The sequence below is a fragment of the Protopterus annectens genome, chromosome 2.part1 (assembly GCF_019279795.1).
Source record: "Protopterus annectens isolate FY-2018-M chromosome 2.part1, PAN1.0, whole genome shotgun sequence".
Classification (NCBI taxonomy): domain Eukaryota; kingdom Metazoa; phylum Chordata; order Ceratodontiformes; family Protopteridae; genus Protopterus; species Protopterus annectens.
In genome coordinates this window covers 231146214-231218302 of record NC_056729.1, presented here as the reverse complement: position 1 = coordinate 231218302, position 72089 = coordinate 231146214, and positions in this window count along the sequence as shown.

Genomic DNA, 72089 nt, shown 5'->3' with positions numbered 1-72089 from the left:
CAGTGACTGTGTTTAATCCCTAGACTTACAGCTTGGAGGTCTATGGATGCACGATAAGGCCATTGACCTTTCTAATGAATATTGTTATATACCTGTTCTTTTAGATAATTAGAACATGATCCTTTCCTATGTATCAAGATTAATGGCTTGTACTTATCCTGGCCTGAATGAATTCCTCTCTATAGCATGTATTCTTAAAATTAAAAGTTTACTTAGATGAGGGTTAAAACACCCAGCATGGAAATGTTTATAAAAATTTTGGTTTATAGAGTATTTATATAAATAGTAACTAACATTTCTGAAATTGAACATTAAATAAAACAGTTATATAATAGGTTGTTTATCTTACAAAACGGAATGAAATCAGATATTTTTAATAAATTAGTTTTAGATTATGGATTAAAATATTTATATATACAATTTTATATTGGTATATTTATAGATACAATTTTTTGTTTTATTAACATTATATAGACATTTTTTTATATATTTATAAGTTTATAGATATAACATTATGATATATTCTATTTTGAAGGAATCATATGAATTGATGATATTAAATACACTAAATAAAATGATTGATACTTGATTAGAAAATAACTGGGTAATTAAATTACATCTTTTAATCAGGACGGTACTACTATACACACATAACAATCAGATAATGTATATACTTTTAACATTATTCCTATCATTATCTTTAATATACTGCATATGGCAGGTTAAAATCTGTTGTTAATTAAATGTTTAATGTAGCAACATAATAATGTAGTTACTTTATGAAGTAAGTTCTGTAGTGAGGTATAGGTGTAAAATGCACTACAAACCATAATAATTTACTTTGTGTGTTTTAATAATATAGTACTGCACATAGAAGATATATAGGTTTTATTTCTTTGTTTAGCATATAATATATTTGTATTATTGTTTGTTTTTTAATGCTAAATGTTCATTATTATTGTGTTTAAATTCTTGCTTGTGCTGGAGTTTAATGCGGCAAGGGCGTTTCATTAATTAATCACATACAACCGTTAACTAGTATAAAAGTGATAGTAGGAAAGAAAGTTGTTGTCTGATGAAGTTCCGGCACTGCTGGGACGAAAAACGCTTGGAGTGTTTAACGTGATTGTGTGAAAATAAACGGGCTTGGATTTTTTACCATTTACGCTATTTTGGATTTACTTTATCCTGCATTCTCATCTTGTTCTTTTCTCTTGCGGTTTGTCAGTTTTGCCTTCCTAGTTATTTCAGTTCCGGTTTCTTGCCTTTCCTATGTAACTTATGTAAAAGGAGGCTACAATAGTTTTCATGCATGAGAGATTTCATTTTCTTTGAATACCATTTTACTTCCAAAAAGAGTTTGAAGATGTAATATTTTCCTGCAGTTTAACAAACGTCATTGTGTAAAAATGATTGTTGTATTTGAGTAAATCATATATTTTTCATCAGCTGTGAAAACTTTATTTTTGACCAGGTTAATAAAAGCATATAACTACTCATCTGTTTTTTGTACTCTGTTGTTGTTTTGGAAATGTCAAGTCAGTTCCAGAAAAATAGAAAGAAAAGTAGAGTGCATAAAAGCTACTGCAAATAAGCAGCGTCAACTTTAAACAGATTATTTTCAATAAGCAATCTACAGACATTTAATGGACAGTTGTTTTATAAGGGTTTCAGTCAAAAAATTCACAAGAGTAGGCAGCATGATTTGAAAGAGCAGTAGGGAATGGAATGTTAAATTAAAAATAAAAATGAGGTAAAACACCAAGCCACATTAAAACAATATAGTAAAAATAAATCAGAGGCAGGTTTTATCCTCAAACAGCTATAGTCTGACACTGGAACCGCTCAAAAAAATCTCTGCATTAACAAATGGTTGTTTTTTAGTACATAAAATGCGACCACCCACTACAACACTTTTTTAAGCAGATTCCAGCTAGCCAGTATCAAGAGAGCAGGCCACATAATTCAGTTCATACTTGTTAGGAAAGATATATTAAACTAATTGAAAAATACATTAAAAAACAAACCACTAACAAAAATAAGTCAAAGACAACTGTCAGAGTCAAACAGCTAGACTGGATACACAACGAAAGTCCAAATGAAAAGACAACATGGAACAACATTGCCACTTATATAATCAATAAAAACCCTTGAACTTTTACATTACAACTACACAGCAACACAAACATAAATAAGGGAGAAATCACTGATAATAAAGGAATCACTGCTAGTGCACACTAAGATTAAAATGTCAGCAGCAGTAATTTCCTGTGTAAAAGGGTAATCAGTTTTCTGTTCCTTAATATCTTGTATTAAAGGCACTTGATGTTATGAGCATCTAATCTCAATCACCTGTATGTATAGAGAATGAGAGAGACTGTGCTTTCAGTTAGTTTCAAGTACTTGCCACTATCCCTTATAAGGTCATTATGGCGGATTCAATAAACCCTACATGGTCCACTAACACTGTATGCATTTTGTGTACTGTTTTATATTCAATAAGTGGCTTTACATAGTGTGTATTGCCATTCAACCATGGTAAACACCGTGGCATGCTAATTACAGCATAAGTAGCTGAAATGTATGTTAATCAGCCAATCCAAGATGGAGGAGCTATTCAACAAGCAATAAAGCAAATGTGTAGAATTAGTGCTGGTTTTCCCTGCAAATTCCAAAACCTACTGGAATACAGCCATAGAAGGGAGTCTGCACAGAAATAATGTCAGGGGCTGCTGTTGCTATAATTCATGTGTATGTGCAACAGGATGAACTCTGCTGCTGCTGCTAATAGACCATGGCCAAGAAGGAGACAATTTTTCTGACCCCAGTTATCTTATCACAGTCTGTATGAGTTGGAAATTGTAGAGCACTACAGGGTAGATAGAGACACATTACAAGAACTCTGCAACCTCAACTCAGACCCAGAGCAAACTGAGGCAACCCATACCAGTGGAGACAAAGGTATGTGTAGAATTTTAGCAAGAGGAACCTATAAGAGACCAACAGGTGACAGGCTTGGGGTGTCACAGGCATCAGCATCCAGGATCCTCCATCAATTCCTGAATGCTATACCACAACATGACAGTGACCACATATATTTCCCCTGTACTCCTGAGGTCAGGGCCACATATATGTAGTTCTACTCTGTAGCACACTACCCTTATGTACTGGATGCCATATATTGTACACATATAGAAATTAAGGTAAACAGGGAAGGGTCTACATAAATAGAAAGGCCTTCTACTCTATTAACTACCAAGTTGTTTGCAATGCTAAGGGAATCATATTGAATGTGTGTGCTGGCAACCCAGGCAGTTACCATGATGCACATATCTAGCACACCTCCCAGTTGTACCAGATGTTCACTAGAGGGGATATCCCACAGGGTCATTTACTGCAGGATCCAGGTTATACACTGGAACAGCAGCTGATGATACCCATCAGAAATGTACACACACACCTGCTGAAGAATGCCATAATGAGGCAAATGCTCAAACAAGAAATATCATAGAGCATGTGTTTGAGCTGCTGAAGCCACAGTTCTGGTACCTAGATACATTGTGGGATACCTGCAGTAAAATCCATATATACATGTACTAAACTCTTCCCCATCCGTGCTAGTGCTATGCTTCACAATAACATTATAAGAAAGCAGCTTCAGCAGGATCAACAAGGGGAAGTGGCACACATGTATAGGCCCTAGGGCTGATAGTCTAGTACCAACCTATGAACCTATAAATATTGTGGAAAGACATATCCAGGGAATTGTTATGGCAAGGCTTGTATAGGCCTTAGGGCTGATAGCCTAGTACAAACCTATGAACCTATGAACCAATGGCAAAATCACCACAGCCACATGCAAGTGAGAAGTCAGAGGGGGAACCAACAGCTGCTGTGGGTATAGGAAGACATAGGCGTACTTAATATGCTCTTGTATTTGCTAAGAAGCAATGCATAGTATACTCACTCATCACCTAAGGGGCTAAAACCTTCATCCCATGCACATACATATAGTAACAATGATGCTAGGCAATGCTCTCAACCTTTGCCCACCCATGCAATGGCTGTGTACTCATGGCATCAGACAGATTCAGCCTTGATCTAAAACTGTAGCAACTGCTTGATTTAGAAGGTAAATGTTGAACCTGGAATGTTTAAACAGAATTGTGTAATAATACAAACAAATGGCTTATCCTTGCACATTGTTACTTGGCAATGTAAGTAAAAGGTGGGTGATATGTACAGCAATCACTTTAATGAGTATTGGATGTTGGTACGCTGCAAATATGTCTAATTTTCTAATGTCTAATATAATCATATTTAATATGTTTAATATGATCTTTACTCGGTACCCTGCCTCATAGTCTGTCCACTAGTGTGCTAGTTGCCTGGTTAGCCCCTTTTACTTCGGGCACTTTCCCCCAACCTCATGGAAACCACCTTCCAACACACAATTCCCTTAAGAGGAACTGCCTGGGCGGACGCTATTACAGCAAAGTTGTTCCTACCTATAGCTGTAATTATTTTCAACGTCCTGCTTATCCCCTTTTACTTCGGGCACTTTCACCCAACCTCATGGAAACCACCTTCCAACACAGTTTCCTTAAGAGGAACTGCCTGGGCGGACGCTATTACAGCAAAGTTGTTCCTACCTATAGCTGTAATTATTTTCAACGTCCTGCTTAGCCCCTTTTGCTTCAGGCACTTTACCCCCAACCTTTTGGAAACCACCTTCCAACACACAATTTCCTTAAGAGGAACTGCCTGTGTGGACGCTATTACAGCAAAGTTGTTCCTACCTATAGCTGTAATTATTTTCAATGTGAAGGTGACTTTACGGTTTGATTTTTGAAGCATACCTATATACTTTGCATTAACCGTTGAGAGATATGTAATGCGGCAAGCACACCAGCTGGCTACTACTGACGTATTTTTTATTTAAACCCCTTTTCCCAGCCCTTGCACAGCTGAGCAGCTGTATTGCATGGACTATGCCACTAGGTGGCAGTATAAGGCCATACTAGCTTACTAATTTCAGTTTTTTTGCCCAAACAGTTCTCCAGCTCTGTGTTGCTATCCCACTACTGTTTTCCCCAAGTGTATGGTTAATTCTCAAGTGTCTGCTACCCTTACTGTGCTCTTCCTTCCATGTGCTCTTGTCCTAAGGTACATTGGAGCTCACTCTTACCTGTACTCTCCAGATAGCATAAGTGACTGTGTTACTGATTGTTTTTGGTAGCTCCTCCTCATTTCCGTTTCTTGGGTCTGCCTGCTCCGTTTGCCCTGCAGGCTCACTCCGCTCCCCTACCCTCCTCCCAAATCCCACCTACCCTCAGTGCACCTGACCTTACACCTCCATCAGACACGTCCCAACCCTGACATCCAATCAATCCCTACAGCTCAACAACTCGCTACTCTAACATTATATATCTAGCTATTACTCTTTAAAGGGCCAATACACCGGATAGGCATTCACACCTTCCTTCACTGCACCTATCCCTATCATCCCCTCTTCCTTCCTCCTCTTTTAAAACCTATATTAGACTCCTTACAATACCAGAGTACAAATGTCTAACCACAGGAAACTAATACTTTGTCACACTATTCTACCTTTTCTAATTTTATCGTATTTCTTAACCACCTATGAGCATCTCACCTTCACTGACTTTCGCCTTTCCCCTTCAACAAACTCTTCCTGCAACTCATGCAGCCACCCACAACCACTTAAATATCACATCTACATCCACCTATCTACTTCCTAAGTACCACAGACTAGCCCACATCTCTTATCTTCCATCCAGGAAATCTCTACACTTTGACTCTACTATCCAAAAGTTCACACATAAACTTCAACTGCACCCTCTATTAGATGGTGACATTCATCCCAACCCTGGCCCAAACAATATCAATACCTCAGACCCCCACAGTCCATCTCCCGCTACCTTTCACATCCCATCTAGACCATCTAACTCTCTCTGTATAGCTCATCTCAACATTCATAGCATAAACAATAAAGCAGCCCAACTTCATGTTCTGTTAGATGTATATTCCTTCAACATCCTATGTCTCACAGAGACTTGGCTAAAACCTTCATTCAGGACAATGAAATCACCCCACCTGGATACAATATACTTAGAATTGACCACAAAACTAAAAAAGGTGATGGAGTAGTAATATTATATAAATCATGGCTTCAAGTTAGCTCATTTGATGCACAACTACCCAATGACAGTAATGCTGAAATAATTATTGCCAAACTGCAAATCAATGCCTGTAAAGCCATTTATATAATATGTTCTTATCTTCCTCCTGGAAATAACATTAATACCCTTGAAAATATCCTCAGCTGACTTTCCACTAACTTACCACAGGAAACCATAGTGCTGGTCGACTTTAACATTGACTGGACTAGCTGTAGGTCACCTAAACCTACTACCCATATTAATCTGTGTGGTTTCTCCCAAACTATTACCTCCCCAACCAGAACACATAAACCTAACCACAAAGAAAGCACCTTAGACTGGATCCTTGTTAACAGTCATCCCAATACATATAAAACAGGTACCATTCCTGTGGACATCAGTGACCACTCACTGACCTACATAATTAGACAAAGGACTAACATTCTCAACCCAACCTTGTATAGAACTACTCGGACCAATAGACACTTTAATCCAGATAGCTGCCAAACTGAACTTAGGGCTTGTGACTGGTCTCCCCTAAAATACTTCCAACTTGAGGATGCAGTGTTATACTTTAACACCAAATTCTTACAAATCCTGGACTACCATGCCCCTACTCGTTCTATCAGAAACAGGACAAAAACTGCCCCATGGCTTACTAAAGACACAAAAAAATCAGGCTAAGAAATAAAATATGGGCCAAATGGTGAACTACTGGAAACCCAACAGACCATCAAAACTTTAAACAGATTAGAAATGCTACCAAGAAATCTATACTCCTTGACAAGAAAAAAAATTACCTTCATCTCCAACATAAGCATCAGTACAATTCTCAAAAGTTTTGGTCAGGTATTAATAAACTGGTACAACCAGGCCACTCCAAAACACCTACCCCATCAGGTACCTCCCATAGCAATCCTAAGCATATTGCAGACACCTTTAATACCTTCTTTACTGAAACTGTTCACTCTTTAGCCAGCTCACTACCCCCCCCATTAATACTAGCCTGACTCCCACTACTACTACCTCTCTTCCATCATTTCATCTACAACCAGTACCTACTTCCCTCATTTGCCGTCTCCTTGGAAAACTTAAACCATGCACCCCTTCTGCTGATCTACCTGCTGAATATCTACAAATTGCAGCTAAAGTAATTGAAAATCTTATCTCCATTCTAATAAAAAGAACAATTACTGAAGGCACCATCCCATCAGTCTGGAAAATCTCCCACATCATACCTCTTCATAACGGCAGTAACTCTACTGAACTATCTAACTATTGCCCAATAGCCTTACTCTCCCCTCTAGCAAAAATCATGGAAAAATGTATCCACCATTAACTATTAGACCACCTACTACAAAACAACATACTAGCAAACTGTCACCATGGTTTTAGGCCATTCCATAGCACTACCACTGCATCTTATCCTTTTCAGATTGTATCAACAAACATCGCAATAACAGTACTCTGTCTTCTGCTCTCTTTATTGACCTCTCGAAAGCTGTCAGTGTGGTAAACCACCGGCTACTTCTGAGCATACTTAAGTCCCTCTCACTTGATACTCAGGCACTAAAATGGTTCAACTCCTACTTAGAAAACAGGAAACAAGCTGTACTTTGGAAGAATAGCCTATCCATCCTTCTTTCTGTTACCTTGGGAGTCCCTCAAGGCTCCATCTTGGGCCCTCTCCTATTTTCACTCTTTATCAATGATCTAAACATGAATACTCCTCAAGCCACCTGCATACAATATGCAGATGAGTCAACATTAATATGCTCCACTTCATCCATATCTGAACTGCAGTCCCTCACCCAAGCAACATTTAACATAGTAGAGAACTGGTTCCTCCAATGCTGTCTCCTAAACCCCTCTGCTCTTTACTCCTACACAAAAGTCCTCCCCTTTACACCTCACAGTAACATCTAATAATGGCACTGTCATATCTCCCGACCCAACCACCAAGCTCTTAGGTGTAACTATAGACCACAACCTCACCTTTGATATGCATATCAACACTACAATAAAGTCAGTGAACAGAAAACTAGGCTCCCTCTATAGACTAAAACAGTTTCTTACTCCAAAAGCTAGAACTACTATTGCCCATACCCATCTTATCTCCACCCTCCTCTACGCCTCTCCCATTTATACCAACCTATCTAAAAACAACCTCAACAAGCTTAATACCTCCAACAATAACATTGCCAGATTCGCCTCTGGATCCCCATTTCGAACCCACCATTGTCATAATCTCAAACAGCTAGGATGGCTGGAACTACCTAATCAGCTTCTCTTTCACCAACGTATTACCGCCCATAAGACCCTTTATCATCCTAGCAATACTCCTATACTAACTACCCTCATCACCCCAAAAAATCTTAAAACCCTACGCTCATCAAAGAAACTTCTAGTATTCATAGCAAAATCCAATAATAGGGCTGGGTACTCTCTGTTCTCCAACACTGTAGGGAAAACCTGGAACCTGCTCCCTAGTGAACTAACCTCCCTCTCCTCTACACCACTTTTCGAAAAGCAATTTAAAGCGTACCTCAACACTTGTTGGCTTTGCCCATGCACCAACCCAGACTAAGAAGCTGCTGACTGCTACTCCCACCTTCACTGATCTTAGTACTGCTGCACTACCAGTACCTTTCATTAACCTTACAGATTATGTGCAGTTAGCTAAGTCTGTACTTACCGAGTCTTTCTATATAAACATCTCAGAGTTTTAACCTGGTCTCTTAGCTTTCAACAGTAGGAATGTGTCTCCAGCTTCTGTATTAATTTAATCCTGCTCTTAAGTATACTACCAAAGAATTGTGACTCAATCTGCTTGCTCATTACTATATATACATGCTCCCAGCTAATAGGTTCATAGGTTCATACTAGGCTATCTGCCCTAGGGCATTTATAAGCCTAGCCAGAGTGTGTTTGGCTTTCGCCACCCATTTTAAATGAATTTTGCTATGCCCTTTTTCGAGGTTAGTATACTGTGCCTCTGTCTAACAGTGACACAGAAGTGATACCCGTGGTAAACCTACTATCTCCCATCCCCTCATCAAGATTCCTCTTGAAGAGAGTCAATGAGGGACTCTGCCTAACCTGGACTTGGATTTTATTCCAGAGTGAAGGGAGCCTCTGGGTTATAAATCTGTCCCTCCAGCATGTCCTATTTATTTCAGTGCTGAGGTTCAAGCCTCTCAAGCGCGTAGCTCGATGGGATTTGGATTTTCTGAGGTGCAGCATGTCCATTAATTCCGGGTTGGACATAGCTTTATACATTAGGCACAGATTGCCTCTGAGCAGGTGGTATGCCACTGAGTAGAGCTGGAGTTTCTTTAAACGGGCAGCATATGGCATCCGTTTGAGCCCTTTGATCCTCTTGGTGAGATACTTTTGGGGTCTTTCCAGTTGCTGCAGGTGTCTGGTAAGGTACATCCCAAAAGGGGCATTGTACTCAATTATGGGCCTGATGAGGGATGAGTAAAGAGGCACGATGACCTCCCCTGATCTAGATGTGAATCCCTTCATGATTAGGTGGGCTATATAAAATGTTTTTCTAACCACATTGGCCACGTGGTTGTCAAATGAGAGATTGCTATCAACTTGGGTCCCCAGGTCCCTAATTACTTCTTCTGTACTTAATGGATTACCACCTATGTGGTAATTTGTGGGCACTTTGTTTTTGCCAAAGGGGATGACTATACACTTTTTGGTGTTTAGCTTGAGGCCATGGTTCTGGCACCAGTTGTCTGTTTCTATGAGGCCCTTTTGTAGGATGCTTGTGTCGGATGGAGAGTCGATTATGGCACCCAGTTTGCAGTCGTCTGTGAACTTGGTCAGCCACAGTCCTTCCGTGTTAGCCTGTACCTCCAAGAAATATATACCGAACAAGAGAGGTCCCAGGACTGAGCCTTGTGGGATGCCACTTGTAACTGGTTTGGAGTCTGACATGGCTCCAGCAATTCTAACCATGTGGGTTCTGTCCTTGAGCCAGTTTGCAACCCATCTAGTGACATAGGGGTTTATATTTAAGCTGGTGAGCTTATCTATGAGGCCCAAGTGGGGTATTGTATCAAAGGCTTTTGCAAGGTCCAGGTAGGCTGTGTGGACCACCTTCCCCTCGTCAATGGCCTTGGTGACTGTTTCAAAGAAATCAACCAGGTTTAAGAGGCAGGTTTGTATATTATTCATTCCTTTTTATTTGATGTTAAGCACCTGATCTCTAAGTCTATGTTTTAATTCTCTCTAGTCTTAATAGGATACTCTACAAGTTGTTTACAATTGTGTTCTAGTATTAAAAATATATTGTTTCTTATGTTATATTTATGTTTTAATTTCATCTATGTTGAAGCTTACTTCCCCGGGCCTCCACTGAAAATGGACATATATCCAGTTGGACTAGCCCAGTCAACAAATGTAAAATAAAAAAAAATAAAGACGATAAAATATGTGACAATAGAGACTTATGAGAATGCATGTGCCATCTGTCAAGTGATAGACCTCAGGAATCAAAGATTCACACATTCATAACTCTCAAAAGCACTGATGGTCACCAAATGCCTTCAGTTTGGCTTCATTCTTTTGTACTGGAAAATCTTTAAACAGAGAAGTTAGAAATTAATGAATCATATTTCAGTTTCATGCTTCACAACCCTTAAAAGTTTATTAAAAATACTGATGCAAAAAATTGTCTAGATTTCCAAAACCAAAATGTGTCAAAAGTACAGTTAGCAAAACAAGATCACAAACACAGATAAACTAAGCACTAAGCCAGCTATGGAGCCTGAGCATTAGACACAAAACGTATGTATCCCTGAATCCAAAAGATAAAAAACAAGGATATGGCACAGTTATCATCACATGTTGTGTGTGTGGGGGGGGGGGGGCAGAAAGCCTAAGCTGACACAAAATGTGAGTGTGTGTGTGTGTGTGTGTGTGTGTGTGTGTGTATGTGTGTGTGTGTGTGTGTGTGTGTGAATAAGAAAGAGAAACAGAAAGACATTTGGATAAAGTAATAAATGGCCTGTGAGAAGGAATGAGCTTTAAGCTTCATGGCTGCACCATGCAACTGTTGTGTGTGTGTCTGTATGGGCCCTCTAGGTGAAATTAGTGTGTAAGTGTCAGGAAGAACACAGCAAAGCTCTATGTTCGCTCTACATCTTGGTATGTTGGACAGATGTGTGCTATGCATGGTTCAGAGAACTGGCTCTCCCAGGAGTTGCACTAGCATGTCCACGCCCACGGTCAAGTGCACTGCTGCTACCTGAATGTGAACGATGTCTGCTGGACAAGTTCCCCTCACTAGGATGCACAGGATCACAAACCCATGGCCTGCCATGTCTGAGTGTGGAAACCTCAACTGCTGACAGACCAGTGGCAGTAGTACCACTGTGGGAGAATGATTGTGCATGACCAAGTCGGCTAACATCAGATGATCTGGTTGACCTACACCCATGTGGATACGATTCCTCTCCAAGAAGATGTTCCATCACAGACACTGCCCGTTCCAACATGGCATTCATCCAATCCACTGAATCGGCATCATGGTGGAGGCAGTCATGCATGTCAGTCTGTGCCACATCTACAACCCTAAACATTTCTCTGGATGAACTAATGGAACTTACCAGCACCTCCATGATGCCCCTAAACATATGTCAAGTAGCACGGGAAGACACACCTTGATCAAGTGGAGGATGGGCAGCAGACATCCTCCAAGCACCCTTAACAACCCTCCTGCATAGCACCTCACCCACACTTTGGCTACAGCCAGACTCAGCAGGTAATGAAGCTGCAGTAACCACACTAAAAATTGCCTCACTCCATGCTTGGTACTGTTGCTCTCTGCTTAACATCATGCATATGTGGTTGGCACTGTTGCTCGGGTTTGCACACTACCAGTAAATGCCATAACAGGAATTTTGGAAATCATTATTTGCCATTGCTGTACTTTTGGGATTAGACATGTCTGATGTTAGAGGGGAATGTGCCCATTTTAGGGAACAGAGGTGGGTGTTCAGGAGTTCAGAATATTTATTGGACTCCTGGTGAAGAGCCAGAGCCAAAGGCTTCTGCATGGGGGCTATTTGGGCTCCCAATACACGTTTGAGGTTCGCAGTAGTCTGGCCAAGGCTGTATCCAGAGTGACTGGCATCCCACTCACTGGAGAACAGTGTAGGCATCACTTCAGTGACCTTAAAAGGCACAAGAGGGTACGCTCAACCAGTGGTTAGATGAGTTTCATACTAGCAGCATCCCACAGTTGTGTAAGTATGCTAATAAAGAAAATTTATAATACATAAAAAGTTAAATAAAGGCAAGACTGATATGCATGACGCATTTCTTTTCTTTTCACAGATAATCCTGAAATTGAGTTGAATATGCAGCCTCATGCTGATTGTCCAGAGAAACTGAGAGAAGCAAGTTGTATGTATGCAGCACAACAGACATATTATTGTAGCTTTAAAAGTTAAAGATAAATGTTTTTGTTTTCTATACAGTAGTAGGAAAGTAAGCATGCATTTCCTAACTGTAAAAGCAAGTATGCCTGCATAAGTCTGTAGCACAAACCAACATGAGGAGTCAAGTGTAAGATTATTGTCAGAGGTTGTGGGTTCAAATACCATGAATAACAAATATACACTATTGCAATTCTTTAATAATATTACATAACTTAAAATCTATACAAGTGGCATAAATTGCCTGCTGTTAACTGTAATCTGGATACTTGAACCAAGCATATGTGCAGTATATGCACATTGCAATGATTACTTTGAGCAATCTCTAATTATAGTTTGTAATTGTTAGGACCTATACTTAAATGTAATACTTCGGATGAAATAATTGTATAATTGTGATAATGCATTGTATGTCACATATGATGGTACTAATGTTATCTCTTTTATTTTCTCTCATCCCATCCCTTATATCTTTTTTTTATGTTCTACTATGTGTCATCAAAATGTTTCCATGTCATGTATATGTGACAAATCACTAAATTATTCACAGAGCAGAAAAACCAACCTCCCTTCCTGAGCTTTCCCTTCTTACTGAAGTAAGAAAACAAAAATGGGCACCTGTCCTACAAAAACAATATTGTCCTATACATAGCTCTCCATTTTGGACATGTGTCTTCTTGATACACTTGATTTGGTCCAATTGGCTATACAACATAACTGCATTGTTGTCACATTTCTTTGTGGAGGTGACAGTCCAAACTCAGCTATATTCTTGTACATATTTTCATTTACCCTATTAAAGAAATGGATAGATATGGTTCTTTCCTACCTCCATCCTGCACATTCCAATATTGTTTTCTATTTGTTCTTCCCCCTGCTTGCCCCCCATTTCACGACTTTCCTATCTATCCATTTTAACACCTGTAGTCTGGTCAAAAACTAGAATCACACACAGCACCCATAACTGCCAAAAAAGTAATAGAAGCCTACACTTTTTGGCCTCTATGTTTGTGCAGAGTTTGGCATCACACACCAATGCCAAGCAATGGTGAATGGCTCTTTCTTGGTACAGTTACCTCTGCACAATGCCGCTTCAACACACTGCATTACATCAACATACAGTAACACATGTTGAAGGTAGTATAAAGTATGATTTCAATTCATTACCACTACTTATTTAAAAGTATTATATATACCTGGATTAAAATCCTATATCATCTAAACTAAAAAATATATGTGTGAATGCATTTACAACTGCTACCATAGATTCAGTTAAGCAACAGGTGTGTTCCATTCACTCAGTACCAACTCTCATAATTTTAGCAATGAGCCTCAAACTTGCATAGTGCTTAACTACCTGCAAACAGGGCAAGCAGTAGAAGTGTGAATCTTGCATGTGCAAACACTTCGCCAGCCATTGCTCAATCTCACTGTTGCTCTTTTCAGAGTAAATAACATGCATTACTTTTGTTTACTGTCCATTTAGTCTTCATACCATGAAAGCTCATGTGGAAACACAAAAATGAATGTCCTGTCTAAACAAATGTCACATATTTACAATGCAGCCATGTGTTTCTTCCCCTGATGCATGGCAAACTTGGTCTCTCAGTACTTGCTCCCAAATACATCAACTATACTACATAAATTAATAACAAGTGTTGTGTTATACACCATGCACATCTTTAGAAAGGCAATACACATTGTATTTATTTATTTATTTGATGTTTGTTTACAGGGATAGTCCGACTGGATGATTGCCCTTTTTCAGTGGAGGCCTGGGGGGAAAAGCCCCACAAATAGTTTGCAACATATTTATTATAAGACAAACACAACTCATAACATAAATATACATAACTCATCTGTTATATAGACAAGAATACAAATGCAATTAAGAAGGTCAATATTTGTAGTAATGTGGAGACATGTTTGCATATAGTTTGTAAAGCTGTAAACTATACCTTCACATTGAACACAACCACCAAATAATACTCATTGAACAATCATCAGTCTGGTAACAAGCAGAACATGAAATATCTTGACAGTTGAACATGATTACACATCAATTTCATGCAGGCCTCCCAACATCTTCCCTCCAACATGCAGTGCTGATGTCATCCAGCATAAGTTGCCCTGCAGCCTTATAAAAGTCAAACTTGTACTGTGGTGCTTGAGAAAAGTATTGCATTTGCTAGTCTGTGTACTTAGATAGGTAGGAGTTCTGTTTTTACTGCAGCCAACTGAGAGGTGTGTGTGTGTCTATCTACTCAGAGGAGCATAAGTGTCATCACTCCAATCCCATGGATTGCCAATATTTTGACAACTGCACACACCTACACATCCATTTCATGCAGGCCTGCCAACATCTACTCTCCAACATCCAGTGCTGATGTCAACTATAAGTTGTCCTGCAGCCTTGTAAAAGTCAGAGTGATGTTGTGGCACTTGTATAAAGCCCTGAGTTCTCTAGTCTGTGTACTTAGGTAGGTGTTCTGTTCTCACTGCAGTCAATTTGAAGGTTTGTGTGGGTGTGTTTGTCTATATAGTCAGAGGAGCACAAGTGTGTATCCAAAAGTTATCACTGCAATCCCATGGATTAACACTATTTTGACACTTGCACATGCATACACATGCATTCCATGCAGGTCTCCCTACATCTTCTCTCCAACATCCAGTGCTGATGTCATTCATCTTAAGTTGTCCTGTAGATACGTAAATGTCAGACTTGTGCTGTGGTGCTTGCATAAAGGACTGAGTTCTCTAGTCTGTGTACTTATATAGGGAGGGGTTCTGTTCACACTATAGTCAAAAGGGAGGTATGTGTCTAGTTGTGCACTTGCTTGACATTACAGACAACATTTTACACCAGTGTGTGAGACAATGGGGTTAGCATTTTGTGCTCACCAGGCTCTGCTGATGTCATCACCTATAAACTCTTGTCAGATGATCTATGAGACACACATGAGCTGTGGTGCTTGTCTTGAATACACAGTTCTCTAGCCAGTGTACTTGGGTACGGATTCTGTTTTCACTTTTGTCAATTGGGGAATATGTGAGTTTGTGCACTTGCTTGACATTACAGAGAGCATTTTACACCAGTATGTTTGACACTGCTTTTAGCATTTTCTCCTCATCAGATTTTGCTGATTTCATCACATATAAACTGTTGTCTTTGTCTGACACTCTCCACTTCACATTTGAGCTGCGGCCCTTGTCTTAAATACAGAGTTCTCTAGCTGATGTACTACGTTAGGGGTTCTGTTCTCACTGCAGTCAGCTATGGTGTGTGTGTGTGTGTGTGTGTTTGTCCACTTGCTTGACATTACAGAGAGCATTTTACACCAGAATGTGGGACACTCCTATTACTATTTTCTCCTAACCAGACTCTGTTGATGTCATCAGCTATAGCTGATTTGCAGATGTGCAGTATTCCCATCAGGGCAGGTCAGAGACTGGCTTGTAGGCCAGGCGTAAGTAGCCTCATCCTGTACGATAAAGATTACAGTGTCAGGGCCTTCAGTCTATCCACATACATCATGGCAAGATTTGCAGGGCCTGTATTTTCTTGGTGAGAAATCATGGACCTTTTCTATATGGACACTAATAATATCCCAGCTGTGTGCAACAGATGTGTGAGTTGCTAATGCTGCATCCATGTCTGTTACATCTGTTAGACATCCTGAAAGAGTTCATTGAGGGCATACATGATGACAACACTATTATCCTGTAGAAATTAACCAGGCCAAGGCATTTGACAGAAATTCATACTGAGGTATTTACTCAACACTGTCAGATGAGGCCATAAACAGTGGGTAAACCACTAGATCACATAAGTGGCATCTAAATATGTTCAAATCTGTAAAGGGACCTATATCTCAGGTCCAGTGATCAGGTCCGTACATCAGGGCTGTCTGCTAGGCCCTTTCCTATCCATTATTTAAGTCAAAGATGTCAAGAAAGACATGCACATACTGTGTCTAAAAAGCTGTCTGGAGGACTACAAATTGTGGGCAATCATTGACTCATACTGTGATATTAGTCTAATACAGACAGTATCAACACACACCAAAGATTGCTGCCACAGCCACAACAACACATGAGATGAAACAAAAACATGGGGTGATTTGTTACATTATGGAAACAAATGTACAACTCAAGAATAACATAGACATCACACCATATAAGCAGACAAATTGGTATGTGACCTGTGTCCTGGGGTAGATGGTATGTGGAACATCCACCAGTATGTGGCCACAGTGGCGACTACTCCCTTGTATGTAACACAACTGCTGAGTATGTGCAGGACATCCACATCAAAAGGCCATAATGCCTCCATATTTCACAACCTTCTTCACACCAATAACTGAGTACAATGCACCCTTCTTCAAGTACCTCCCTACACATCTTCCATTGATATGTAACTGAAGTGTACAACCTTTGCCACAGTGAGCTGACACACATATTATTAGCCATACCAATGTATTCTTTCTGTTGCATAAACATTACTGTCTGATGTTGTGGAAGATTCATCAAGGTGTTACACCAGATGCTTGTGTGATACCTGCTCCAGTGATGCATACAGTACATATACACGCATAGCTGTTTGACAACATTGATAGCATGGCTTACATTCATGACAGTGTGGATTGTGGTCTCTCTCTCTCTCTCTATATATATATATATATATATATATATATATATATATATATATATATGCCATGCATACCAGTCAACTAGCCTGTAGTGATCATAAATGTCAAACATAGGTACAGCAGTGCCCCTCCTAACACCTCCAGCAGATGTTGCAATGTCAGTACTGTGTGCTTGATTACCCTCATAGATTTCTGACATGTCACAATCCTTGTACAAGTGTGTTTGTGCAGAACCATCTATGAAAACTCAGAATCACAAATGTTGTGTCAGAGACATGGGATTAATGGTGGTATTATTCTGATATTATTTATGAGCCTGTAACTGTGCCACACTTGTTGGAGAGCTCTGGTGACATTACAGTCACCTTCAGGCAAATCAATTTGCACAGCTTCACAATATGCACCCATCCCCAATTGTATATAACATCCTGATAGATATCCTCTCCATTGTTCATGTCAGGATGCTTATCTCATAAAGACATTTTCTCCATTATTATGTTAACTTGTCTGACAGTCACATAATATACAATTTCTCTGTACTGTCTGCACTCTGCCACATTGATATGTGATTAGTGTTCCTGCTACAACTGTCTTTGATGTACAAGCCCTCATCTTCTGTACATTGCAATGTTTCACCTGTCATCTTTCTCTGTCTTCATTCCTACAATTCATCTGTATATCTCTATTCAATACACACACTTTCTGACTGTTTATATTAAATGGCAGCCCATGTACCCTTACTGATCATTTACACAACTGTTGTATAGAATTCCTGAAATGGGATTTTACATTACTCTACACTGTATACACTGTCCTGTACTGTGTTTGGACTATATGCAATACCATATGATAAACCCTGGTAATCACGGTGACATTCCATGCTATCCCACTAATCTAGTTTGCCCCTATTGTAAACCATTTTGCTACTGATGTTGGTTTACATGGTTTCCTGGCCAGCAGCACTGTTGCTGGCCACAAAACTGCACTTGTATGCATTTAAACATGGTAGGTGGCATGAATATGTAATTAGCACTGGTGCTTACCATCTAAACACATAAACTCCATGTAGATGTAGACTTCTTCTAAAGTCTACATGGAGGTTATCAAATCCCACAGATTATTTTTTCCATTGATAAAACTATAGTCTTTGTCATAGTATATTAATTGGTTTACTATCAGTTTGTCAATCGTACTTTGTGTGACTGACATTTGTGCAAAACCGCCATTTTGCACAAATAAAACATGAATGCCACAATGTCGAACCTTACAACAGCGAATGCAATACAGCATTCGCTGTTGTGAATTTTGACATTGTGATGCAAATCGCACTTTAGTGGGGATTGGGAAATGTACCCTTTTTCTCACTATAGTGAGATCCTGGAGTTTTTATATATAAGTAACAGGGGGTGTGGGGGTGCTGCCTCCCACATGGGGGGGTGAAGGGTGGCTTGCACCCCTCCAAACGCGTTCTTTACTGTGCAATGCATAGTACTGCTGTTACCGGAAGTGTGGTGACTGTTCGAAAATGTCGAATTTGACATTTACAGTCATTTTGTTGGACTTTTTTTATTCAATATTTTGATTTTCACATTTTAGTTTCGATAATATACCAATTCGCTGTTGTCAATTTTGTTTTAATGATAGTAAACCTATTAATTTATACCTTCATTTCCAAGAACATATTATCTTGGATTTGGAGAGGTTCCTGCCTCTTTTTTCTCTTATTTTTCTCCTACAAAAGAGAGAAGAATAATTTTGTTACAACTGATTATAATAAGTAAATCCTCAATGGAACCAGTGACAGTATTTCAAAATGCAGTACACAAACAGAATGATATCCTTGCTGGAACCTCAGTGCTAACTATATATTTATAGATATTTTTCCACTGAAACATTGGTATTTTCTTTTGCCAATCTGATTTTCTTCAATGAAATTAAAAATTCCACAAAATATTAGAACACCAGATCTGTATTATTATAAGTTCAAACTCAAAATTGCTAATGTGTGCTTAGCTGAAAAAGTAGTCCCATATTAAAAGTTATTTTTATGTAATACTTTAAAATATGTTTTCCTGATGAAATTGATACAGCTGAAACTACATATTACACAAATAATTGAGCTGCAAGAGGAAATTTAAACATATTTTCTCCAGCACAAAAGTAATAGTATTACTATATTAAGAAACACTTTATTGAAAAGTATTATATACAGCATAATAATATCACTGTATTAGAAGTAATACTTTCCTGAATATTGTTAATTACTTTCCAGCATACAACAGTGGAATTAAATGTCTTAATGTATTACAATGGTGGAATGCATTATTTTGTTTAAACACAATACAAGCCATTAATCTGAAATGGGCTGCATTAGTAGCAATGCATTTTAGCAGTTTTTACAATATTGTTAAACTGTTTGATGTATTTAAATAGAACTGCATACAACACTGTAAATGGGACCAGTGACACTTCATTCTTATCCAAATCATGTTAAAAAATGGAGGTGGATAATTTTCATAATGTATTGAACAACTGAATAGAACTACATATCTGCACACTGAATGGAAATACGGGGGCTGCATTGAGACTATAATCAGGTAAGAAAGGTGAAACATTTTTTTTTTCACCACAGGGATAATAATAATATTATTATATCAATATACACTTCTTAAAAAATGGTAACTGTATTGGAATACTATCACTATACTTGTCATAATGTTCGCCAAGAATGCTTTATTTTTTTCTGATCTGCCACACTTAAACTGTTCTGTACAATGTATTATAATGATAAGATTATATTAATGGTAAAAACAAACTATTATTTAAAAATGTGCAATAATTTACAAATAGCAATAACATATTTAAATTGTGTTTTTTCTATTCTATTAAGGTGTTTCATGACTATAACATACTTAAGTAGAGCTGCTTAGTAACATAGTGGTACTATATTCTTACTGCCTCAACATTACAAACCTGGAATATGTACTTATAATTTCATCCAGAATTTAAATAGAACAATATGCTGTTCAACAATTTCAAATAATGGCACCACACACTTATAGCAAAAAAGTGAACAACTTGTTTTTATAACAAGAAAAACTCTAGCTTTACTCCGTAGCATATCGCCTACTCAGAGGTGATCTCTGCCTTACATATAAAGCTATGTCAAACCCAGAGCTGTTGGACATGCTACACCTAAAGAAATCCCTATCCCTCCGAGCTACACGCTCTAGGGACCTAAACCTTGTCACCACAATAAACAGGACATACTGGAGGGATAGATTCCTGTCCCAGAGACTTCCCGTACTCTGGAACAGGCTACCCATCTATGTCAAGCAAAGTTCTTCATTAGCACTCTTCAAGAAAAATCTTGATGAGTGGATGGGAAATAGGAAATACACCCTCGGGATCACTTCTGTGTATCTGCTCGACAGTGGCACAGGAAAATAACTTTCTTTGGTGGCGTAAGCCAGGGAACCTTGTTGGCTAGGCTTACGTAGGCCCTTGGGCTGATAGCCTAGTACCTACATATGAACCTATGAACCTATGAACATATACTTCCCTGTCATATGTGCACTCTCCACACCTAACAACTCAAACAAATACACATATACTCCCCCTGTATATACTCAATAGTCATATGTGCACTATCCACACCTAACAATTCAAATATATAAACATATACTCCCCTGTATTATGTGCACTCTCCACACCTAACAACTCAAACATAAAAGCATATACTCCCCTGTCATATGTGCACTCTCCACACCCAACAACACAAACATATAAACATACACTCCCCTGCCATGTGTGCACTCTCCATACCTAACAACTCAAGCAAATAAACATATACTCCTATGTCATATGTGCACTCTCCACACCTAACAAATCAAACATATAAACATAAACTCCCCTGGCATATGTGCACTCTCCACACCTAACAACTCAAACATACAAACATATGCTCCCCTGTCATATGTGCATTATCCACACCCAACAGCTCAAACATATAAACATATACTTCCCTGTCATATGTGCACTCTCCACACCTAACAACTCAAACATATAAACATATACTCCCCTGTCATATGTGCACTCTCCACACCTAACAACTCAAACATATAAACATATACTCCCCTGTCATATGTGCACTCTCCACACCTAACAACTCAAACTTATAAACATATACTCCCCTGTCATATGTGCACTATCCACACCCAACATCTCAAACGTATAAACACATACTCCCCTGGCATATGTGCACTATCCACACCGAGCTCAAACATACAGACGTATACTTCCCTGTCATATGTGCACTCTCCGCGCCCAACAACACAAATCATATAAACACATAGTCCCCTGTCATATGTGCACTCTCCACACCCAACAACACAAACATATAAACATATAGTCCCCTGGCATATGTGCACTCTCCACACCCAACTTAAACATATAAACATATAATTCTCAGTCATATGTGCATTATCCACACCCAACAGCTCAAACATATAAACATATGCTTCCATGTCATATGTGCATTATCCACACCCAACAGCTCAAACATATAAACATAGACTTCCCCGTCATATGTGCACTCTCCACACCTAACAACTCAAACATATAAACATATACTCCTCTGTCATATGTGCACTCTCCACACCCAACAACACAAACATATAAACATATACTCCTCTGTCATATGTGCACTCTCCACACCTAAAAACTCAAAGATATAAACATGTAGTCCCCTGGCATATGTGCACTCTCCATACCTAACAACTCAAACATATAAACATATACTCCCTAATCATATGTGCACTATCCACACCTAAGAACTGAAACATATAAACATATAGTCCCCTGTTTTATGTGCACTCTCCACACCTAAAAACTCAAACATATAAAGATATACTCCTGTGTTATATGTGCATTATCCACACCCAACAGCTCAAACGTATAAACATATGTTCCCATGGCATATGTGCATTATCCACACCCAACAGCTCAAACATAAATATATACTTCCCTGTCATATGTGCACTCTCCACACCTAACAACTCAAACATATAAACATATACTCCCCTGTCATATGTGCACTATCCACACCCAACAACACAAACATATAAACATATACTCCCCTGTCATATGTGCACTATCCACACCCAACAACACAGACATATAAACATATACTCCCCTGTCATATGTGTACTATCCACACCCAACAACACAAACATATAAACATATGCTCCCCTGTCATATGTGCACTCTCCACACCTAACAACTCAAACATATAAACATATGCTCTGCTGTCATATGTGCACTCTCCACACCTAACAACTCAAACATTTAAACATATACTGCCTGACAGTTCACCGCAGAAATTCGAGGTGAACCAGCACACCTCATCCACCTGCAGGCAAAGACTGAGACCTCTGCAGGCTGTTAGTACATTTATTCCTAATTTGGCCCTCACTATCCTCTTGGCCACAATACCTTGGGGAGAATCTGCATTAAGCTTCCTTCTCCTCAGCTCTGTCATTTCCAGTCTCACTCTGGTTAAATGACTGTTGTGCACTTCACTGCTATACCAGCTTTATTCAAACTAACTCATAGTTTCCTCCCTTTAGCATCTTCTGCTGACAAAACCTACTTTCAACATCTAAGTGGTGTAATCAACCAATTAAATATTCATCTTCTAGCTGTGCATTCTTCAATTTTCTGACAACAGTATTGTCAATAACATTAACAGCAGTGGGTTGCAGCTGCACTGCATCACTTACATTACCCTCTTCCCTGTTTTTTGAAGTTCATTGCCCCCACACCGGTAGACCTTCTGCCACTGGAAGCTTGACTTCTACCTTGAATCTTTTGCAACCCCACTGTGATTCAGGTTGCTGTCCACCTTTTCATTGTGGTTGGCCTTACATTTGGTGGCAAAGCTCAGTGACCTGTGATGCAGTATTAATGTATTTCTTCTTCAAGTCCTCATTATCTTCCTTAGTATAATAGAAAAATGTTAGTAACTGGTTTAACCACCATACCCCTCAACTTCCTAAGCTCCGTAATCAAGACTCCAGAGCACTCTGACATTTCTACCTCAGGGTCACAAAATACCCAACCTCTTTCCTTCATTTTTTTTTTTTTTTTTTAGATTTTTCTGGTATATTAGTGATATAAATACCCTACTCCTATTCCCTTAACATCTAAGGTCTATAGTATTTTTTGTTAACCATAACTAAAGTCTCTATCACATCATCAGCAATGCTCTTCTGTTTGAGTCTTATGATACATTTCCATGCTGACTCCCATTCAAGAAAGGAAGAGTAAGGAATATATGTCACAAATTCATTGGAAGTCACATTTCTTTTCTTTTCTTTCCTTTCCTCTTTTTTCTTTTCATGTTTCTATATATCTAATGATCCATAGCAAGAAATACTGACTTATTGTCATTCATCGAAATTAACTTTATTGAGTCTGCAGACAGTTATTAACTAAGCTGTGAGTTTTCTAGATGAAGTTGTTGTGAAATTCGTAGTAAGTGTTCCTCTTTTCCACATTTGTTCCTCACCCTGGCTGGACTCTTAGAATGATCAGAAAAATAGTTCCATTTTAAATCTTACCCTGCTTTCAAAATTACACTGCTGAGATCTAACACATGAGTCAGTGCATAATTCCCATGACCAAATAGTTCTCATAATCTGCTACTAGTCAAACCAAACATTGTCCTTTTCAGGACTGACTTTATTCTGTCATTGCAAAACTGAGACACCCCCTCCTTGTTAAGTGGCTACCAGGTTCAGCTATCCCTCTCTCCCTATCTCCCTCTCAGTTGCCAACTTGACATCTGAATAAGGTGAAAATCTACAAGTACCTTGGTTTGCTTGAAGAAGCCTCCCAACATCATGGGATGCTTATATCCCCACTGTTTCCCATCCATCTTGTATCATGACATCTCTCTTATCAACTGCACAAGATCCATCCTAAGGCATACCTCCGAGCTCACCTACGGGCAACGGCATTCCTGAAAAAGAAAAAACAATGATATTGCCACAAAACAGAGGCTTCTTCCTAACCTCTTTTTTCTTCCTTTACTTATTCTTTCTTCTTCTATTTTTTTAATGCAACACTCATGCATACCTGCCTGACTTAAAGCATGGTGAACAAAATTACTATTATGACCAATGTCTCTTTCCGACCTCCCTGCCACCTGCATCTTAACTGTCTATTCTTTTTTATGTAACAGTTCCCTAGAAAGATAACTGTGAATAACTTATAGTATTCTTACCAGAAGCACATGGCAAAAGTCCTGGTACAGCCTGTTGGGCTTGAATATTCTCTGATGACTCGCCATGGAGATCAGTCCACTACTCCCTTTACTACTTCAGCCTGAGGTCCTATGCACCACTTCAGGATAAAGGCTTAGAACTGAACTGTCATTTGGCCATTCTGCCAGAAAAATGCCTTACTACCCACTACTCCCAGCTACCACATCTACTCTTCTTCCATTACAACATAGCGAAGTATCAAATGAGTGACAGTGGCAAGGATGGGAAGAGGGAGCAGGAGGTGCCTACTTACACTGGATTATCACCTTGGTCATGCCAAATTACTTAACAAAAAATGAATTTCCATTTTTATCCAGATAATTCAAGACAAAAATCCAATATTTCACAGTGGGGCCATCCAAATCATCTGCTTTTTTGTTTTTTCACAACATCAAATACTTCTGAATATATTATAACCTTATCTCAACTTTGAATGTAAGACTGCTAGTCCCCATTACATTGATTCCATCATCTGCTATTAGTACCAGGAACTGACTGCCTGTTATCACCCTCAATTGGGAGTATAACCTGTCACCATAACTGCCAGCCATGCACCGTCTAAAGCACATACACAGACCATGACCAAGTAGCTAAACATAAAATCTTCATCTTATGTAGAGCTACATATTCATTCTCTTACCCTTATCATCCAACCCTCAGGTGCCATGCAGTCCACCTATCCCCAGGCCACATCAACCAGCCAGCTAATCCCACCAGATTACCACCACCAAGAACCTACCTACCTCCTATCATAAGAAAACTCTAACTTAGCTGAGAGGAAAAAGATTACCCTAGTACATGACAACACAATTGGTTACTTGATCACAGATTAGTGAAATGATTCCGTCACAAGGGTCCACTCCAACAGATTGAATATTCCCACATCTGTCGCTTAATCGATCCATCTAAACTAACCTAGTATCCTTAGAGCCAACTATCCTTCCAGTTCCCATTTCCTTTTCTCCTGCAGGTGTCCATAGATATGAATGTGTGCCCGAGGCAAACCCTACTAATCTTCATCAAAAAGTCAGCCAGCAATAAAAAGAACTAAAAATACATAGAATTATAAAATCATTAGCTATGCAGTGTAATCGAGGTGCTTGTACTATTTTTAATTTTGTAAGAGGTATAAAGTTCACCTGCAAATTTAGGAGCAATTTTTCATGCTTTTCCTTTTTACACTACATAACGTACAGAGTATTGTTCTTCATCCTTTTAATGTTAATGAAAATCCTATAGCTTTAAGTCTAAGAACATTTAATGAAATGTGATAATAAAATAACTTCCTGAATCTATGTATGAGAAGAAACTGCAGTGATCTGGGAAATATTACTCATTGTTTACATACTGTTGAAAACATTTGAAATCTGTTTGTCTTATTTGATTCTGATGATATGTACCTCTATACACATACACACATGCATACATCATAAATCCGGACACACACACACACACACACACACACACACACACACACACACACACACGCACACACACGCACACACACCCACACACACACACACACACACACACACACACACACACACACACACACACACACACACACACACACACACACGCACACACGCACACACACACACACACACACACACACACACACACACACACACACACACACACACACACACACACACACAGACACTTCTGTCTTTTTCAAAGATCTGTCTGCCTTCCAGTCTATCTATCTATCTTTCTATCTGTCTATCTATCTATCTATCTATCTATCTATCTATCTATCTATCTATCTATCTATCTGTGTGCACGTGTGTGTGTGTGTGTGTGTGTGTGTGTGTGTGTGTGTGTGAATGGATCATAGCATTAAGCTATTCAACAGTCCAATTACACATACAAATAAAAATAAACATCCATTAGATAAATTACTTTTGTCTAGCATTAAAATTAAGCACTAACTTACACAGAGATTTTAAAAGCCTTTTTCATCAGTGTACCTTTTTTAAATTCTTAATACTGTTTAATCTGCAAGATGTGAGTGAAATGCATGTTTTTTATTTGTTATTTTGCTCTCTAAATACAATTAAATAAAAGCTGATTTAACTTTCTCATTTAGCATTTAACTGCATGAAGTCAATCATGACCACCAAGGTAGCATGCAAAGATTTAATTTACATTACTGTTGAAATTTTTATCATTATGTTCACAATTGATTTTAAAAGCTGAAGCACCAGTTCTGGATTAAATCAAAATGTACAATGACTTGTGTCAAAGTGCTTAGCATGCAGTGTTTAAATTTGCTTTTGTTCTCTGTGGACTCATTCTTTACATCAAGGATTGTTTTTAAGACTTTGCCTCAAGGTCAAAATCAGATTTGCCCTGAGAGACTTTGTAACCAGCAAAATTCCCACAACTGTCATCAGCTGTTCAGTAGAGCACATTTAGCACAAAATAGCACAACTACAGATTTAAGGTAGAGACACTTGATCTCCTCTTCTTGTGTGGCACATTTGGAACATTGTCATTCTGAATAAAGGACATGGGAGTTAATTTCACCTAGCATTTCTCTGCCTGAATGTTAATCAGTCCCTTACAATTTTTTTTTTTAACATGCTATATTTAAACAGAATCTTCCCAATACCCATGATTAATTATATACTTTCTTCATCCACACATCAACACATAGTAGTGTGAAGATAATCTGTCCCAATTAGGTACTAAAGAAATTACTGTAGCCACAAATGAATTTTAAACATCTGCACTTAATACTTTTTTCCACATAAATGATAAATTAATCAGCAAGTTGTGGCATAGCATTAATATTACTTATTCTTTTTAATAAGCAGGTGTCTCCTTTGGAACAACTATAACAGATTCAAAGGTGAAGATATCAGGGAAAGCAAATGGTTTATGTTGCTTATTAGAAGTACTGCTACAGGACAGGCAAGAAGTAAAGAATCAACAAAACAGCATACACAGTAGAGGCAGAAATATGGCATGAGATGATGCAATTTAAAAGAAATATGTACGGTACAGTTTTGATATATAATAATGCAGAAAAGGTCTATGGACAAAAGGGACTTAAAGCAAGAACAATAAATTGTGGAGGGCAGGTTAAGGAGATCAAGAGTACTGTAAGTGTTCTTCAATGAGCAGTTAAACTAATAGAGACTGAGGTCAGTTGCTATTTTTGTGACAGATTTATTTTATTTTTCATTTGTTTAGTGGGAAAGTTGAACTTGGAATGAAGCCAATATTCAGTAAAGGCCTGGGGAGACGTGCTCTAGACATTTATCTCTGTAATGTGGGAGGAAACTGGAGTACCTGGAGAAAACCCACATGAACACAGGGAGGACATGCAGACTCCACACAGAAGACACTCCAGTTGAGAATCAAACCTGAAAACCTCTTGCTGTGAGAGGACAACACTACCACTGCACCATCCTTTTGTGCATTCCTATTCACATTGAGATAGTCCTACATTGCTTTAACTTGAAATGTGGATATTTCGTTCATAGGAACTGTAAATACCATGAAAGGACAGGGCATCTTGATTACTACTCATATACACTGCTCTGCTATAGAGATGGGTGCTAGGTATATATATGAGAGGCAACTGAACAGAAAGAAGTATTAAACAAGTACAGACCAGGAATAATGATGTAATGATGTCTTTAGTTTAGTTGTTATGTTATACCACAGCACATAATTTAACTTACAGAGTCGGCATGTAGTTTCTTAAATGCTTCTATAACAAAGTGGCACTTTTGGCTTCTCTTTTATAAGACATTATAATCTTCAACAAAAATGATATATTACTTCTTGTAGGCCATGTTATTTCAGTATAACTGATGGCATTTTCATTTGTGTGGGCAGTATATGATATATTTACAATTACTGCAAATGTACCCAGTGACAGTTACCATAAAAGCAAAGAAAATGTAAGCCTGAGTATGAATACTGAGAAATGCATGAGTAGATACCAGTGATAGACTTTTACATACCTAGACATTATGTGACTAGAGAAGGTAGACGGCAGGTTGAAAGTTAGAATGGCAGTGTTTATTAAACAGATGAGAAAATTGAGAGGACATGAGAGTTATGAACCAGAATCATTTGCTTATAAAAGCGAAGGCTTAGTTAAAAGAGATATGCTGACAATGAAATTTCTATATTTGGGCCATGTCTTGCAAATCTGTTTCTAATCAAATATGTCATGGGATGATACATTTGCCAAACACAAGTACACACACACACACACACACACACACACACACACACACACACACACACACACACACATGCATGCACACACACACACATATGCATGCATGCACACACACATGCACGCATGCGCACACTCAGTATCACATAAAGCAAGTATTTAACAGGTGATGTTCACTGAAATTTAACAAAGGCTAATGAGTTTTCCAAAAAAATAACTACAGGTCTAGTATTTATTATATTCCGCCAAAATAAAAGCTATCCAGAAAAATGCTATCTCTAAAATGAATGGGAATTTTTTTTTCATCCACAGTGCACTGTAAAAGAACCTACAATGTTTTCAAAACAATGGGCAGGATTCACGAAACCTCCATGTAAGAGTTAATATGTCTTACATGGAGGCTGCAGTTAAACGGTGTGACTTCAGCATGCCATGCATATTCATGAGGGCATGCTGAATCACACCCTAGGCTAACACGGTCCATGTAGGAAAGTAGAGGGCATTTCCGCACAGCGAGTTCTGCAAAGGGACATGCCCCCAGAAAAGTCAGAGTCCTGAAAGTACACTCCCATGAGCGAGTCCGCGGAAATGTCAAGAAACACAACAGCACACATGCCCCCACAGACTATAAACCCAACTGTAATGTAAAACGTAAAAATCAACAGTTTAATTTTTTTTTTATAATTTCAAAAATGTTTGCCCGTAATTACGCTCGTTTGCACGGGTGTGCCCTTTGCTCAGCCACAGTTAGCAGTCATTGGAAAGATAAATATGCAAATTAAGCCAAGTAGCAATAGCGTAGCGGTAGAGACGCCGGCCAAAGAGGAGGTAGTCATGGTTCGAGCCCCAACAACATAATTTTCTATTTTTAGTGAAATAAGCACAAAACAATCCCCTGACATATATGTATATATATATATATATAACTATAATTTAAGTAAAATGTAATGAAATGGGCCATGTATTTTTGAAGAAATGTGACACAATAAAAAAAAATTTATAAGTGCACATAGCTGAGCAGCGCTCTAACAAGCTGAGTATGACTGCCCGCAGGTGAGCAGTGGTTTAACAGGTGTAATATGAGTGCCCGGAGTTGAGCAGTGCTTTAACACACTGAAACTGTGTGCCCATAGTTGAGCAACATTTCACACAGTGTAATATGCGTGCTCATAGCCAAATAATGCATTAACCAGCGTGAGCCGTTTGCACGGAGCTGCGCAGCGTGCCAACCGGCTTACCGGTGGGCAACTTTGAGAAAGCTGTATCAAAGCCACCTTTACACAGACACACCTCTTAGCCTGTCTAGTCAGTAGTAAAATAAAAAAAAGCAATGCCCAGGCTCAAACCCAGGATACTGTGCATCATAATCAAAGTACTGAACCACTAAGCCATGACAGTTGTACTGAGAAATGCAGTATTAGCATATATATAGGAATGAATGGAAATAGAAGCATGACAATGCAGGTTTTCTTAAGCTGATACATTTCCAAAATGGCCAATCACAGATAAGTGTGGGAAAAATTGCATATATAAGCCCCATAGGTGGGAATACACAGGATAACTGATTGTGTAACCTATTTGCAGTCAGGATGGCAGGTGTAGGAGAGGGCAGTTTCTTCCGAGCACAGAGGTGAAGTGTTGAGGAGTCCAAATATATGGTTTGGCTCCTAGTCCATGATCATGAGGCTCAACTCATGCAGGGCTAGGTTCCCTGGGGTGCGTACAAGGCAGAGGCGTGGAACCGGTTGGCACATGATCTCACCAGTGCCACAGGCATACCAAGGACTGGTGAACAGGTCTGTCACCACCATGCGGACCTGAAGAGACGTAAGCAGGACCAACTGAACCATTGGATCCAGGAGGCCCGGCAAATGCCCAACGCCCCACTACTGAGTAAGTATCCGTGTAATTAAGTATGTAAGAAATTATCCTAGCTGATATTATGGAGATGTATGTTTCAATATTACTTCATTTATATTACAGCTGCAGGTGTGCATTCCGTGAATCGGTGAGTCTATGGTGATAGGCTGGTGCGGTTGTACCACCAGGCAGGTTAGTAATTATTTTTCTGTAATTGTTATAGAATATAAGTGAGACAGCTTGTAAAAGAGTTCAGTGTTGTTACATATTAATAAAGTTCAAATAACACTAGAAGAAAGATTCTAGCTTGTTAAACTTGATTTCTGCATTAGTAACTGTATTTAGAGCACAACCTAGAGCTGTTACTGAATTTCCTGTTTGCACTTATTTTTAAAATCGTTTTTTTTCTCAAAACTTGCATTTTATCTGTCTTTGGCCTAGCACTCTTGTGTGGGGTCATTTACTACACTGTTATAACTTGTTGATACTTGTGAAACTCTGCTATCTCTGAAAAAAAAACAAAAAAAATCTTGCTTTTTCCCACTTTTCTGAGATTTAAAAAAGTTCAGTTACAGGCTTGCTGTTCTTGAACTGTTTGTAAGTTTCTTGGAGGCCATTTTTTGCTTGGGCTAAAGGGAAGTTTCTCTGTTGATCAGTGGCAGTGAAAAACATTGAGCAGCCTGCCTGCCCCTGTGGGAGTGGTTACTGACTTGAAACTGTAGTTTTTTTGGCCATTTTCGGTCAATTCCAAACTCCTTCATCTTCCTCTCTTAAAATCTGGTTGCCTCTTGGTTTTGGCATATTTTCAGGCTTGTTGGCTGTTGGTGAAGCACCCAGCAAGAGGAGAAAATGCTGAGAGAAGAAAGGAGCCACTTTTGAGATTTAAAGTATTTTTCCTCTGTTTATTTGCTAAGTTTTACTGCATAGCCGCCTATTTTTAATATTTTCTGGCTTGTTAAACTTGATTTCTGCATTAGTAACTGTATTTAGAGCACAACCTAGAGCTATTACTGAATTTCCTGTTTGCACTTATTTTTAAAATCGTTTTTTTTCTCAAAACTTGCATTTTATCTGTCTTTGGCCTAGCACTCCTGTGTGGGGTCATTTACTGCACTGTTATAACTTGTTGATATTTGTGAAACTCTGCTATCTCTGAAAAAAAAAACAAAAAAAATCTTGCTTTTTCCCACTTTTCTGAGATTTAAAAAAGTTCAGTTACAGGCTTGCTGTTCATGAACTGTTTGTAAGTTTCTTGGAGGCCGTTTTTTGCTTGGGCTAAAGGGAAGTTTCTCTGTTGATCAGTGGCAGTGAAAAACATTGAGCAGCCTGCCTGCCCCTGTGGGAGTGGTTACTGACTTGAAACTGTAGTTTTTTTGGCCATTTTCGGTTAATTCCAAACTCCTTCATCTTCCTCTCTTAAAATCTGGTTGCCTCTTGGTTTTGGCATATTTTCAGGCTTGTTGGCTGTTGGTGAAGCACCCAGCAAGAGGAGAAAATGCTGAGAGAAGAAAGGAGCCACTTTTGAGATTTAAAGTATTTTTCCTCTGTTTATTTGCTAAGTTTTTCTGCATAGCCGCCTATTTTTAATATTTTCTGGCTTGTTAAACTTGATTTCTGCATTAGTAACTGTATTTAGAGCACAACATAGAGCTGTTTACTGAATTTCCTGTTTGCACTTATTTTTAAAATCGTTTTTTCTCAAAACTTGCATTTTATCTGTCTTTGGCCTAGCACTCTTGTGTAGGGTCATTTACTGCACTGTTATAACTTGTTGATACTTGTGAAACTCTGCTATCTATGAAAAAAACAAACAAAAAAAAAATCTTGCTTTTTTCCCACTTTTCTGAGATTTAAAAAAGTTCAGTTACAGGCTTGCTGTTCTTGAACTGTTTGTAAGTTTCTTGGAGGCCGTTTTTTGCTTGGGCTAAAGGGAAGTCTCTCTGTTGATCAGTGGCAGTGAAAAACATTGAGCAGCCTGCCTGCCCCTGTGGGAGTGGTTCCTGACTTGAAACTGTAGTTTTATTGGCCATTTTGGGTCAATTCCAAACTCCTTCATCTTCCTCTCTTAAAACCCTCTTTTGCGCGGTTTTGCACATTTTTGTGCATAGTGCAACAGCGGGCAGCACCGCCTAATTGGGTTTAAACTATTCCTGGCTCCACAAAATCTGCTCTTCACTTTTTCCTTTAGAACTGCTCTATCTCTCAATTTAAACACCATATTCTCATTCTAAGGCCCTTCACTGGTCCAATTAAGTAATCCTACAAGTTAGCACTATTAAACCATAAGCACTACTTACTCTTATACTCTCTACGATTACCCTGTCCTCTATTCGTCCGTCTTAAATTCAGTTTCCCTATATTACTCTAGCATGTCTAAAGGTCAGTCAATGGTTTCCTCTCCAGTCCAGCTGGTGAATCTGGGAATTTTGAGGCAAGGTTACAACTGTCTCATGTACATGGACAACCCTCTCCTCCTCCAAACAGGTTCAAATATATGTGAGAGATGCAACTAGTTAGCCAAACTGGAGGCTGAGCTCTCTCATCTCAAAACTGGTGTAACCAGTCAGGAGGAGAAGGTAACCTCACACAACACAATTCCAGTATCACATAGTCCCACCACATCAGCGAACCAAACACATAAATACACAAAAACATACTTGGTGGCTCTAAATAAAAATCTACCTAAGCAACAGAGACCTCCAAAGCAGACATCCAAGCAAACGCTACCTCAAAACAAAACATGCACAACACATAGCCCACAAAGTCAGTGTGCCAAGCAGCCACAGCCCTTAAGGCTGAATAACACACCTGATACTATTGTAATAGGTGACTCTATTGTCAGACACACTGACGTCCCGCTCACCAGGCTGAATAAAGATAAGGTCACGGTGAGCTGCCTGTCTGGTGCTAGGATCCGCCACATAACGCAAGCACTCAGGTCACTCCAAAGCAAATACAAATATGACTCAGTCATTGTACATACTGGTGTGAATGACCTGAGACATACCTCCCTGGACTACATGAAAAGAGACATAGAGGAGCTCTCTGATCATGTAGCCCAGGCTGGTATGACCCTGACCTTGAGCAGCATCTTACCCTCACCTAGAATGATGCCACAGTACAAAGACAAAATGATCGATTTTAACAATTGGCTAAAATTTTGGTGTCATTCAAAGGGGATCCAGTGTCTGTCAGCCTGGGATGACATGCTCGATAAGCCACGTTACTTCGCTAGGGACAGCTTGCACCTGTCACCACTGGGCTTCCGGATATTGGCAAAGGCTCTTGCCACCCCCATAGTGCCTTTTTTAGGCAAGGCTCAAAAGTCAAACCCACCCCCATAGACAGCACAAGGAACTCCAAGAACTAATCCCTCAAATAAAACAGCTATACAATCTCAGCCTCACTAGAGGATATGTGCCCACAGAATGGCGTACAGCAACAGTGGTCCCACTCCACAAAGGTGGAGCCTCTACGGACCCTGGAAACTATCGCCCCATACGCCTGACTAGCTTAGTCTGCAAGGCTATGGAGAGAATCATCATGGAGCTCATAAACAAAGACATTGGGGACCTACAGACACTAGATCCTACCCAGTTCGGCTTTGTCAAGAGCAGATCCTGCCTTTTGAACCTGGTTGACTTCTTCAAAGCAGTCACCAAAGCCATAGATGAAGGGAAGGTAGTCCACACAGCCTATCTGGACCTAGCAAAGGCATTTGACACAATACCCCACTCGGGCATCATAGATAAGCTATCCAGCTTAAATATAAACCCCTTTGTCACAAGATGGGTCGCAAACTGGCTCAAAGATAGAACCCACAGAGTGAGAGTTGCTGGAGCCATGTCAGACTTGAAACCAGTCAAAAGTGGCGTCCCACAGGGTTCTGTCCTGGGACCACTCTTGTTCGGTATATACTTTTCTGAGGTACAGGCAAACGTGGGAGGACTATGGCTCATCAAGTTTGCAGACGAATGCAAACTGGGCGACATAATCGACTCTCCAGCTGACACAAACATCCTTCAAAAAGGTCTCACAGAGACAGATAACTGGTGCCAGCACCATGGTTTAAAGCTAAATGCCAAAAAATGTATAGTCATACCCTTTGGCAAAAACAATGTGCCCACAAATTACCACATAGGTGGAAACCCATTAAGTACAGAGAAAGTTATTAGGGACCTGGGGAACCAAGTTGATAGCAATCTCTCCTTTGAAAACCACATTGCCAAAGTGGTTAGAAAGACCTTCAACATAGCCCACCTCATCACGAAGGGTTTCACATCTAGATCAAGAGAGGTAATCGTGCCTTTATTCATCCCTCATCAGGCCCATCATAGAATACAATGCCTTTTGGGATGTACCTTACCTGACACCTGCAGCAATTAGAAAGACCCCAAAAGTATCTCACCAAGAAGATCAAGGGTCTCAAACAGATGCCATATGCTGCTTGGTTAAAAAAACTCCAGCTCTACTCAGTTGCATACCGCCTACTTCGAGGCGATCTATGCCTGACATACAAAGCTATGTCAAATCCAGAATTAATGGACATGCTCCACCTCAGTAAATCTAAATCTCTTAGAGCCACACGCTCGAGGGACTTGAACCTCAGCACAGAAATAAATAGAACTTGCTGGAGGGACAGGTTAATTTCCCAGAGGCTCCCTTCACTCTGGAATAGAATTCCAGTTCATGTGAGGCAGAGCACCTCACTGAATCTCTTCAAGAAGAATCTCGATAGGTGGATGGGGGATTGTAGGTTTGTCCCAGGGATTACTCCCGTGTCACTATTAGACAGAGGCACAGTAAACTAAACCTTAAAAAGGGCACAGTATACTCAAATCAAGGGGTGGCGTAAGCCATACAGAATCGGGCTAGGCTTATAATTGCCCCAGGGCAGATAGCCTAGTATGAACCTATGAACCTATGAACCTATAAGTGATGCAGCCAGTAATCCAGAAATAAAAATTAAACAAGTCTGAAATAGAGATTTTCCACCTGTATTGTAATATCAGATAACTTGCTTCAGCCTGAAAATTACTGGTAAATAAGCTATACACGATAGACATGTGTCAAATACATCCCCTTTTAAAATCTGCCATGTGAAACAAGTGAGTCTGTTGGAAAGGATTGTTGTAACCAAGTAAGAAATGTTAATAATGCCTAGAATTAACTACCATCTTGAATTGTAAAAATAAAACAAGTGAGAGTGTGAGAAAGAGGTATGAATCGACCAAGAAAGCTGTAATAAGTATTGAATAAAGTTATACTGCAGTCTGTACATAAAGAAATGAATGAGACAGCTGCAACCAAAGAGTGAAATGTTTGTAATAAAGTACTGAAGCTGGAATGTGTCTGTCCCACAATTTGGATATGTTGCTGTACCCTTGCAATATGGAGACAGTATGGTTGTATGAAATACTGAACATCCACAGTTGTGTAGAGCCATATAAATCAAATGTAGCAGGATGCTGTACCTGAACACAGCCAGATATGAATGTGTATGAATAAAACTGCAATGTATATTAATGTAGCAGTGACATTTCCATCACCAACATTCCTAAGGTTACATATCGGAGACTGTACTAAGGCCTGTAGGGTATATATATCTACAGCTCCTAGAAATGTACATCATATGTATAGGTAGTTGAAGTTGTTAATGAAATATTTCTTCACCCTACCCTATTTTCACAAATAATGCCATTCCACACCAAACTGGTATGTGTATACACAATTAATTCCCATGGACATTTGTCCTGTTGATTCATACATATTTGCATGTACATTGATGCATGTGCCCTGTTCACATATCCAAACCTGATGGCCTGTTGCCATCAATCAACCCTGCATGCTGTTGGATTGTGTACTGTTGTTCAAAATATGCATGTGTTACGCTTGCTGTTCAATGTTTGGAATTCATGGGTGCTTGGTAATGGGAATACTGATGCATGCTGTTACAACTAATTTTGAATGTTATTGTTTGTTACTAACCCAAAATGTCATAAAATATTGCCAAACATAGGACAACAGGGAAGGTCGGTTCCAGCGGACCCACCTCTCTCACCTCAGCTGGCGAGTGCACCTGGCACTAGTGCCCAGGCCGGAACCTCCTCTGGTGTCCCTGTGCCACCTTCGGGTGGAAGCACTGCAGGGGATGGGGCTCATCCCCCCACTGCAAGCGTGGCCGGAGGAGAACGTCCACTCACCCTCCAAAGTGTCCGGTTTGTGGTGCGTAGCGAGATCAGGCATTCTGTGCTTGAACCCCTACGCCAGCTTGAGGCACTGGTGGCGCAACTCACGGGTGTGCCTGCCCATCCTACGCAGCCCCCAGCACAGCCCTGTTCTGGGCAGTGAAGGCGCAGTGGCAACTGCCCATGGGTGGGGATCTCAGTTCCACTGTTGCCATCTGTGGGCTCATGGACTCGCGATATCCAAACATCCGTCCCCGTCAATTGTGTTCACCCCCCACATGTGTCATACTCTGCCCCTGTATGCGTCTTGTTTGTCTTGTCTGTTAACCTCCCCAACCTACCTCCCCAAATATACCTACTTCCTGTACCTCACATTCCACTCTCACCTGAAAAAAAAATTCCCACAAAAAAATTACGCCCCATACATAGCTGCCCATTTTGCAGACATGTCTGCTGGACATGTCAACTGGTAATTACAATTGGCCGTACAACAGATTTTGTTGTCCTCACCCCTCTCTCAGGGGTGGAAGGTTTCAAATTTCACACCAAATTACACACATATGCACAGCTGTTGCTGATAAAGAAATGGGCAGCTATGGACCTTTCCTACATCCTTCCTGCAAATCCCGAGCTTGTTTTCCTACTGTCCTACCCTCTTTGTGCCCCCTTTTTCACCACTTTCCTATTTCTCCATTTTCTTTTCTTTCAAAAAAATTAGCGCGGGTGTGCGCGAGAGTAAGCACTTTTAAGCAGTAGTAATCGGGTGTGCGCTTGTGTGTGCTTAGCTAAGCGTGTGTGCGCAAAGCTAAGCGGCACTGCGCATGCTTGAGCTCCGTGAAAATCAGCGCTAACCCGCTTACAACTGCTTAAAAGTGCCTTAGTCACTCTGAATGACAAGGCCTGTAGTCTGCTCAGCAGCAAAATAAAATTCCTCTGTCAGTCTCGAACCCAGGACCTTGGAAACACTAGTCTGTATGACTTACCACTAAGCCATGACTGATATACAAGAACTTTGTGCTGAAAGCAATATATCATGAAATAGTAGGACTGAATGTAAAGGGAATATAGGAAGGCTATTACACAAAGCTTTTCTTGTATCTTTACTGGCAATTCTTGTGGAATTGCATTACATTAGTGTGATAAGAGAAACAGCCATGCTAGTAGGTAATAATGTGACAGTAGCGTCTTGCAAACCACACACACTATCAGAGCAGGATGAACACCGCCATATTTGAATAGGTAAGAGGCCAGACCTCGCAACTGTGACTGATTTACAGGGATGTTCCTGATTTGCAAACAAATGTTAACTGTGCCCCACTGACTCCCTGTGAAATGTACTAATAGTAGGCAGAAAGGTGTGGAATCCCACATAATGGTAACTCTCAATTAGTTAAAGTTCACACTACTTGCATGTCAGAAATGGTGTAGTAATACATATGCTCAAAATACCCCGCAGTCACAACTGCAGAATATCTGAAATATATCATGGGTGTATCCCACTGATATGTACATTCCCTGAGGCTGCTAAAATATACACCTGAGAGTATCTGAGGCCTGCAAGTGTCACAAATTCACAGGCACATCATTCTGTCTGCTGTCACACACTCTGTGAATAGCTGTCCAATTGCTTCCACAAGCACACCCTCATGTAGGAATACAACCCAGAAATATCAAAGGATGTAGCCATCTAATAAAATAAGGACAGTATAGCAGTTTACAAGCACTGCATGTGCCTAATATTCATAACTGTTAGTACAAAGTACAAGGCCACACTACTGCTCAGCAGCAAAATAAGATACCCTTGTAGGTGTCAAACCCCACACCTTGGCCTTACCAGACTGCATGCAGTACCACCAAATCACACCAAACATATAAGGAATTGCTGATGAAAGAAATATATCATGCATTACAAGGAGTGAATGTAAATGAAAAATAGGAAAGCCACAGCAACACATTCCAGTAAAGACACTTAGCAGGCCTTCAAGGAGTGAATGTAAAGGCTAAATAGTGAAGCCATAACAACAAATTGCAAGAGCTACTGTTGTATATCAGTTAATCCACAAGTCCCACAGGAAAGCACATACTCCCATGTAAACAGTATTAGTATTATTAGGTGTCAGTTAATATACACACTGAGAAGAATGAACTGGAAGAAGCAACAGTCAGGTTTCAGTACAACATGCATTTCAGTGCCTACAACACTGCTTTAGATATGAGAGAAAAAACAACCTTTACACTCACAGAACAGTGTCCACAGCAAACCAGCATGGTCCCCACCTTGAAAAACTGAAAGGGCTATGTCTACCTAACCTAACATTTTATAGCACTGTCTTGAAATCACAGTGAGAACTGCAATTACCACACAGCAGGCTGCATGCAATTAGTAAATGCTGGCTAACAATTGGTGCAGATGCCATCACATGCACATGTGCAGATACCTACAACAGCAGCCTGTACTCCCAGTCCATACATGCAATAATATCATTGCAGCAACTGGAAAGAGAGAGAGAGACAGAGAGAGAGAGAGAGACAGAGACAGAGAGACCAAAAAAAAAAATAATAAAAAGGAAAAACCAGCAGCAAGCCAGCCAGCAGCAAGCCAGCCAGCAGCAAACCATCCAAAACAGCAGTGAGAAACAAAGGTAATGTAAAGTACATAATCTAATAATCTACATACTGTGAACCCTCCATATGTGTTAGCAGTCTGTATCTATATTTATATGAAGATGTGCATAGGGCAAGGGACATACAGCAACTGTTAGTGAAGGCTGGACATACATATGTAGTTGAAGGTTGCTAACAGTATGCTGCCGTAGGCACAGGGCCAATAGCATACTACCTACCTATGAGACAATGCACACACACATGTACTCATTGCAATACCAACTATGTGAGGTGGAATGAGTGTGCCACTGACTGTGTGCAAGGTCTGTAATGGTGTGATTGCTCAGCATGACTTTGTGTCTGTCATGGTAGTGTGTGTCCTTGGTGTGAGGCCAGAGAAAGATGTGTCAGTTATTGGGATACAAACATACTACATTGCCATATGTTGTGCTGTGGTTCCATGTATATGACTGCAGTGTAGGTAGGGGTATGGCCGCAAAGACTAGGGTGCATTACCATTGAAATTGTAACTGTGCATTGCATGCATTGCATGGGATGACAATATTCCCCATCCATTACCTTAATACATACCCCAGTGTGAGGTTGTGCATTGGACCTCAAACAGTGTGCTGAGTGCTGGTGTATACTAGTTTGTTGTAAGGAGTGTGGCAGGCACTGTCACACAGTTGTTGACTGAACACTGATATGTGGTAATTTACATGTGTATCAGCTGATAGACTGATAGATGCTATATATGGCAGTTCAGTGATATCAGTACAGTAGAGTATTATGTGTGCCATGTTACTTGCTCACATATTTTCCTTTTCCTTCCAGGGCAATGGTTCATCAGCGCAACCCCTGCTATTCAGCAGCAAAGGATGAGGAGATACACCAGAGCCTGGTGCGGGATTTTACAAGACTCTTTTCCTGGACCAGCCAGAACCAGCAAGAGAGGGCTGCAGTGTGGCAAGACCTTGTCCGTCGGGTAAATGACATAGGCATGCATAACCAGACATATGAGCAGGTAGGCCATCACTGTAGTGATTTAATTAGAAATGTCCAATAGCGTGCACCTGATATCCACAGGCAACAGCTTGCCACAGGTGGTGGGGCACCTATACACCCCCCCTCACCAGACTGGAGGAGCACCTCCTAAGTGTTGTGGCTCCAGCCCAAAAACAACAACATCCACAGACGTGTGTAATGATGGAGGCTGGAGCCACAAAGCATGTGGACATGGAGTGTGCAGGTAACATGCCATATCTGTAGTTGACTATTCTCTGCACTGGTAGTTTATGCATGTGTGAGATGTGTACTGGGTTTGTAGCTGTTATCCTGGACATTATTGTGCAAGATTTATATTCTCAATATCAGCAGTACACCTGTGAAAGCCAGCTGTTGTACTACTGTACTGTATCATACTCACAGTATCAATGGCACAGTTGTCACTGACAATAACTGTCTTATTTGTGCAGGCCCCTCTGGAGTAACAGCAAGGCAGCCAATCCATGATGGTGAGTGTGTAATAATGATAATAATAGTAATAATACCCTCAAACAGTATGGTTATGTGTTGGATTGCAGGTGTGTTTGTATGTGTGTGTTTGTATCTCATGTACTGAGGAGTGTGCATGTGTGCATGTGTGCATGTGCCCATGTGTGCATGTGTGCATGTGCCCATGTGCCCATGTGTGCATGTGCGCATGTGTGCATGTGCCCATGTGTGCATGTGCCCATGTGTGCATGTGTGCATATGCGCATGTGTGCACGTGTGCATGTGTGCATGTGTGCATGTGCCCATGTGTGCATGTGTGCATGTGCCCATGTGTGCATGTGCCCGTGTGCATCTGTGGTAACATTGTGTACACATTGTAAACTATGTTTCCTGTCTTCCTCTCACAGGTTCTGGTGTTGCTCGGGTGGTGTGCAGCAGGAAACCTGGAGCCACTGCTGGGGACAGTGATAACGATGATACATGTGTAATGGCACAGGGAGGTGTGTCAGGGTCTGTTGTTGGTCAGCCAATCGACAGTACACAGCAGTCAACCCCATCAATGCGCACATTCATCCTGCCGATACATCCATTGTCACCAATGTCCTTAGCTGAGGGACAGCATACAGTGGGCATTGACCAGGGTAATGTGGTATCAGTGGCACATGCATCCCCTCACAGCAGCTATGGCCAGAGTCCTGACATGGTACCACACAGGCAGATGTCCAGGGGTTCTCATGGGAGCATCCGTGGTCGTACTGTCCCTGTCAGACGTGCCCACAGAGATCTTTCAACCTCAGCTATGTTCTGGGCTGTAATGCAGGCACAGGCACGTATGGAACGATACACCAGACAGGGTCTGAGGGAGCTTAGAGCACATCGCACTGCTATGAATGACACTATGCGTGACATTGTGTCTGCCATCCGTACTGTCGGCGAGGTCATTGACAGATGTTGGGGGGACACATTAGATCTGTTCCACAACTACATGTCCATGAGCCAGGGCAATGCAGGACGGTTGAGGCTTCGACATGGATGTATGCCAGCAACATCAGCAGCTGGCAGTCATCACGGACGACAACAAACCCGCAGCCGCTCCCATAGTGCCAGTATCAGCCCCAGCAATGCTGGGTCTGTGCTGTCATCAGACCACCCTAGGAGACCACGTGCACGTGGCTCTGGACAGTCCCAGCAGGGACATGTGTCCAGTCATCAACCAACTGCTTCTGATGACAGTACCCAGTCTGGCTTAGTACCTGATCCTGTCCGTAGCACCCCTGCCAGGCACAGGTACCATGTCCGTGGCCAGAGACAGTGATCTGTATGACCTGGCAGTTACAGTCTGTGGCTGTCCACAAACACCCGTATATGGCAGCCATGAGGTGGAACTGTGTGCATGCATACACACATGCATAATGCTAACACCTAGGGCTAACACATACACACACACACCGCATCAACATTGCCCCATGTTGTACTGCTGTCCCTCACTAACACACACACACATACATGTCGATTGGATGTATCAGTGGCAGACTCAGGCATACCAAGTACACACCCTGTGCATATGATGAAACTGTGCCACCTCCTGCAATCTGACTCATTGATGCACAGGAAAACATGGTGCTGATGCACAGGGTGACTACATAGAACTGTAGTAATATTATCATGTTTCACTTGAAAGAAAGTTACTGTTTGTCATTTTTGCATTTAAGTTACCTGGCACTTGCTCACTAAAGCAATTATATAAGTCAGCACTAAAATATTAAAAGCACTAAACCCTCACAAACTCCCCTTGAGTACCTCGTTCCCCATTGGCCCTTTTTTTCAATTTTAAAGGAATTCCCAATACTATTCTAGCATGTCCAAAGGTCAGTTGTCAATCTCCTCTCTGGTCCAGCTGGTGAATCTGGTAATCTTGAGGCAATGTTACAACTGCCTCATCTACACAGACAACCCCCTCCACCTCCCAACAAATTCCAACACATGTGAGAGATGCAACCATATAGCCATACTGGAGGCTAAGCTCTCTCAACTCAGTATTGGCGAAACCAGTCAGGAGGAGAAGGAAACCACACTCACTACAATTCCAGTCTCACATAGACCTACCACAACAGCAAACCAAACACATAAACGCACAAAAACATACTCAAAGACTCTAAATAAAAATCTGCCTAAACAGCAGAGACCTCCAAAGCAGACATCCAAGCAACCGCTACCCCAAAACAAAACACGTGCAACACATAGCTCACAAAGCCAGTGTGCCAAACAGTCACAGCCCTTAAGGCTAAACAACACACCTGATATACTTGTAATAGGTGACTCTATCTTCAGGCACACTGACGTTCCACTCACCAGGCTGAACAAGGAGAAGGTCACGGTGAGCTGCCTGTCGGGCGCTAGGATCCGCCACATAACACAAGCACTCAGGTCACTCCAAGGCAAGTACAAATATGACTCAGTCATTGTCCATGCTGGTGTGAATGACCTGAGACATACCTCCCTGGACTACATGAAAAGAGACATAGAGGAGCTCTCTGAGCATGTAGCCCAGGACAGTATGACCCTGACCTTGAGTAGCATCTTACCCTCACCAGGAATGATGCCACAATATGAAGACAAGATGATCAATTTCAACAACTGGTTTAAGTATTGGTGTCATTCAAAGGGGGTACAATGCCTGTCAGCCTGGGATGACATGCTCGACAAGCCATGATGCTTCGCTAGGGTTGGCTTGCACCTGTCACCCCTGGGCTTTCGGATATTGGCAAAGGCTCTTGCTACCCCCATAGTGCCCTTTTTAGGCAAGGCTCAAAAGACAAACCCACCTCCATAGGTATCACAAGGGATAAGAAACTAAGAGTAATGCTACTCAACGCCAGAAGTCTAAACCTCAAAATGCACGCACTCAAAACTCTCCTTAGCATGGAGAACATTGATATCTGTGCAGTAACAGAAACCTGGTTCAAGGCTCCCGAAAGCACCCCAGCACTACCAGGTTATACCTCATACCATGCTTTTCGGCCCCAAAACTTAGACCGAACCACAAAAGGAGGGGGAGTATCAATATTCGTCAAAGATACCCACACCTCCAGGTTGTTGGCACAGCACGAAGCATCAGAGACTATCCATGTGCAACTAACAGTGGGTAAAACTGCATTCCAGTTTATAGCCTGCTACAGACCACCCTCCCAAACCCAGGAACCCCACTCGGCCTTCCTGAGAACACTGGAAAATATGAAGGTCTCTCCAAACACCATTATATTGGGCGACTTCAACTACCCAAACATAGATTGGGAGCATTACTGTAGCTCCAACACCCTAGCCCACAGGTTCCTAGAATTTATAAACTCAAATGCTATGGAACAACTTTTTACCACTCCCACAAGAGCAGAAAACATACTGGACCTGATCATCACCAACATGGGGACTCTATGCTCCAGACCAGAAGTGTATCCCTCACTGGTAAGATCAGACCATAAACTAATCTCACTGGATATTCACATCCCGACTCCACCCCCTGCCCTGAAAACCACAGTGAAAAACTTCTCTAAAGCAAATTTCACACTCCTCAAAACTGAGGTGTAATCCTTCAAAGCCCCCGGGCCTGTGAAAAATATGGCCCAGACCGCAGAATACTTTATAAATGCATTCTATGAACACCTTCAGAAATGCAGGGATCATGCAATCACAAATAAAACCAAGGCCCAATCCTCCAAAGGCAGACGTCCTGTCAGGTGGACCCCAGCCATAAACAAACTATACAATAGAAGGAGGACGCTACAACATGATAGAGCAAAATCCCAAAAAGGGAAGGCATCTCTGATCAGTATTAGCAAAAAACTATGGGCACTCATAAAATCGTCTAAGGCCAGCTTCGAGAGAAAACTTGCACAGGACACTAAGGATAATCACAAGGCTTTCTTTAGTTATGTTAGGAACCTGGGTGGGAATTCTCAGATATGCTCAGAATTAGTCCAAAATGACAAAGAATACAGTGAACCCACAGACATTGCCAACATCCTAGCTGACAGGTTCAGCGCAAACTCCCCCACACCCATCAAAAGGGCAAATGTCTATCCCAGCAGAGTGCTGCCCCCCTGACATCTCAGATGCTCAGGTAAGAGCTGCCCTCTCCAAAGCAAAAAACACAGCATCAATGGGACCATATGGTGTCCCGGGCTGCATCCTACATGAACTCCAAGAAGAGCTTAACCCAAACCTAAAACTACTGTTCAATCTCAGCCTTACTACATGATATGTACCCAAAGAGTGGCGTACAGTAACAGTGGTCCCTCTCCACAAAGGTGGTGCCTCAACGGATCCTGGAAACTATCGCCCCATAAGCCTGACTAGCTTGGTCTGCAAAGTTATGGAAAGGATCATCACCTCATAAATAAAGATACTGGGGACCTACAGACACTGGATCCTACCCAGTTCGGCTTTGGTAAGGGCAGATCCTGCCTCTTAAACCTGGTTGATTTCTTTGAAACAGTCACCAAGGCCATTGATCAGGGGAAGGTGGTCCACACAGCCTACCTGGACCTCGCAAAAGCCTTCGATACAGTATCCCACTCGGGTGTTATAGATAAGCTCACCAGCTTAAATATAAACCCCTATGTCACTAAATGGGTTGCAAACTGGCTCAAGGACAGAACCCACATGGTTAAAATTGCTCGAGCCATGTCAGACTCCAAATCAGTTACAAGTGGCATCCCACAAGGCTCAGTCCTGGGACCTCTCTTGTTCGGTATATATTTCTCAGAGTTACAGGCCAACACAGAAGGACTGTGGCTGACCAAGTGCGCAGATGACTGCAAACTGGGCGCCATAATCGACTCTTCAGCCAACACAAGCATCCTCCAAAAGGGCCTCATAGAAACAGACAACTGGTGCCAGAGCCATGGCCTCAAGCTAAACGCCAAAAAGTGTATAGTCATCCCGTTTGGCAAAAACAAAGTGCCCACAAATTACCACATAGGTGGTAATCCATTAAGTATGGAAGAAGTAATTAGGGACCTGGGGACCCATGTTGATAGCAATCTCTCATTTGACAACCACGTGGCCAAAGTGGTTAGAAAAACATTTTATATAGCCCACCTATTCATGAAGGGATTCACATCTAGATCAGGGGAGGTCATCGTGCCTCTTTACCCATCCCTCATCAGGCCCATAGTTGAGTACAATGCCCCTTTTGCGATGTACCTTACCAGACACCTGCAGCAACTGGAAAGACCCCAAAAGTACCTCACCAAGAGGATCAAAGGGCTCAAACAGATGCCATATGCTGCCCGGTTAAAGAAACTCCAGCTCTATTCAGTGGCATACCGCCTGCTCAGAGGCGATCTGTGCCTGACGTATAAAGCCATGTCCAACCCAGAATTAATGGACATGCTGCACCTCAGAAAATCCAAATCCCATCGAGCTATGCACTTAAGAGACTTGAACCACAACACTGAAATAGATAGGACATGCTGGAGGCACAGATTCATAACCCAGAGGTTCCCTTCACTCTGGAATAAAATCCCAGTCCAGGTTAGGCAGAGTCCCTCATTGACTCTCTTCAAGAGGAATCTTGATGAGTGGATGGGAGATCGTAGGTTTACCCTGGGTATCACTTCTGTGTCACTGTTAGACAGAGGCACAGTATACTAACCTCGCAAAAGGGCATAGCAAAATTAATTTAAAATGGGTTGCGAAAGCCAAACACACTCTGGCTAGGCTTATAAATGACCTAGGGCAGATAGCCTAGTATGAACCTATGAACCTATGTTGTTAACAGTACAGTGTAATGATATCATTGTGGGTATATCCCAGCATACCTGATGCATTAACAGTGTGGTTGTCATTGTAGTTTTTTATACTCCACTATTAATTACAGAAGTGTAATGTCTGCCCATCTTTGCATTCTGGTGGTAAGGCTGAAAACACAAACCCACCTACATAGGTAGCACAGGGGATAAGAAAATGGAACTAATGATACTCAATGTCAGACATGTAAACCGCAAGATGCATGCAGTCCAAACTCTACTCAGCATGGAGAATGTTGATATCTGTGCAGTAATAGAAAACAGGTTCAAGGCTCCCAAGAACACCCTATTACTACCAGGTTACACCTCATACCATGCTTGACATCCCCAAAACACGTAACTAACTATGAAAGGTGAGTGAATCTCAATAAATATCAAGGATATCCACACCCCCAGGTTGTTGCCACAGCATGAAGCATCACAGACTATCCACGTGCAACTAACAGTGGGTTAAACTGCCTTCTAGTTCATAGCCTGCTACAGACCACCCTCCTAAACACAGGTAACCCACTTGGCCTACTTAAGAACACATGAATATATGAAGGTGTCTCCAAACAACATTATATTGGCCAGCTGCATCTACCCACACATAGACTGGGAGCATTACTGCAGCTCCAACACCCTAGGTGAAAGGTTCCTAGAATCCATACACTCAAATGCTATGGAACAACTTGTTACCACCCCCACAAGAGGGGAAAACATACTGCACCTGATCATCACCAACATGTGGACTCTATGCTCCAGACCAGAAGTGCATCCCTCACTGGTAAGATGACACCATAGAGTAATCTCACTATATTCACATACCAACCCCAGCCCCTGCACAAAAAACCACAGTGAAAAAGTTGTGTAATGCAAATTCCATGTATTCACATGAGGCAGGCTTCACACATAGGAACTTTTTAAGATCACAGGTACATATCTCTATGTGGCACACACATACCACATGTGTGCTTTGAAATTACTGCTATAATATATGTCATACAATAATAAAAGCAACACCCACCACGCATTGACAAACACACACATGGCATTTGTAGGATTCAAACCCCTACCTATGTTATGACACTTGAGAGAGACGCATTAGCAGAGCACGCTCGCATTACTGGGAGGTTTCTCTTCTCCTGCTATACTTATAGGGTGCTGACATCATCAGTCTTTCAAAAGAGGAATGTACATCATGTAGTGTGTTTTTCCAGTTTCCAAAAGGGCCATTTCTTTGCAAGCAAATTGCACACACCCTAACCCCGGCTTCACACATAGGAACTATTTAAGGTCACAGGTACATATCTCTATGTGGCACACGCATACCTCATGTGTGCATTGAAATTACTGCTATAATATATGTCATACAATAATAAAAGCAACACCCACCACCCATTGACAAACTGTGTGACAAAAGCACACATGGCATTTGCAGGATTCAAACCCCTACCTAACTATGTTATGACATTTGAGACAGACGCATTAGCGAAGCACGCTATTCGCATTACTGGGATGTTTCCCTTCTCCTGCTATACTTATAGGGTGCTGACATCATCAGTCTTTCAAAAGAGGAATGTACATCATGTAGTGTGTTCTTCCAGTTTCCAAAAGGGCCATTTCTTTGCAAGAAAATTGCACACACCCTAACCCCACCCATGCTGGAGGATTATACTGGCCAATCTGCAGAATCCTTGACAAATGCATTTGATGAGCAACCGGAAGGTTTGCATTGATCATGATATCCCAAATAAAACCAATACTCCTCCACAACAGGAGACCTGTCTGGTTTACACCAGCCATATATAAGCTGTACAACAGAAGGAGGGAACTAATACATTACAGAGCAATATCCCACAGAAGGAGGACATCTCTGAACAGTATTGGCAAGACACTTCAATCCCTCAAAATCATCACTTGCAAGTGTTGACAGTGAAATTGTCCAGACACTGCAGATAAGGCTCCCCAGTCTGGAATTGAATCCCAATTAATGTTATAACTCCTCGCCAACCCTCTTCCAGCAAACTTCAGCCACATGGATGTGACATTGCAAATTCAGCCCCTGGGATCTCCACTGTGTCCCTGCTTGATGGAGGCACAGCACACTAGCCTTAAATGGTGCCTTCTGTGACCTACTTTACAAAGGCACAGTAGCCTACTGTACTGGGGAGGCAGACACCAAATACACTCTGGCTAAGCTTATGTATTCCCTAAGGCAAACAGCCTAGTATTGACCTCTACATCCATATGTTTAAGTTTCAGATGCACAATATTTGTTGCTGATAAACTGTTTGCAGGTTGTATTGCCATAGCTTTCCCTGTTTCTATGAACAACTTGTGCATCTGTGGAAGATGTTTGAATATGAGAGGGATCCACTATATTACTTATGTCTCTGTTGTCATTTAACTGTGTGCACTGGGCAGATTGCTGTATTGTGGGAGTTTCCTGGCTTAACACATACAAATGCCAGATATGTGTGGCCAACTGCTATACTGAGACATGGCCTAAGTATGTGAGCATGCCCAGTTCAGGCTTTCCATGGCTTGTTGCCTGACATATGTCTCATTTATCAAAGTGTGTGAGCATGCCCAGTGTGAGCTTTCCATATGTTGCGATCTGAGGTCCACCACATTTGTGGTTGTGTGTGAACTTCAACAATATTTCACATTTATAGTTGTGTGTTGGAAGTCATGTTGTGTTCTTACTGCCCAACTGCTTTGTGTCTGAACCCAACAGGGATTATGCTGTGCCTGCAGGGTTTCCATGGGTTTGCATACAGTTGTCAACATTCTTTCATACTGACCAAACACTGTAATATCGTATAGTGTACTGGTTCAGTACTTTCACTGTGGTGGACAGTATCCTGGGTTTCAGTCCTATCACTGCTTTAAATATTCATACTGAGCACAACAGACTGGTTAAGGGCCAGTTGTGCAAATATGACCATGTTGCATTTTGTTCAGCTATGGACTACTTAAACCAGGCTTGTCTAACATTAGTAGTGTATTCCGCAACTTGGGTGGACATTGACAAACACTAGCTATGTGCCCTAGGCCATTTCTAATGCTAGTCAGTGTGTTTGTTCTTCATCTCACATTTTAACTGGAGATTGCCATAACATTTTTCAAGGTTAGTATACTGTGCCTGTGTCTACCCGTGACCTAAAAGTGATACCCAGGGTAAATCTACCATCTCCCATCCACTCATCAAGATTCCTCTTGAAGAGAGTCAATGAGGGACTCTCTGGCTAACCTGGACTGGAAGTTTACTCAAGAGTGGAGGGAGCTTCTGGGTTATGGATCAATCACTACAGCATGTCCTATTTATGTCAGTGCTGAGGTTCAGGTCTCTGATATGCATAGCTCACTGGCATTCAGATTTTACAAGGTACAGCATGTGCATTGATTCCAGCTTGGACATGGCTTTATACATCAGGCACAGATCGCCTCTGGGCAGGCAGTATGGCACGGTGTGGATCTGCAGTTTGTTTAATCAGGCAACACATGGCATCTGTTAGAGCCATGTGATCCTCCTGGTGAGGTACTTTTGGAGTCTTTCCAGTTGCTGGAGGTGTCTGCTAAGGTACATCCCACAAGGGCCATTGTACTCAATTGTGAGGCTGATGAAGGATGACTGAAGAGGCACGGTGACCTCCCCTGATCTAGATGTGAATACCTTCATGATTAGGTGGGTATATGATATGTTTCTCTAACCACTACGGCCACATGGTTGTCAAATGCAAGATTTCTATCAACTTGTGTCCCCAGGTCTCGTATTACTTCTAAAGTACTTAATGGGTTAACACCTATGTGGTAATTGGTGGGCACTTACTGTTTTTCCAAACGGGATGACTATACACTTTTCTGCATTTAGCTTGATGACATGGCTCTGGCACCAGTTGTCTGTTTCTATGAGGCCGTTTTGTAGGATGCTTGTGTCAGCTGGAGGGTCAGATATGATGCACAGTTTGTAGTCATCTGCAAACTTGTTCAGACACAGTCCTTCCACATTGGCCTGTACCTCTGGGAAATATATATCAAACAAGGGAGGTCCCAGGACTGAGCCTTGTGGGATGCCAGTTGTAGCTGGTTTGTAGTCTGACATGGCTGCAGCATTTCTGACCATGTCAGTTCTGTCCTTGAGCTGGTTTGCAACCCATCTACTTGAATAGCGGTTTATATTTAAGCTGGTGAGCTTATCTATAATGAACAAGTGGGGTATTATATGGAAGGCTTTTGCAAGGTCCAGATAGGCTGTGTGGACCACATTCCCCTCATCAATGGCCTTGGTGACTGTTTCAAATGAGTCAAACATGTTTAAGGGGCAGGATCTGCCCTTAAGAAAGCCACACTGGGTAGGGTCCAGTGTCTGTAGGTCCCCAATATCTTTATTTCTGAGGTCCATGATGATCCTTTCCATAGCTTTGCAGACCAAGCTAGGCAGGATTCTGAGGTGATAGTTTTCAGTATCCATTCAGGCACCACCTTTGTGGAGAGGGACCACTGTTGCTGTACACTGCTCTTTGGGTACATATCCTGTAGTAAGGCTGAGATTGAGCACTAGTTTTATTTGGTGTTCCATTCTTCTTGGAGTTCATGTTGGACGCAGCCCATGACACCATCTGGTACCATTGATGCTGTGTGTTTTGCTTTGGAGACGTTGGCTGTTACCTCAACATCTGCAATGTCAGGAGGCCAGCACTCTGCTGGGATAGATATTTGGCATTTTGATGGGGGGGTGATTTTGCACTGAACCTGTCAGGTTGGATGTTGGCAATGTGTGTGGGTTTGGTGTATTGTTTGTAATTTTGGAGTAATTCTGAGCATATCTGTGAATTTCCACCAAGGTTCCTACCATCAGTTAAGAAAGCCTTGTGATTATCCTTAGTGTCCTGTACAATTTGTATCTTCATAGGTTCATAGGTTCATACTAGGCTATCTGCCCTAGGGCATTTATAAGCCTAGCCAGAGTGTGTGTGGCTTTTGCCACCCCTTGGAATGTGAATATTATGCCCATTTAGGGTTTAGTTTACTGTGCCTCTGTCCAGTAGTGACACAGAGATGACCCCCAGTGTAAACCTACAATCTCCCATCCACTCGTCAAGATTTCTCTTGAAGAGAGTCAGTGAGGGCCTCTGCCTACATGGACTGGGATTCTGTTCCAGAGTGTAGGGAGCCTCTAGGTTATGAATCTGTCCCTCCAGCACATCCTATTTATTTCTGTGTTGAGGTTCAAATCTCTCGCTCTCGTGGCTCTGATGGATTTGGATTTTCTGAGGTGGAGCATGTCCATTAATTCCGGATTGGACATGGCCTTGTACGTCAGGCATAGATCGCCTCTGAGTAGGCAGTATGCGACTGAATAGAGCTGGAGTTTCTTCAGCCGGGCAGCATATGACAAATGTTTGAGACCCTTTATCCTCTTGGTGAGGTACTTTTGGGTTCTTTCTAACTGCTGCAGGTGTTGGGCAAGGTACATCCCAAATGGGGCATTGTACTCAATTATGGTCCTGATAAGAGAAGAGCATAGGGGCACAATGACCTCTCTTGATCTAGATGTGAATGCTTTCATGATAAGGTGGCCAATATAGAAGGTCTTCCTAGCCACCTTGGCAATGTGAGTGTCAAATGAGCAGTTACTGTCAACTTGTGTCCCTAGATCCCTGATTACTTCTTCCATACTTAATGGATTACCACCTATGTGGTAATTTGTGGGTACCTTGTTTTTCCCAAAGGGTATGACTATACATTTTTTGCCGTTCAGTTTAAGGCCATGGCTCTGGCTCCAGTTATCCATTCCTATGAGGCCTTTCTGAAGGATGCTTGTGTCCACTGGAGTATCAATTATGGTGCCCAGTTTGCAGTCATCTACAAACTTTTTCTGCAACAATCCTCCTATGTTTGCTTGCACCTCGGAAAAATAAATGCCGAACAAGAGGGGGTCCCAGGACAGAGCCCTGTGGGACGCCGCTTGTGACTGGCTTAGAGTCTGACATGGCTCCAGCAATTCTGACCTTGTGGGTTCTGTCCTTGAGCCAGTTTGCAACCCATCTTATGATATATGGGTTTACATTTGAGCTGGTGAGCTTGTCTATGATGCCCGAGTGGGGTATTGTGTCAAAAGCTTTTGCAAGGTCAAGGTAGGCAGTGTGAACTGCCTTACCCTCATCAATGGCCTTAGTGACTGTTTCAAAAAAGTCGACCAGGTTCAAAAGGCAGGATCTGCACTTGACAAAGCCAAATTGGGTAGGATCCAGTGTCTGTAGGTCCCCAATGTCTTTGTTTATGAGTTCCATAATGATCCTCTCCATAGCTTTGCAGACCAGGCTCATCAAGCTTATGGGGCATTAATTTCCAGGGTCTGTAGAAGCACCTCCTTTGTGGAGTGGGACCACTGTTGCTGTACACCATTCTTTGGGTACGTATCCTGTAGTAAGTCTGAGATTAAACAGCAGCCTTATGTGCAGGTTTAGTTCCTCTTGGAGTTCATGTAGTACGCAACCCGGGACACCGTCTGGTCCCATTAATGCTGTGTTTTTAGCTTTGGAGAGAGTGGCTCTCACCTGGGCATCTGAGATGTTAGGGAGGCTGCACTCTGCTGGGATAGATATTTCTCCTTTGGGATTTGCACTGAACCTGTCTGCCAGAATGTTGGCAATGTCTGTGGGTTCAGTGTATTTTGTGTCATTTTGGACTAACTCTGAGCATATCTGGGAGTTTCCACCCAGGTTTCTAACATAAGTAAAGAAGGCCTTGTGATTGTCTTTTGTGTCCTTTGCGATTTTTCTGTCAAAGTTGGCCTTGGATGATTTTATGAGTGATCGTGGTTTTTTGCTAGTACTGATCAGAGATGCCTTCCCTTTTAGGGATTTTGCTCTGTCATGTAATAGTTTCCTCCTCCTTTTGTAAAGTTTGTTAATGGCTGGGGTCCACAAGACAGTATGCCTGCCTTTGGGGGAATGGGTCTTGGTTTTATTTGGGATTGCATGATCCATGCATTCTTGAAGGTGTCCATAGAAAGTGTTTATAAAGGATTCAGCAGTGTGGTCTATGGTTTACAGTGGCCCAGGGGCCTTTAAGGATACCACTTCAGTCTTAAGAAGTGTGAAGTCGGCTTTTGAGAAATTCTTCACTGTGGTCTTTTGTGCAGGGGGTGGGGGCGGGATGTGGATTTCCAGTGAGATTAATTTATGATGTGATCTCAGCAATGATGGGTATACTTGCAGTGTGGAGCATTATGTCCCCATGTTTGTGATGATCAGGTCTAGTATATTATCTCCTCTTGTGGGAGTGGTGACTAGTTGTTCCATTGCATTTGAGTTTATGAATTCTAGGAACCTTTGGGCTAGGGTGTTGGGGCTTGAGTAATGCTCCCAGACTATGCTTGGGTAATTGACGTCTCCCAATATGATGGTATTTGGAGAGACATCCATACTCTCCAGTGTCTTCAGGAAGGCTGAGTGGGGTTCCTGAGTTTGAGAGGGTGGTCTGTAGCATGCTACAAACTGTACGGCAGTTTTGCCTATGGTTAGTTGCACATGGATGGTCTCCGGTGCTTCTTGCGTTGCCAGTAACCTGGAGGTGTGGGTATCTTTGGTGAATATGGCTACTCCCCCTCCTTTTGTGGTTCGGTCCAAGTTTTGGGTCCGAAAAGCATGATATGAGGTATAACCTGGTAGTGCTGGGGTGCTCTCAGGAGCCTTGAACCAGGTTTCCATCACTGCACAGACATCGATGTTCTCCATACTGAGGTGGACCTCGACAGCGTGCATCTTGAGGTTTAGACTTCTGGCGCTGAGCAGCATTACCCTTAGTTTTTTTCCACTTGTGTTTTCTAGGGAGGTGGGTTTGTCTTTTGAGCCTTGCCTAAAAAGGTATTATGGAGGTGGCAAGAGCCTTGGCCAATATCCGGAAGCCCACAGGTGACAGGTGCAAGCCATCCCTTGCAAAGCAGCGTGGCTTGTCAAGGATGTCATCCTGAGCAGACAGACATTGGATCCCCTTAGAATGACATCAGTAATTGAGCCAATCGTTAAAGCTGATCATTCTGTGTTTGTACTGTGGCATCATTCTTGGTGAGGGTAAGATGCTGCTCAGGGTCCGGGTCATACCAGCCTGGGCTGCATAATCAGAGAGCTCCTCTATGTCTCTTTTCATGTAGTCCAGGGAGGTACGTCTCAGGTCATTCACACCGGCATGGACAATGACTGAGTTATATTTGTACTTGCTTTGGAGTGACCTGAGTGCTTGTGTTATATGGCAGATTCTAGCACCCAACAGGCAGCTTACTGCAACCTTTTCCTTTTTCAGTTTGGTGAGCGGGACATCAGTGTGTCTGACTATGGAGTCACCTATTACAAGTGCATCAGGCATGTTGTTTGGCCTTAAGGGCTGTGACTGTTTGGCACACTGACTTTGTAAACTATGTGTTGCATGTGCTATATTTTGAGGTAGTGGTTGCTTGGGTGTCTGCTTTGGAGGCCTCTGTTGTTTTGGTAGGTTTTAATTAGAGCCTCCGGGAATGTTTTTGTGTGTTTATGTGTTTGGTTTGCAGTTGTGATAGGTCTATGTGAGACTGGGTTTATGGTGTGTGTGGTTACCTTCTCCTCCTGATTGTTTTTGCCAGTACTGAGTTCAGAGAGCTCAGCCTCCAGTTTGGCTAAATAGTTGCATCTCTCACATATATTTGTATTTGTTGGGGGGAGGAGGGGGTTGTCTGTGTACATGAGGCAAGTGTAACATTGCCTCAAGATTCCCAGATTCAACAAGTTGTAGCTGGCCTTAGAGGATTTTATGTGTGGCCATATTTTTTTACCATAATACTGATCAGTGATTACTCCCCTTTTTGGGTTTTGCTCTATCATGTAGTAGCTTCCTCCTTCTCTTGCATGGTTTGGTAATGGCTGTGGTCCACCAGGCCAGATGCCTACGTGTATGGGATTGGGTCTTGGTTTTATTTAGGATTGCATAATCCATGCATTCCTGAATGTGTTCATAGAATGTATTTATAGAGGGTTCTGAGGTCTGGCCCATATTTTCCACAGGCACAAGGCCTTTAATGGATTCCACCTCAGTTTGGAGAAGTGCAAAATTTGCTTTACACATGTTTTTCACTGCGGTTTTCTGCCCAGGGACTGCGGTCAGGATGTGAATATCCAGTGAGATTACTCTATGGTCTGATCTTACCAGTGAGGGATACACTTCTCATCTTGGGCATAGAGTACCCATGTTGCTGATTATCACATCCAGTATGCTTACCCCTCTTGTGGGAGTGGTAAGTTGTTCCATAGCATTTTGGTTTATGAATTCTAGGAACCTTTGGCCTAGGGTGTTGGAGCTAGAATAATGCTCCCAGTCTATGTTTGAGTATTTTCAGTCACCCAATATAATGTTGTTTGGAGAGACCTTGATATTTTCATGTGTTCTGAGGTAGGCCAAGTGCGGTTCCTGGAGTTAGGAGGGTGTTCTGTAGCAGGCTACTAACTGGGAGGCGGTTTTAGCCACTGTTACTTGCCCATGGATAGTCCATGCTGCTTCTTGATGTGGCACCAACCTGGGGGTGTGGTTATCCTTGACAATTATTGATAGTCACCCTCCTTTTGTAGTTTGTTCCATGTTTTGGGGCTGTAAAGCATGGTATGAGGTGTAACCTGGTAGTGTTAGGGTGCTCTTGTGAGCCTTGACCCAGGTTTCTGTTACAGAACAGATATCAACATTCTCCATGCTGAGGAGAGTTTGGACTGCATGCATCTTGCAGTTTAGACTTCTGGCATTGGGTAGCATTACTTCTAGGTTCTTATCCCTTGTGATACCTATGGAGGTGGGTTTGTGTTTTGAGCCTTACCTATTCAAGGCACGGTTGGAGTTACAACAGCCTTTGCCAGTATCCAAAAGGCCAGGGGTGATAGGTGCAAGTCATCCATAGCAGGTGGAGCATTGTATCTTGCTCAGGATGTCATCCCAGGCTGACAGTCATTGTATCCCCTTTGACTAAAAGCAATACTTAAGCCAATTATTGTAATTGATCATCTTGTCTTCATATTTTGGCATCATACTTGGTGAGGGTAGGATGTTAGTCAGGGTCATCAAGTTTGCATATACTACATGGTGTTACATTGCTTAACACATGGCAATCATGCCTCAGATGGTGCTGCAGGGCTGTCTATGTTGGATGCACATACTACAGTCCCTGTACATGTTTGAGCGCAGGTTGTGTCAACTTAGGCATCCCTTTTACTATATGTGTGAGTCAGAGAGGGGTATCATTTCCAGGGTTCCTACTGAGCCAGTGTATGTGCTATGCGTTGCCTCTTTGCCAAGGCCAAGGCATACTGGGCACGCCTACCAGTAAGCGACAAGCAATAAACCACGAAGAAAAAATGCGGAATGCCAAAACACCTCACTCTGCTATTAATAAAAGTTTGAAATAAATGCAGCCAGTAAATTCAAATAGTTCTTCAAGTGAAGCAAAAAGCCAGTAGAAATCCACGCCAAATACCAGCTGTTGTTAACAAGAAAATATTTTAATCCACAGAAAAAAAAGACAACTCCAACCACAAGCGCTTTCGCCCGTTTGTAACGGGCTTTTTCAAGTGGGCATGCCTCCTTCTGCCTACTGGGGCAGGCTCAGGTTGTTCCTCCTCCAAGTCACGCTCTGCCTGTGATGGCCTTGGCAATGGTGGGTGGCTGTTTGGCCCAGCCCTATGCTGGTCCTGCTGCAGCTGTTTTCACAGAATCATATTATGTAGCATAGCACATACCATGACAATTTGGGTGCATAGGTTCATAGGTTCATACTAAGCTCTCTGCCCTGGGGCAATTATAAGCCTAGCCCGATTTTGTTTGGCTTACGCCACCCGTTGATTGAGTATACTGTGCCCTTTTTAAGGTTTAGTTTGCTGTGCCTCTGTCTAATAGTGACACGGAAGTAATCCCGGGGACAAACCTATGATCCCCCATCCACTCATCAAGATTCTTCTTGAAGAGATTCAGTGAGGTGCTCTGCCTAACATGAAATGGAATTCTATTCCAGAGCAAAGGGAGCCTCTGGGTTATGAATCTGTCCCTCCAGCATGTTCTATTTATTTCAGTGCTGAGGTTCAAGTCCCTCCAGCGTATGACACTAAGGGATTTAGATTTACTGAGGTGGAGCATGTCCATTAATTCTGGATTGGACATAGCTTTATATGTCAGGCATAGATCGCCTCGAAGTAGGCGGTATGCAACTGAGTAGAGCTGGAGTTTTTTTAACCGAGCAGCATATGGCATCTGTTTGAGTCCCTTGATCCTCTTGGTGAGGTACTTTTGGGGTCTTTCTAATTGCTACAGGTGTCGGGTAAGGTACATCCCAAAAGTGGCATTGTATTCTATGATGGGCCTGATGAGGGATGAATAAAGGGGCACGATTACCTCTCTTGATCTAGAGGTGAATCCTTTCATGATGAGGTGGGCTATGTAAAAGGTCTTTCTAACCACTTTGGCAATGTGGTTGTCAAAGGAGAGATTGCTATCAACTTGGGTCCCCAGATCCCTAATTTCTTTCTCTGTACCTATTGGGTTACCGCCTATGTGGTAATTTGTGGGCACATTGTTTTTGCCAAAGGGTATGACTATACACTTTTTGGCATTTAGCTTTAGACCATGGCTCTGGCACCAGTTATCCGTCTCTGTGAGACCTTTTTGAAGGATGTTTGTGTCAGCTGGAGAGTTGATTATGGCACCTAGTTTGCAGTCGTCTGCAAACTTGGTGAGCCATAGTCCTCCCACGTTGGCATGTACCTCGGAAAAGTATATACCGAGCAAGAGCGGTCCCAGGACAGAACCTTGTGGGATGCCACTTGTGACCGGTTTTGAGTCTGACATGGCTCCAGCAACTCTCACTCTGTGGGTTCTGTCTTTGAGCCAGTTTGCGACCCATCTTGTGACATAGGGGTTTATATTTAAGCTGTATAGCTTATCTATGATGCCCGATTGGGGTATTGTGTCAGATGCCTTTGCTAGGTTCAGATAGGCTGTGTGGACTACCTTCCCTTCATCTATGGCTTTGGTAACTGTTTCGAAGAAGTCAACCAGGTTCAAAAGGCAGGATCTGCCCTTGACGAAGCTGAACTGGGTAGGATCTAGTGTCTGTAGGTCCCCAATGTCTTTGTTTATAAGCTCCATGATGATCCTCTCCATAGCCTTGCAGACTAAGCTAGTCAGGCTTATGGGGCGATAGTTTCCAGGGTCTGTAGAGGCTCCACCTTTGTGGAGTGGGACCACTGTTGCTGTACGCCATTCTGTGGGCACATATCCTGTAGTGAGGCTGAGATTGTACACCTGTTCTATTTGACGGATTGGTTCTTCTTGGAGTTCATCTAGGACGCAACCGGGATGCCATCTGGTCCCATGGAAGCAGTGTTTTTTGCTTTGGAGAGGGCAGCCTTCACCTGAGCATCAGAGATGTTTGGGAGGCAGCCCTCTGCTGGGATAGATACTTGCTCTTTTTGGGGAGGGGTGGAGAAGTTTGCACGGAACCTGTCTGCCAGGATATTGGCGATGTCTGTTGGTTCAGTGTATTTTTTGTCGTTTAGAATCAACTCAGAACAAGTCTGGGAGTTGCATCCCAGGTTCCTAACAACTGAAAAAAGCCTTATGATTGTCTTTAGTGTCCTGAGCAATTTTTCTCTCGAAGCTGGCCTTGGAGGATTTTATGAGGGATCATTATTTTTTGCTAGTACTGATCAGAGATGCCTTCCCTATTAGGGATTTTGCTCTATCATGTAGTATCTTCCTCCTTCTGTTGTACAGTTTATTTATGGTTGGGGTCCACCAGACTGGGCACCTGCCTTTGGATGTTTGGGTTTTGGTTTTGTTTGGGATAGCATGATCCATTCGTTCCTGGAGATGTCCGTAGAATGCTTTTATATAGGATTCTGCAGTTTGGGCCGTAGTTTCCACTGGCCCTGGGGCCTTGAAGGATTCCACTTCGGTTTTGAAACATGAGAAGTTCACTCTTGAGAAGTTTTTCACTGTGGTTTTCTGGGCTGGGTGTGGGGTTGGGATGTGGACATCCAGTGAAATTAATTTATGGTCTGATCTTACCAATGAAGGCTATACTTTAGGTGTGGAGCATAGAGTCCCCATGTTGGTAATGATCAGGTCTAGTATGTTATCCCCTCTTGTAGGAGTGGTGACTAGTTGTTCCATAGCATTTGAGTTTATAATTTCCAGGAACCTTTGGGCTAAGGTGCTGGGGCTTGAGTAGTGCTCCCAGTCAATGTTTGGGTAGTTGAAGTCGCCCAGTATAAAGGTGTTCGGAGAGATCTTCATGTTCTCCAATGTTTTCAGGAAAGCTGAGTGGGATTCCTGACTTTGAGAGGGTGGTCTGTAGGATGCTATAAACTGAAAAGCAGTCTTGCCCACTGTTAGTTGCACATGGATGGTCTCCGATACTTCGTACAATGCCACTAACCTGGAGGTGTGGATATCCTTGATAAATATGGAAACTCCACCTCCTTTTGTGGTTCGGTCCAGGTTTTGGGGTCGAAACGCATGATATGAGGTATAACCTGGTAATGCTGGGATGCTCTCTGGAGCCTTGAACCAGGTTTCTGTCACTGCACAGATATCAATGTTCTCCATACTGAGGAGAGCTTCGAGTGCGTGCATCTTGAGGTTAAGACTTCTGGCATTTAGCAGCATTACCCTTAGTTTCTTGTTTCTTGTGCTGTCTATGGAAGTGGGTTTGACTTTTGAGCCTTGCCTAAAAAAGGCACTATGGGGGTGGCAACAGCCTTTGCCAATATCCGAAAGCCCAGTGGTGACAGGTACAAGCTGTCCCTAGCGAAGCAACGTGGCTTGTCGAGCATGTCATCCCAGGCTGACAGACACTGGATCCCCTTAGAATGACACCAAAATTTTAGCCAATTGTTAAAATCGATTATTTTGTCTTTGTACTGTGGCATCATTCTGGGTGAGGGTAAGATGCTGCTCAAGGTCAGGGTCATACCGGCCTGGGCTACATGATCAGAGAGCTCCTCTATGTCTCTTTTCATGTAGTCCAGGGAGGTACATCTCAGGTCATTCACACCAGCATGTACAATGACTGAGTCATATTTGTATTTGCTTTGGAGTGACCTGAGTGCTTGCATTATGTGGCGGATCCTAGTGCCCGACAGGCAGCTCACTGTGACCTTCTCTTTATTCAGCCTTGTGAGCGGGACGTCAGTGTGTCTGACAATAGTCACCTATTACAAGAGTATCAGGTGTGTTATTCAGCCTTAAGGGCTGTGGCTGCTTGGCACACTGACTTTGTGGGCTATGTGTTGTGCGTGTTTTGTTTTGGGGTAGCATTTGCTTGGATGTCTGCTTTGGAGGTCTCTGTTGCTTAGGTAGATTTTTATTTAGAGCCTCCGGGTATGTTTTTGTGTATTTATGTGTTTGGTTCGCTGATGTGGTGGGACTATGTGATACTGGAATTGTGTTGTGTGAGGTTACCTTCTCCTCCTGACTGGTTTCACCAGTTTTGAGATGAGAGCGCTCAGCCTCCAGTTTGGCTATATGGTTGCATCTCTCACATATATTTGAACCTGTTTGGAGGAGGAGAGGGTTGTCCGTGTACATGAGACAGTTGTAATATTGCCTCAAAATTCCCAGATTCACCAGCTGGACTGAAGAGGAAACCATTGACTGACCTTTGGACATGCTAGAGTAATATAGGGAAACTGAATTAAGATGGACCAATAGGGGACAAGGTAATCGTAGAGAGTATAAGAGTAAGTAGTGCTTATGGTTTAATAGTACTAACTTGTAAGATTACTTATTTGGACCAGTGAAGGGCCTTAGAATGAGAATATGGTGTTTAAATCGAGAGATAGAGCAGTTCTAAGGGAAAAAGTGAAGAGCAGACTTTGTGGAGCCAGGAATAGTTTAAACCCAATTAGGCGGCACTGCCCATTGTTGTGCTATGCACAAAAACGCGCAAAACCGCACAAAAGAGGGATTTAAGAGAGGAAGATCAAGGAGTTTGGAATTGACCCAAAATGGCCAATAAAACTACAGTTTCAAGTCAGTAACCACTCCCACAGCGGCAGGCAGGCTGCTCAATGTTTATCACTGCCACTGATGAACAGATAAACTCCCCTTTAGCCCAAGCAAAAATGGCCACCAAGAAAGGTACAAACAGTTCAGAACAGCAAGCCTGTAACTGAACTTTTTTAAATCTTAGAAAAGTGGGAAAAAAGCAAGATTTTTTTGTTTTTTTTGTTTTTTCTCAGAGATAGCAGAGGTTCACAAGTATCAACAAGTTATAACAGTGCAGTAAATGACCCCACACTTGAGTGCTAGGCCAGAGACAGATAAAATGCAAGTTTTGAGAAAAAAACGATTTTAAAAATAAGTGCAAACAGGAAATTCAGTAAACAGCTCTAGGTTGTGCTCTAAATACAGTTACTAATGCAGAAATCAAGTTTAACAAGCCAGAAAATGCTCAAAGTAGGCGGCTATGCAGAAAAACTTAGCAAATAATCTGAAGAAAAATACTGAAAATCTCAAAACGTAGTTGCTGAGTACTGCAAGGCTCCACCAGATGTGTCCAGGCACCGGAACCGTGACTTGAGCAACCAAAACACATGCTCGATTACATTTCATGTTTGTGCATGTGCCTCATTATGGCATTCTTGATCAGGTGTGTGTGCATTTCTGATGGGTGTCATTAGTCACGGCTCCAGTGCTTAGCCAGCATCCCCCACTAAGTGACCATGTGGGATGTCCCCATTGGCAAATGTCTGGTACAGCTGCATCAAATGCCAGATATGGGAATCATGGTAGCTTCCAGGGCAGCCAGCACACACATTCATTATTATGCCCTGGGCATCACACACAACCTGGCAGTTGATGGAGGGGAAGCCCTAGTGGTTAATGTAGGCCCTACCCCGCTCACCAGCTGGTGCTTTGATGCGTATATGCATGCAGTCTATTGCACCCACTACCTCAGGGTATTCCGCTATTTGCTGGAAGAGACGCATATTGCTGGCCAATACCTCACGGGAATTGGGGAAATATACATGATCACCAACATGTGCTGACATGGCATCCAGGAACTGGTGCAGTACCCTGGATGCTGATGCCTGTGATATCCCCATCATATCACCAGTTGGTCTCTGGAAGGTACCAGTTGATAGTATTCTTAGTCCAACACATACCTTGGTTTCCACTGGGATGTGTTCCCCTTTGTTGGTTCTGTGTGTGAGGCGTGGCCTGCACAGCTCAACAATTTGCTGTAGGAGGTCTCTGTCCACTCTATAGCGCTCCACTATCTCCAGCTCATGTAAACCCTGGCAGGTGACCCTGGGCCTGTACACTCTTCTCCGTCTCCTCACTGTGGGTTGTCCAGCAGCATTTGCATAGTCACCACCCTCAGCATGTTGCATATGTCTCCTTATAACAGCTATGGCAGCCCCTAGCATTTTTGGTCTGAGTGAAGCTTTTTCAGTTTTCACTTCTAATAGCTTACTCCTCTGTTGCAGTGTCTCTTGAGAGAAACATACTGCACTGTTGTTTGCAGAGTTTTAAGTGCTGGGCTGGGCTACTGATCTGTCTGTGTAATTGCCTGCTTCTGATTGTTTTCACCTGCTAACTCTGCCAGTATTCCCTGCTAGCTTCCTACTATTTCTTCTGCTTCCTTTTTCCTTTCTGTTTCCTCAGGGGGGGAGCGACGAGCATACAAGTGCAAACATGCTCACAGCGGCTAACATGCGTGCACATATGCTTAGATGGACTACAATCTACTTATCCGGGTTAAACTGCACGCACACCAGCGCAAACAAGGTTACAGGTCTTTATACAGGCTCCTACATGCTTACTCCAGCTTAAACGCGCGCACTCACGTTTACACACGCGCACTCTATCTTACTCGCGCCTCCCAGTGCGCACACGTGCGCATGCACGCCCAGCAAGAAACTTTGGTGTTATCCATAGTGTACACCTTCCATTTCTTGGCTTTCCCATGCCTACTTGTTGACACTCCTCTTTCCATGATGTGTGACTGACATCTTTCACATGCCGCTGTGCTCCAATGAGCTTCATTTCTTTCATACATACCCCCTGTGATGTCACCTATCTCCTACTCTGTTACTCCCCCTTATCCTACTCCTACACTCCAGGGAATGTGCTCATTTGCTATGTGACAGTGCAATTCACTATCCTACCACTCATTTACATAGGATTACCTACTAATGCTTAGTTACATGTCTTAAACTCAGCTTCCGCCCTTAGCAACCCCTACTCGGTGGCCATGTTGTTTTCAGCCTGCTATTCCCTTACATTGTAAATTCATGCTTTGCATAAAACCCACGTTTGTGGGTTTTAAATTTTTATTTTTCTGTTTTTTATAGCGCAGCACGTATTTGGCCATTGACATGCTGCCTGGAACATATGCAACCTTTATTTGGAGCTGACAAGGCTCCATTGTGTTATTTGCAGAACGGTACTCAGTTGTCAACTGAGTACATTTCTGCAGATAACACAGCTCTTACACGGGCTGGTTTCTGCTTCTTGGATCACAAAATTACCTCATTTGCATGCCTTTCAGCTGCAAGTGATGTAATTAGCATATCCACGCCCTGTCCGTGTAAGAACCATTTTAGGTGCTCTCTTACATGCAAATACAGGCTGTTCCTGGATAGCGATGGCTGCATGGAGTCTTACACTATTCTTAGACTCCGTGCAAGCCATTGTGAATCCTGCCCAATGCCTTTCAGATCTATAGATTAATATAACTTCTTACATTTTAAAAGCCATGAAAGAGATACTATGCCGTCCAAGGTATCACCTGGATTTTTTTTAAATTATACTTTGGATATTTTCTATAATTTAGAGCATTTCCAGAAGTTAGCTTTAGGATTTCACTGCAGATCACTGCTGACTAGGCCAGGAACTACAGTACAGTCTGCAAAGTGCTTGGGTAATTTGCTTAGAACTATGGAATGAAAACATATTTGACATGTTATGGGAGCAGGAAAAAAAGACAAATCAGGAAAGACTATAAAAGAATAGTTCACTAAATCAGTGCTAAAATCAATAACAGTAAACAGATATAACACATTCAATGTTTCACTTATAGCAGGATCCTTAACAAGTCAAAGAAATTGTTGATGAACAAAAATATCTTTTATTTTGTGAGTTAACAAAGTCATATGTTAATATGAATTTATTAAGTTCCAGGTCTATCAATTTTCTTAACAGATCACAAGATGAGATAAAAATGGTGTTTAACTATGTTAAGTGTATATTAAGGGGTGTTTTGTATATCATCTGTTTCTTTATAGTGGTTAAGAATCCTGTTATATCTAAATTGTGTCTGCTTCCAATATTAATGTATTGTTTTAGTAAAGGTTTAGTTTTTAGTACTGCCATTGTGTTGCAGTCTTTTTCTTTGTGCATTATTCAGAATTGAAATGGCAAATGAGAGCCATTTTCAACCCAAGGTAAAGGAAAAACAATAATCTGAAGAAATGGAAAGGAAGCAGGGCTGGAAGACAACATTATTGTGGTCCTAGAATGCTCCTTACTCATACCTCTCAACCACTTTGTGCAAGAAATCTGGACTAAGCCTGACAAAATGGGGGGTAGGGGGACTCAAAAATAAGGATATATTTTAAAAATTGCTTTTACAAACTTAGAAAGCAGGTAAAGTAACGAGGTTTGTTTAATACACATTTTCTGAAAGATTTGAAGTCTGAAACTTAAATGTATGCCATTGTTACTGACTTATTTATTTACTTTATTTTACAGTTTGTTTACCAGGATAGCTCATTGGGCTGAATGAGCCCATTTTCAATACAGTTCTGGAAGAAAAGATCCAATAAGGTTAAACAAGTGATAAAGTAATTAGGCAAACACACCAACAAAATAAATAATAGTATAAAATGTTTTACAGGGCAATCAAAGGTACTGTAGACATATATACATACATATATATATATATATATATATATATATATATATATATATATATTTGCATAGTCTACACAAGTGAACTTCTCAAGTCAGATTACAAAAGAAACAAGAAACAGAGAAGAGGGAAATTAATGACTAATAGGCAGAGTGAAGATATTGGTAAAGAAGGAAGACGTGAGGAACATAGATGTAGGTGGAAAATTTGGTAGGAAACTAGACAGTGGGGATCAGAGCTGTGAACATTGATAAACAGAGGTAGGTGGGGCGTGAAGAAGTAGAGGAGAGGGATCAGAGTTATGAGAAATTAGAGAAGAGCGATAGGTAGGACATGGTTAAGTAGAGGTGAGTCAGGAACATTCCCAGAAGGATGACAGGTGGGAATGGAGCAAGGTTTTGAAGGTGGAGTGGTTGTTGTGGTATGAATTTGTGGTGGAAGGGAATTCCAGAGTCAGGACAAACCAGTACTTCGAGCAGGTTTTGATTATTTGACCTGAGTAGTCTATCAGGTTAATGCAATTGGAGGGAGGAGTCAAGGGAAGGGCAGAGAAAGGGTTTAAAGATGTGTTTATGTGCATCAGAAAGTTGGATGAAGGAGAAATGATGGGGTAATTCAAGCCATTTTATTTTGTGAAGGGCATTACAGTGGTGAGTGGAGGAATTGGCAGCAGTGACAAACTTTGAGATTTTGTTATAGCAGGAAGCTAGTTTAGTCTTTAGACCAGATTGGAGATTAGTAAGGAAGGGGTCACCATACAACAGGGAGGTATGAGGTAGGTGTTAGAAAGGACATGTTTGGTTGAGGGAGTAAGGAAGCGGTTGTGATGGTAGAGTAAGCATATATTTTGGTGGGTTTTCTTTATATTTGTTTAGAGATGCATGTCAAATTTTAGCTGTTCATTGCTAGTGACACCTAGTAGCTTTGTATGGGATATGATTTCTATAGGGGTCTTGTTCTGGCTATTTATGGAAAAAGTGTTCTTGTCAATTTTAGTATAATTTGAGGGGGTGGATATCATAATTTTGGATTTGGAAGCATTTAGTGCTAGATGATTGTTTAGCATCCAGTTCTCAATTGATAGTAAGGTTTCTGTAGTATAGGGAGGGTTTCAGCAGAGCAGATTATCATAGAGTCATCTGCATAATGGACGAGCTTGGCATTAGGAATAGAATGGTGGAAGTCACTTATAAATAAATTAAATAGTAGAGGGCCTAATATGGACCCCTGTGCTACTCCTGTGAGGGTGTTAAGGAAAGGAGAAGTACAATTTTTCCTCTTGACCGATTGCTGCCTATTGGAGAGATAACTGGAGAACCAGTAACCAAAAAGCACAAAGAATAAACTGTTAAAAGAAGTTCAAAAGCACACCATGAACAGTCCAGAGCCAAAACAAACCCAATTTATTATAAAGTACATCCACACAAGCATCAAAACTTCAGACTCTGATGATGCCTATGAAAGGTGAAAAGACTTAGTTGTGTTTTGATGCTTGTGTGGATGTACTTTATAATAAATTGGGTTTGTTTTGGCTCCAGACTGTTCATGGTGTGCTTTTGAACTTCTTTTAACTGGTGAACCAATTGACAGAGGAGGTGGATATGTTAAGATGAGAGAGTTTAGACAAGAGGAGTTGGTGTGAAATTGTATTGAAGGCCTTGGATAAATCGAGTAGAAGGTAGAAGCAATACTGCCAGAGTCACATGCAGAATTGACAGTTTCAAGGAAGGAAATTGGTGCTATGTCCAGGCCTGAAACCGTGTTGTGTGGGGGTAAGCAAATGGTTATCAAGTAGGTAGGGTAGTAGTTGTAGAAAAATGCATTTTTCTAAGATCTTTGAGATAGGGGAGAGAAAGGCAATTGGCCGGAAGTTAGAGATTTCAGTATTATTTCCCCCTTTATGAATGGTGATGATAAAGGCTTTCTTCCAGGGTATTGGTACATAGGATTCTTGGATTTATATTTTGGGAATAAGGATCTTATAAAATTAGTAGAGTATGTTGCTACCTAGTGGCCAACTTGTTTAAAGCTCTCCAAATTGAAAGCTGAATGGAGCTCAATGCAGCTGTGCTTACCTCACAATGATAGTCACAAAGTATGAGAAAATTGTTAAAAACAATTCAATGACATTCACCTAATGATTAATTGTAAAGGAAGGCTTGTGTTTAAAAGTTGAGATTTCCCAGGGCTGATTTGAGCTTTTGCTGAAACTTTCCCTGAGAACTGAAGGTGTTGGGAGTGTGATGCTGAGGCTTGTGGATGGCCTGAGCAAACTGCAAAAGAGAAAAAAATAGAGTGTGAGCAGAAAGTGAATAGTACAGTTCTAGGAGAAATGGAGGCAAACTGGGAGAGAGTAGAGGATATTAGAGAGTGATGGAAGGATTATCAAAAGAAGAGAGTGGGTATAAGAAATGGTACATTAAGTAGGTACATAGATAAATGTCCAGGGAAGAGGAAAGAATCACAAAGAATAGTAAATGGTGTCTAGGCAGATCATAACAGACACATTTAACAACATACTATGTATAATAGGTTAAAGTAGCACCATAGTTAGGTAAGATACTGGTTAGAATGTGTAACAAATGCTGTGTTTCTGCTTTTCAAATACCAAACTAACAAACAACTGCATGTTTCTGCTTACAAATACCAAGTATGTTTCTGTTTATAAAACCATTTAGCACTGTAGCTTAGTGAGATGCAAATTATAGTTTGCAACAAACACAGTTTCTGCTTTTCAGATACCAAATAAGCAAATTGTATGTTTCCCTTTTCTAGTAGCAGGTATGTTTATTCTAACTAATCCAAGTGATTTGCTCATGTTTTACAAGGAACAGAAAAAAAATATGAGCCAAAAATCTGGACATTTTGAGAAAATCTGGACAGTTGAGAAGTATGTTTTACTTACCCTCATCAGTGAGAGGGATCGACTTGGTGAAGCTCCATGGAAACCACAGGTAACTGCTGACAACAATGTTTAATGAGAGATGTATTCTTCAGGCAGCTGAATTACTTGCTATTATAGTATGTTTTAGTCACTGCCTGCTACTTCAGACATGCAACATTGTCCAGAAACTGAACATTTTGAAATTACATCAGTACAGGCTGCCATCTATTAACATTTAAATCTGTGTATCATGTGGGTTAAAAAGGACACCACACCCTCCTCTAACTAATGATAAAAGATACATGATGTCACCCATAATGTTGTGTCTTTCGGCTTTTCCCAGTTAGGGGTCGCCACAGCGGAACACCGGTCCGCTAATGATTGGCAGTTGATTTTTACATGTCATGTTGCCAGCCCTGATGCACATCCTTCAACGAAGGTACGCCCATTCACATGATGTCATCCATAATACAGTTGTTAAATCTAGAGTCAGGTCACTGCCTGGTATAAGTTACTTTAGTTACAAAACTAAACATTCTCTGATGTTAATCTTGCTCTGCCAACAAACTTTCCAAAGAATCTCAGTGATAAACTATATAACAGCTACAGCACAGCTCAAGCACCGAAGAAATATTAAACACAGATGCATGTTAACTTCATTGTCCACTTCAGATTCAGCTTTACATAGCAAAGCATTGATAGCTATTAGATAAAAAGTGAGTACAAAATAAAATTGGGTACAAGGAAACAATGAAAAATATAAGTAAATAAAAAAATAATAGCAGGATGCAACATGCATAAATGCAAATAAATAACTAAGATAATAAAAACAACATTTCTGGAAAAAAATTAGATAACTGACAAGTAAGAACAACTGGAAAACGACCACCACACCACCACAAATCATCCAGAGGAACTTTTTTTTTTTTTGAAAAATAATGGCTTTCACAAATCACATACAGCTTCTTCAGATTTTGTCTAAAAAAAGCGATACCAGAGTCGCTCAGTAAATTCAGCTCTTCCTTTTAAGCATTCATTCTGACAAGTCTATTTGAAAAGTCCTGAGGCTGGTCAATGAAATGATAAAAAGGAAGAGTCCTGCAGCTATTATACTAGTAAGCTTCACAGATGCCAATCTTGATAAGCAAAAAGCTGATGAGCAGATATTTGTGCAAAGAGTTGTTGAAATAGTATGATCCTTTGGGCAGTAGAGTGCAGTGCCTCTGGTTGGTGGTATGGCACTATGAATTCTATCAGGTAAACTGGAACTTGGCCAATTATGGGCAAACAAACCAACACCAACATTTTTAAATTAAGGAGTCAAACGTGGAGGAAAAGAAGGAAAATCTTCAGCACATGCATAATGTTCTACGAATAAGATTAGTACACTGTTAATATTGTTGATCTCATAAACATGAATGTTAAAAAGGCATGCCTCAGGGGTAGAAATTGAAAGCAAAAACATTATCTTTTTCTTTCCTGTTAACAGTGTCTGTGCATCATTTTGCTATTCAGCAGTACAATGTTATATACTATATTTCTAGGTTCATAGTTTCATAGAAGATCACTAGCCTAATGGTCCAAGAACACTTACAAGCCTAACCATATTTATCCTGAATTGTCCAAATTGTCTCTGGTTTGGTAAGTGAAGTCTACAGAGGTAAGGGTCTATGGTAGTTAATACTGACTTTCTCTGTCCAGGATGGACATGGGCACCACCCCAGGAGTGAATTTGCGGTCACCCATCCATTGATTTAGGTTGTAGTTTAAGAGGATCAGGGGGTGGCTCTGTTTCATGTGAATTGGAAGCTTTTTCCAGAGAACTGGCAGTTTATGGGAGATATATCCACTTCTGCAACATGACCTGTTCATGCCAGAGGCTAGGTTAAGATCCCTGAAGTGAGTGGCCCCATTGCAGTTTGATTTATGAATGTGTAGCATTTCCATCAGGGACAGGTTAGAGATTGCCATGTAAGCCAAGAACAGGTTACCCCTTAACAACCTGTAGGAAACAGAATACAATGACAGGGCATTCAATCTTTCCTTGTAAGCCTTGTTTTGTGTATCCAGTAATTTCTTAGTGAAAAACCTCTGTGGTCTCTCCAATTGTTGCAGGTATCTGGTGGGGTACATGCAAAAGGGACCATTGTACTCAGTTATTGGCCTGATGAGGGCCAAGTATAATGGAATTATAACATCCTTAGATCTAGATGCAATTTCTTTACATATAAGATGTGCCACATATAAGGATTTCCTTACAACTGTGAATACATGGTGGTCAAAATTCAGATTGTTATCATCCTGAGTACCCAGAGCACATGCCACTGCGTCTACGCTTAGGTGGTACTGTCTATAATGTGATTAGCGGGGAAGTCAGCTTTCCCAAAGGGAACAATAATGCATTATTTTTGCCTTTAACTTTAGTCTGTGACTTTGGCACCATCATTTGTCTGCATTAACCATGTCTGCAGTGTATTAACATTATTAGGAGACTCAATGATTGCTCCCAGTTCACAGCCAGCAGTGAACTTGGTCAGCCACAGACCGTCCAAGTTTGCCTGGACTTCTGAGAAATAAACTCCAAACAGTAAGGGGCCCAGCACTGAACCCTATGGTATGCCACTGGTGACTGGTCTTTTGCTAGAGGTGAAGTCACCCACTTTGACAGTATGTGTCTTATTAATGAGCCAGTTGGCTACCCATCTGGAAGTGTAGGAGTGAATTCTCAACTAGGAGAGTTTCTCTATAATATCCAAGTGGATGATTGTGTCAAATGCCTGGCAAAGTCAAGACAGACAGTTTGCACTGTTTTTCACCTTATCCCAGGCCTTAGTGCTTTCTCACAGAAGTCAACCATGCTTAACAGGCATGATCTACCTCTAAGAAATCTGAATTGGGTTGGGACCAGAGTTTTGAGATTACGTATGTTCTTGTTAAAAAAGGTCAGTAATGATATTTTTCATGGCCTTGCAGTTGTGGCTCATCAAGCTCATGGACCTATAATTCACAGGGTCAGCTGATGGTCCCACTTTGTGCAGAGGGATTACTGTTACTGTCATCTATTCTACCAGAACACAGCCAGTTTGCTGTGGTTAAACGGGGATCCAAGTGGGTCATCTAGGTCACATTTTAAGCTGTTTAAAAGGCAACCTGGGATTTTGTCTGTTCCTATTGATGCCACAGACATGTCCTGCTGTCTTGAGATATTAGGCTGAGGAATGGTGGCAGGTGTACTTTGGGGTATGACTGGATGGGACATGGGGTGAAGTTTGCTCCAAATCTGTCAGCTAGCAGGTTGGCTATTATCTTTGGTTGAGTATTGGTGGTGCCATCCACAATCAGCTAATCACATAGCTGAGTAATTATTCCATTTTAGATTTTGGATATAGTTTAAGACTGCCTTGTGATTATCCTTAGCTAGGGAGGCTATGTTTGCTTTGTAATTAGCTTTGGAGGACTTGACAAGATCTGTAATTTGTTTGTTTAAGCTGGATATGGATTTCTTCCTCTGCTGAGCCAATTCCATC